Raw genomic sequence first — 50,910 nt, forward strand, 5'->3', positions numbered from 1 at the left:
GGGGCAGGGATTAACGGGGCCCTGGGGAAGGGGTGCGAGCAGAGTGGGGGTGCGTCTGGAAGGGTGGGGAGGAGCCCCTGGCCCCTCAGTGTCTCTGACTCAGCAACCCCGGGCCTTCACATCTCCCCAGGGCAAAGTGGGGAGGGGTGTGCACCCCAGGGCTGAAAGGAAACCCCCAGGCCATGCCCTCGCTCTCCTCATCCGCCCTCAGGCTGCAATGGGGCGAGTGGTAAGAAGGTGGGTGGGCAGCAGTTGGCACTGTCCCCAGGAGGGTCCAGGTGGGGTCAGCAGGAGTTCCCACGCGGCCCCCTCGCCCAATCTTCCCTCCGCTGTGGGTGAACCCCCTCCCAACCCCCCCACTGACACTTGGGCCTTAGGGTCCTTCTTAGGGACAGTCCCAGACAGTGAATGTGGCTGTGCTTGGGAAAGTGGGGTGGCTGGGGTGTCTGGAGCCTGTCTTGGGTTCACCCCAGGCCAAGGGTTTCTAGAAACCAGTCACAGGGAGGTAGCTGAGCCTGCTTGTCCCAGGGCAGGGGAGCACTTCTTGACCCCTGGGGTGTGCAGGGGGCCTGAGGGAACCTAGCTTCTGACTCTCTTAATTGGGAGGAGGCTTGCCAGAGCCCCAGGAATGTTCTGCATCTCCCACAGCTGGGAGGTGGCAGAGGGCGGGCCGCTCTGGAGCCAGACACAAATCGTTAGTGGGTGGATCTGGGCAGTCGGCCCTGGCGCCTGGGGACAGGAGGAGGCTGAGGAAACCGGAGAGGAAGAGTTTCCACCTGAGGGCAGGTGTGGCTGGCTGAGGGCCGTTTCTGGGGGATGCCTGGCCGTCAGAGTGAGGTCAGGGCTGGGGCGTGGCAGCCGAGGGGAGAGGCAGCCTCTGTGTCTGTGGAAAGGAGGAGTCCAGTGGCAGGGACCTGGGGTGAAGTGAGGTCTTTGGGACCCCTGAAAGACTTGGCGTCCTGTTTGCACCAACTAGCTAAGGTCCCAGCCAGGAGGCCACCCCGGACTCTGGGGCCTTCACTCAGCTGGCCTCACCCTGGTGGGTCCTGTCCAGAACGGCGGCCATGCGTTCCTTTCCTGGGTCCCTGTTCCCCCCAGACTCTGTCCAACAATCCAGCAGGCGCTTACAGAACACCTGCTGAATGCACCATGGCCCAGGTGGGGGTGGGCTCTGTCCTGGGGATGACAGTTCCTCGGGGGCCCGGGGGAGGCAAGGTCAGCTCGTGTGACATTCATCAGCATCAACAGCAGCTTTTGAAGGCCAGCTGTATGGGGGCCCCCAGGTCGGTGCCCTGCGCCTTGCACCAGCATCCTAGGGGACCCTGGTCACTTGCATCCAGGCCGGGACCTGCCCTACCCTCCTGCAAACATGCGGGCTTTGCAGCAGCCCCGCAGTAGACACCCAGGGCCTCTGGGTTAGCCAAGCCTGGGGCTGGCGTGCGCATGGGAGTGGCTCCTGGGCCCTCCTCCCGGACCCTCCCACTGAGCTGGGCTCCCAGCAGCCTCTGGGGCCGAATTTCTTGCTTCTTTCTCTCCCTCCACGTAGGCCAAGCTGCTGACAGCTGCTAGGGCCGTGGGCCTGGCACTGCCCCTCTGGCTGCCGGGGCCTCTCCCTGCGGGGGAGGAGGACAGGCCCAGGCAGGAGGAGCCCCGGTCAAGAGGACCTCTGTGCAGCCCTGGGGTGGGAGCCGTGGGGCCTGGCTGCGGGCCTGCAGTGCTAAGGAAGTGGGGTGCCCAGCCACACGTGCGCCTGTGCCCCCCTTTCTTCCAGCCCATGGGTAGGTCCTCGAGGCTGTCCCCGAGGTGGCGGGCACCGTCCCTGTCTTCTAGGCCTTCCCGGGTCTAGCACTGTCTCCCACCTGGGGGCTGCCCTTCGGCGAGGTGGCCTAGCTGGGCTGTGGCCCAGGCTACAGACGCATCGGAGAGCAGAGGCAAAGGGAGTCGCTGGTGCGGGGAAACTGAGGCCTGCCCGCAACACGCACCTGCTCGCTGAGGGCAGGGGCAAACAGCGTCAAAGGGGCGAGGCTGCCGTGATTTTGGAGGGAGGAAAGACGGTTAACAAACTTGCTGCCCCTTCGAACAGGCTTCCAGACAAAGCTCTGGGGGCTTTGGAGGTGGGCCCGGGAAGGATGGCTCGCCTGGCCCCTCCCCAGGTCCGCACAGACAGACCTTCTCGGACCTGAGTGAGGCCTGCCAGAGGGGTGGGGCGAGGGCAGAGGCAGTCAGCCCCTGGGGAGAGAGAGAGGCACACTCCTGGGAGTGTGGCTCCAGCAGGGGCGGGGAGGTCTTTACCACCTTCGTGTCTAAGGGGACCAAGTCTGGTGCAGGCCATGGCTCCCCACTCAGGGGAGCCCAGGCCCTGTCGGGTTCCTGCTTCCCCCAAGACCATCCGGAGTGACAGGACTACCCCGCCCCACCCCCCGCCCCTGATGTCTAAACTCCTGGAAGAGCCTGGTCTTGCTCTTTCTCTCTCTGTCTTCTTTTAAAAGATTTATTTTATTTATACATAAGAGCTGGGATGCAGGCAGAGGCGCAGGGTGGGGAGGGGTTCACCAGAGACAGTGGGGAGCATGGCAGATCCACTGAAATACACTGCTGAGGGGAGCAGCGGGGAGACAGGAGCGGTCTGCTGCGCCATGGGGGTCAGCTCCCTGGCTGGGATGGAACTCGTGCTGCAGTGGCTGTGGACAGCATGACAGTACTGGCACTCAACCCCTTGTGCCCTCAGGGAGGGCCTGGCCTTGCCTCCCCACACCCTGCAACCCCGAGAATTCCCAGACATCATCACAGGCAGGACGAATGCAGATCAGGCCTGGGTTCACCCCTTCTTGCCCAGATATCTCCCTCTGTCCCCACTCCCCAAGGAGAAGACAGCAGGAGGGGCCACCCACTTCCCGGCGGGGGTCCTCCCACTAGTCCTCCCACCACTGGATCTGGCTCCATGGAAAACCCGACTCCCTCCCTGTCCCACATGTGGGCCCAGCGGGCCGGGAGCCCAGGCCACCCGGGAGCCCAGGCCACCCCAGCAGCGGCTCGCCCTCCGCCTCCCTGCCCATCCCTCGGGCTGGCGGCCCCTGCGAGCTGCCTTTCAGACAGCCCGGCTGCAGATGCCAGGGCCTGGCAGCGCCTAAATCATTAGCGCCGCGTGGAGATTAGGCTGGTAATCTCATTGTTGGGCGGCAGACGGGTGTCAGCCGCCAGGATGTGGGGTGGCGTTCTCTTCCAGGGCGGGGGCCCTTCCCCAGGGCCGGAGCTCACACTGGCCTGTGGGAATGGGGCCCCTGCGACACAGAGCCTTCCCTGCTGCCCCCTCTGACTCCTGCGGGGACCCCCGCCAGAGGCTGGGCGCTGGGGGATGAGCCTGGGCTTCACCCTCCCCTGGCCCCACCTTGACTGATGTCACTGTCTCCAGATCCCTCTAAGCCTGCGAGGCAGGGATTACCAGCATTTGACAAACGAGGAAACTGATGCTTATGAACTGACTTCCTGAAAGACTTGAATCCAAAGCTCGCTCTGTGATGACGTCTGTCCCCTCAGCCACAGGGATCCCCCAGGCTGGGCTGGGTCTCCTTCCATAAGCTGGGGAGTGTTCCAAAAAGCTGGGGGCTCACCTGGGAGAGGAGGTCACCTTGAACCTCCCCGCCCTCTCCTGGAGCCCAGGAATGCTGGGTGGGGGGCCAGGCCCGCCTCCAGGCTGCAGGCCTGTAGAGCCTTGTTCTGGGCATTTCTGCCGCCCAGGGCTGGGTTCTGCGGACTCCCCCCAAGAGTGAGCTCAGCTACCTAATTGCATCTGAGGATGGAGGATCACCCTCCCCCGGGGCTGCAGTTCCAACCCCAGTTTTGATTTTGAGAAGACAATGGACTGCTCAGAGGCCACCATGCCCAGGCCAGGCTTGGGCAGGCAAGGGGCCCCGGGGGTGCACTGAGTGTCCAGCTGGGCCCCAGGCCCTGGGCGGCTGGTACGGAAGCAAATTACATGGCTGGGGTTTTTGGCTCTGACTTCAAGGGTCAGGGATCCAGCCCCCACTGAGCCCGGCTATAAAGGGCCCGCAGGGTGTCCGCCGGGACCAGACCCTGCTCCTGACTGTGGACGCCATGTCTGCCACCACCAGCAGCACCTACCAGTTCTCGACCTCCGGCTCCGTCAAGGGCCTGTGTGGGCCTGGCGGGGGTTTTTCTCGGGCCTCTTCCCTCCATGTCGGGGGCGCCTGTCGGGCCCCCAGCCTCCTGGGAGCCGGCAGCAGCTGTAGCAACATGTCGGTCACCTCGTCCCGCTTCTCGTCGGGCTTGGGAGGCGGCTACGGCGGGAGCTACACCTGCAGTCTGGGTGGGGGCTACGGCTCCAGCTTTGGCATGACCGATGCGCTGCTGGGGGGTGGCGAGAAGGCCACCATGCAGAACCTCAACGACCGCCTGGCCTCCTACCTGGACAAGGTGCACGCCCTGGAGGAGGCCAATGCCGACCTGGAGGTGAAGATCCACGACTGGTACAAGAAGCAGGCCCCAGGGCCGGCCCGCGACTACAGCCACTACTTCAGGACCATCGAGGACCTGCGGAGCAAGGTGGGCCTCCCCTCCCCTGTGCTAGTAACCAGCGCGGGACCTCTGTGGACATCTGTGTCCTCGGCCTCCACGACCCAGCCCCCTCTCTCCTTCTATCCTTCCACACACTCACTGGCTCTGGATCCCAGTCCCGTGTCCTCCCTGGTCCCAGGCCCCAGGGACATCCCTTGGGTGGGTGATGGAGAGAGCAGGAGGCCTTCAGAACCTCGAAGGCAGCAGAGAATCTGCGGGTGGGAAGGACACCACAGGCCAAGGCAGAGAGCAAGGAGCCTCCTTTGCCACCCGCTGTGGTCTGCACCCCGCGGGTCAGCCTCCTCCAGGCAGCCCTCCTTGGTGGGTTGCACTTGGCTGTCACTGTCACATCTCGGAATCCCTTCAACGTTTGCCTTTCAGCTTACACTCTGCTCAGTGCTGATTTCCTTGATTCTAGCATGTTCTGTGGCTGCTTTTGGGGGGTCCCTCTCTTCCCTCCATGGCGGTCATGGGGGGGGTCCTGTCTGTCCTTTCAGATTATGATGGTGGTGGGGGAGGGTGGTCCCTGAAGGAGGAGCTGTCTTCTCGCTCCTCCTGGAAACTCCCAAGGGAAGGAACTTCTTAGTCTGATGGAGGCAACACACAGACACACACGCATGGCCTGTGAGAACATGGCCTTTCTGTACATGTGGCTGGACCTTCTGCACCAGCCCTGCTCTTGAGTGTCCAGCAGCATTGCCCCCGCCCCCGCCCCCCATGTGGGTGGGAAGTTAAGGAGCCTTGAGACCCAGGTTTGGGGGAGATGAGGCTGGAGCCGGCTGGCCCTGGGAGGGCAGGTTGCTTCATTTCCTGGTGCAGAAGCAGGCTTGGTGCTGCCTGCTGGGCCGGCCACTGAGCAGGGGATTCCTGCACTTTCCCCCGGAGACAGCTGCTGGCAGCCCCAGATCAGATACTGGGCTTGGTCTGGGCAGCCGGGAGCCCAGGGGAGCCCTGTGAGTCAGCGTTCCCAGCTCTGGGGTCAGCCAGCTCCTCACTCCCACTCCCCCAGCACCCCAGGTCTTGCCCCTCTGAGTCACCCCAGGGAGCTGGCTGAGCCAAGCAGCTTCCTGAGCAGGGTGGGTGGGGGTGGGGCTGCGGCTCGGAAGGCCACTCAGGCCCACGGCGGCTTCGCGGGCCCCGGGCCTGTCCCAGGCTTGTTTCACAGAACTGAGGGCCTCCAGTGGGCTTTGCGGCGCAGGAGGAGACGCTCGGGGCTGCTTTTGCCTGCTGGGTCTCCCCACCATGCCCTAAACACGTCAGCCCTCAGTCTTCAGCAGCCCAAATGCCACTTCCACCAGGACTTCTTCCCTGCTCTGGGCCCCACCCTCACCCCACCCCCATACCTCTCCCCCCACGTCTCACAACAATAAAGACAGTCAGGAGTCAGAAATAATAACACTCCCTGACCTCCTCCTCCTCTGTTCTCTTGTGAACCCCCAGGGTGATCTGTGGCAAAGGACTTCTTCCTAGATCTCAAGTGGGACTCGTTCATTAGTCAATCAATCAATTACTTAATTACACAAATTTTAAATCCACAAATTAAAAAAAAGGTTTATTTATGTATGCATATAGAACTGGGGTACAGGCCAGAGGTGTGGGGGTGAGACAGTGGGGAGCAGAATAGGCAGATCTACTGAAACACACTGCTGAGGGAGCAGTGGGTGAGACCTTAGAGGTCTGCTGCGCCATGTGGACCACCTCCCTGGCCGGGGATCGAACTTGTGCTGAAGCAGCTGTAGGTAGCTTCATAGTGCTGCTGCATTTTAACCCGTTGCAACACCAGGGAGGGCTCAATTACACAAATGTTTTAGGGCTGACTCTGGGTCAGGCACTGTACCCAGGACTGGAGATTCCGAAGACAACAGGCAGACATGACTTTGCCCCTTGGAGCTCAGGCTTTAGCGGAGGAGGGAGTAAAAAAAGTCATAGAAAAATTGTATCTGGGAGAAGTGCTGTGGAGGAGCTATGGGGAGGAACTGACAGAAGGAGGGACCCACACCAGGAAATCATGGAGCACTTCCTGGAGGAGGTGGCAACCAAACCTAGAGGTGAATTTAGTCAGGGTAGAGGGAGTGAGGTCCAGGCAGCTTGGACTGTGATCCTATGGTGGGAGAGGTGTGCATGTGGGTCTCTCTTCTGGGATCCTGGCTACCTGTGTGGTGTCCTGTCCCCTCCCTGGTAACCCGTGTCTGGTATCCAATCCCTTCCCTGCATTCCCAGCAGGTGCTCCCATTCCAGCCAGAGCCCCTAGCTCCCTCACTCTGACCCCTCTCACATGGACTGCAAGAGGGGTTTGCTGGGACCTTCCTGGGCTGCCTAGTTCACCAAATCCTGGTGTCCCCCAGATCCTGGCGGCCACCATCGACAACGCCAACTTGGTGCTGCAGATTGACAATGCCCGCCTGGCCGCCGACGACTTCCGCACCAAGTGAGTCTGCTCCAGTGTGGGTGGGCTCTGGGCCTGTACCCCACAAACCCCCTACGGCACGAGGGGTGGCCACACACTCTGTGGCTCACGCCTGCATCCCTGCAGGTACGAGACGGAGCTGAACCTGCGCATGAGCGTGGAGGCCGACACCAATGGCCTGCGCCGGGTGCTGGACGAACTGACCCTGGCCAGGACTGACCTGGAGATGCAGATCGAGAGCCTGAAGGAGGAGCTGGCCTACATGAAGAAGAACCACGAGGAGGTGAGGAAGAAAGCTTAGCAACGAAGCAGGAAGTGGCCTGGGACGAGTGAGGCTGGGCCCTGCCTTCCTGGGCCAGAGCCTCTGGGGGGGTCCTGGCTCTGCCCCGGGCCCCCCGAGGGCCCTGGTATGGCCTCTCCCCAAGGACTGCTTCCTTTGTCCCTGCAGGCGCAGCCCACTGCGGTGACAGTTAACTAGCTAATGAGCGAGCCAGTCTAAGAGCAAGCGTGCTAATTATTATAATTAATTGTAATGGTGATAGTCATAACAACAAACATCTGCACATTACAAGTGATTCACAGCAATTATCTCAGCTGATATCCACGGCTGGGCGAAGGAGGCTCGGCTTCCGGCCAGTGAGACCGAGAACCGGAGGCCGCGGGGCTTCTCCAGGTGGCACAGGGCTTCCCTCCGGTCTGTCTGACCCGTATTTATTTATGTCAAGGTCTGCCACCACCCTGCCACCTCCCCCACCTTCCTTTTCCAAACAGTATTGGGCCCCAGGGACCTCAAGGCTTGGCCTAGGATGAGGACCAATGACTCTGAGGAGGACAAATGAGCCCGGTGGCCCCTTCTAGCTGACCACTGAGCTGCCTGGCTGGGGGTCTAAGCCCTGCGCAGTGGAGGATGGACCGCCTCTCCTCTTGGCTTTGAGGCTGGTTGTCTGCTGCATTTCCCACATCCTCGGAGGCCTGGCTTGGCCTCTCGGGCGCTGGCACTGCTGTGTGGTTGGCCATGGGGACATGGCAGGTGGTGGGGCAATGGGTGAGGTTGTCCCGGCTTGGCCCCCACCGCGACTAGGACTTGCCATCTCTGCTGCCCCAGCATACATGGGGGTGGACCCAAGTGTGTAGAGGAAGGCTGGACCTCACTGCCCTGCACGTTTGGGGCATGATCACAGCAGGCCTGTCTGTCACCTGCGCCCAGCTCCACGAGGTGCAGAGGGCAGGCCTCAGGTGGCTCTGCATGAGCTCCTGTTCTCCCTCTGTCCAGGAGATGAACTCCCTGCGAGGCCAGGTGGGCGGGGACGTCAGCGTGGAAATGGACGCCGCGCCCGGCGTGGACCTGAGCCGCGTCCTCAACGAGATGCGCGACCAGTACGAGAAGATGGCGGAGAAGAACCGCAAGGACGCGGAGGACTGGTTCTTCAGCAAGGTGGGTGGCCGCGCGTGCGCTGTGGCGGAGTACCGGCTGTGCAGCCGAAGGACATCTGGAAACCTCTGGCCCAAGCCCTGGAGTTAGATGCAAGCTGCGAGGCTCCGAGAGGCATCGGCACGCCCTCCGCTGTGTCCCCGGGAGAGATCCGGGTCTCGGCTCCCGGCGGGGCCGCACGCTGGCGCAGGTGTGTGTATTTGGCGCATAACGCGTGGCCTCCGTTGACACCCTGGGCGTCTGCAGGGCCCTGGACGGTCAAGGCACAAGAAGAGCAACGGGGGGCCAGTCTCCTGCTGTGCCAGTGGTTCAGGGGTGGAGCGGAAGCGGGTGGCCAGTGCAGGTGAATGTGCTCAGTTCCAGCGGGTCTCCCTGTGTTTGGGGCTCCCTGGAAGTCAGGGAGGGGCTTGGGGAGCAGGTCTGGGCCGCCCGGGCTCAGGGCCGCAGCTGTCCTGTGCGCCCCCTGCGCGGGCCTCCCTCAGCCCCGCCGCCCTGCCTTCCCCTGCAGACCGAGGAGCTGAACCGCGAGGTGGCCACCAACACGGAGGCCCTGCAGAGCAGCAGGACAGAGATCACGGAGCTCCGCCGCTCGGTGCAGAACCTGGAGATCGAGCTGCAGGCCCAGCTCAGCATGGTGGGCCCCCCCACCCCCGGCCTGGGCCCGCACCCGCCACCCCAGGGTGGGCCCCACCTCACCGACCCCTGGTCGCCGCCCCGCATACCAGCAGCGCCCCAGCCCCACGCGGGCGGGTCCCTTCCCTGTGTGCTGTGCTGTGGGGCAGGGGCCCCGCTCGGCCTCACCCGGCGTGTCCCGTCGGCCCATAGAAAGCGTCGCTGGAGGGCAGCGTGGCGGAGACCGAGGCGCGCTACGGGGCGCAGCTGGCCCAGCTGCAGGGGCTCATCGGCAACATCGAGCAGCAGCTGTGTGAGGTGCGCTGCGACATGGAGCGCCAGAACCACGAGTACCAGGTGCTGCTGGACGTGAAGTCCAGGCTGGAGCAGGAGATCGCCACGTACCGCCGCCTGCTGGAGGGCGAGGACACCCAGTGAGTGGGCCCAGGGCTGCTCCCCCCCGGGGGTGGCAGCTCCCTGCTAAGGGCTGGGGGGAGGAGCAGAGGGCCGACGGAGCTCCGAAGTCCGAGTTAAAGCTGCTAGACGCTGTAGGCGCTGTAGGCGCCGGGAGGCAGCGGAGCGGCTCGGGCGACAGGATCGCTCAGGACCTTCACTCCGGCTGCAGAGGGAGAAGCAGCTCACAGGGGTCTCGGTGGGGCCAGGGAGACCCGGGAGGAGGCTGGAGCAGGCAGCGGCAGGGAGCAGAGTCCTACCCTTGGTGGGCAGGGCAGGGTAGGGAGGGGTGAGCCCACGTGTCACAGCTGCCTCCGGCAGGGCTGGAGCGGGGACGGTGACTCTTCAGGGCGACTCTGAGGGCTGTGTGAGCGCTTGGGGTGTTATGCCTGGTTTCTGCCACCGTGGAGACGCGCGTACCCAGGGTGGGGGGGAGCTGGCAGGGTGGGTAAGGCCGGCGTAAAGGTGCTGAGAATGCCCTGCAGTCCCCTGTTACCAGAGTCCAGCATTTTCCTCTCTGCTGGTGGGGAAGTCCATCTGTAGTCTAGCCACAGTCTCTCCTGCTTTAACTGATTTGTCGGGCCCTTTAGGGCATGGAAAAACCGCTTGCTCAGCTTCTCCTTGTAAATCCTGGTGAGCCGCAGAACCTCGGGCCCAGGGCTGGGGTGTCCTCTGCCCTTGTTCCTTCTTCCTGCCTCATCTTTGATGCTGTGGTGGCCTGCTTTTCCCTGCACTGCTGCTGTCATTTCTCCCTGCTTTGGGAGGGGCTTCTCCCGCCGCCCCCCGTCTCCCCAGCCACGCTACTCCCCAGCAGCCAGCCCGGGGGGCTGGGTTCCACCGGCCCCCCTGGGCTGACCGGCCCCCTTTCCTTGCAGCCTGGCCGGTCAGTACTCCTCATCCTTGGCCTCGCAGCCCACCCGAGAAGGTAAGAGCCTGCCTGGTCCTGCCCGGCGGGCAGCGGGGAGAGGCCGAGGACCCTCAGCGGGAGACTGGGGAGGGCTGGGCCTGAGGTTGCCTATGTCTCCTCCGCTGCCCACAGCCTCGGTGACCAGCCGCCAGGTCCGCACCATCGTGGAGGAGATGCAGGATGGCAAGGTGGTCTCCTCCCGCGAGCAGGTCCACCGCTCGACCCACTGAGGCCCCTTTCTCCCTGCAGCTGCCCAGCCTCGAGGGCCAAGGGGCTGCCCTCGCTTCCAGCTCCCAGCATGCCACCACCATGCCCCAGTTGCCTGACTGCACCCCCAACGGGGAGCTGTGACCTTTTTGTATCTGCTCCCTGCAGCCCTCACCAGGGGCCTCCTGGCTCTGCCTCTGTGACTGCTATTAAAGCTTTGCCTGAAGTTCAATGCCTGGTGTCATCAGCTTGGTTGTTGACTTAGGGCAGGTGGATGGAGGGTGGGGGGAGGGGAGGGTTTGTGGAGTGGTTGGGGGAGGTGTTTGTTACCTGCCAACTTGCCTGGGCCTGGTGCCCTTGGGAGGACCCTGGAGGGAGCAGGATTGAGCGTGCAGAGTTGGGACATACATCTGGCTGGGAAAGCTTCTAAGAATCAGCTCCTGGGTCCCTGTTGCTGGGGCTGATCCCTGGGAGGGCCCCGCAGCTTTGCTGGGAACCACACCTGTGACAGACATTCCCTGCCTCATCCAGGGCGGGTCCAGGTTCCAGATCAGAGGGAGAAGTGCCCGGCAGGGGGCTTTCCAGGAGCTTTCCCCTCGCTGATGGGGAGGGGAGGTGGCAGCCACAGACACAGTCAGTCCAGGAAACCAGACCGGCTCTGGCTGGCTGGGGGTGTGTGCGGGGCGGGGTGGCTGCCGTGCCGGTGAGCGTGGGGGGGCGTCCTGTTTGCTTTGGTGGCTTGGCAGCCGCTGGGCTATTGGGGAATCTCTCTCAGCTGCTGGCCGGGGCTGTCTGGGCCTGTCTGGAGAGGGGAAGCCACCGGCAGCCTGAGACACAACTGCATCCGCCCAGCGGGCCTGCTGAGACCCTGGGAGCCTGGGCTGGGGGGAGGCTTGACCCACCCCGACCTTGCCCAGTGTCCTGTAGGGTTCCCAGCTGGTCAGGACCTGTGGTCTAGGTCTCTCACGTGGGACAGGATGTGCGGAAGGGGGACGTTGAATGAAGTGGGAGGGAGCGTGCGCACTCTCCTATCTTTCTCAGTTCCCCGTGGACTTCCCCACCCAGCCTGCCATTGCCCATCCTAAAGGGAAGCCCCTTTTCTGCCTGCCCTGGGGCTCAGGATTCGGAGGGAGGTGGGGAAGGTGCAAGAGGAGGCTCACCAGTGGGTCTCAGGGCAGGGTGGAGGTGGAGGAGTAGGGGGCTGGGGGGGATTGTGGGTGGTGGGGATGGTGGGGGGCCAGGGCAGCCAACTGACCAGAGGGAAGCAGCCTCTCGAGGGCCTCCTTGGTGATGGGGCTCTGCAGAAGGGGATCCCCCGAGGTCCACGGCTGCTGTGGCCCGGAGGGGTGAAGGAGGCCGCACTGCCAGCTCAGCCGTGAGTTAGGTGGGTCGGGACATACTCTGAGGCCCATCGGCTGAGACACAGCACTCCTGTGTGGCGCCGCGGGCCCAGTGGCCTCAGGTCCGGTTTCCGAAGGCAGGACAAGGTCTTGGTCCTGCTTGTCTCGGGGAGCAGCCTCAGGCTGGGCTGCCTGGCTCCCCAGCCCATTGCCCCACCAGAGCAGGGTCCAGGCGGGCACGTGGGGGTGGCAGCTGCCTGGGAGAGCCCAGGGCCGGTGACGTCCTGCTTTTCCTCTTCCCCTATTAGGTCATGGGAAAGCATAGCTTCAGGGCCCGCCTGAATCACAGGTGACAGCCCGAGACCAGCGATACACACTTGTTCACGCAGACGCCCAGCACGGGGGTTCGGAGCAATGAGCAAAGCCCCGCTGGTGGGAGGGGAGGGGGCCCGCAGCCACCTGGGAGCTGGCAGGCGGCCAGCGGTGATGAAAGCCCAGGGGAATGGAAACCCAGGAGCAAGCCTGTTGTAATCGCTACGCCCACTTGCCGGCCTATAAAGGAGGCACGCGGGTCCCGGCAGCGACATGCTCCTTGGGTTTCTCTCTCCTTGAACCCTCTTGCTTTGTGCCTGCCAGCGCCCGCCGCCATGACCACCACCATCCGCCAGTTCACCTCCTCCAGCTCCATCAAGGGCTCCTCCGGCCTGGGGGGCGGCTCGTCCCGCACCTCCTGCCGGCTGTCGGGCAGCCTGGGCACTGGCTCCTGCAGGCTGGGGTCAGGGGGAGGCCTGGGCAGTGCCCTCGGTGGGGGCAGCAGCTACTCCAGCTGCTATAGCTTCGGCTCTGGCGGCAGCTATGGCGGCAGCTTTGGGGGCAGCTTTGGGTCTGTGGATGGGCTGTTGGCTGGAGGCGAGAAGGCCACCATGCAGAACCTCAACGACCGCCTGGCCTCCTACCTGGACAAGGTGCGCGCCCTGGAGGAGGCCAACACCGACCTGGAGGTGAAGATCCGCGACTGGTACCAGAAGCAGGCCCCGGGGCCTGCCCGCGACTACAGCCACTACTACCACACCATCGAGGACCTGAAGAACAAGGTGGGGCCTGTAGGGGAGGGACCTGGGGGGGCGCAGCTTCTCCCCACCCTCATTCCATCCCCTGGGCTCCAGCCCTGGACGAGGCCTAGAATTAGCATGGGCTGCCCTAGCTAGTCCAGGACAGCTTGGCTCTGACGTGGCTTCTGGAGCCCGCCTGGGCCCCCCGTGCCTCCTCTCCCCAACTGGGGCAGCAGCCTGACCAGGCCCATCCTCGGTTCCATTCTCGTGGAGTTTCCTGGCAGCTTGTGTGAGCTCAGCCTGAGCGGGTGCCTGAGGAGGCTGGACCCATGAGGGGCTGGATGTGAGGCCACCCCCTCCCTCCTTGGAGCCAGAGGGGTTTGGGGAGATGGCGGGATGAGGCGTGTCAGTGAGCTCCCAATGGCACCTTCTGGGAGGAGGAGGCAGGAGGGCAGGGCGGGACCTTTGGAGGTGTCTTGCGAGCCTTATTTGGGCACTTTTCTGGCTTCCCTATCCCTCCTGCTGCCCTCTCAACAATGGGGCTCAGCGAACCTCAGGGAGCCAGGCTGCCTGCTGGAGCCCAGGCTCGGGGTCACCAGGGGTCCTGATTCACAACTTGGGGCTGCTCTTCAATGAGGGCTCCTTTAAGCTCCCTCTGGGGAGCCCCTCGGGGGCATGGTGTCCCCAGGTGTGAAGGAGGAGGTTTGTTTGCATCCACCCCGCTTCTGGGATTCCGGGAAGGCTCCTGCCAGGGACCATTGTCCTTCCGGTCTGGACGCTCCCCACCTGCCCTTGATGGAAGCAGGCCCTGGTGTGTGTAGGGAGCTGGGGGCAGGGGGAGAAGGTTCAGGACACCTGAGCCCTATGGGCTCCGCCTCTACCACCAATCACACTCAGCAAGAGGCAGGAGGGAGGGCTCCTGGGAAGCAGCCACATCCATCCTGGCTGCAGCAGGGAGACCCCCTGCAGGGCCCCGGGTGACTCCCCCACAGTGACGAGATGCCGCCCGTCCCCGCAGATCCTCACGGCCACCGTGGACAACGCCAGCATCCTGCTGCAGATCGACAACGCCCGCCTGGCTGCTGACGACTTCCGCACCAAGTGAGCCGCAGTCAGTGGGCGCAGGCAGCCAGAGCTGGGGCACCCCAGCGAGGGCAACTTGGTCTAGGACTGGGGGTGGGAAGCCCTAAGTGCGGCTGAGCGCCCACCTCTGAGTGCAGGATGCAGCCCCTGCTGGGGTCACTGGGCTCAGGCAGGTGATGAAGAGGAGGTGGCGGGGTGGGAGGCGGGAGGGCAGTTAGGGAGCTGGTGGGTGTGGGGCCTGGCCCTGCGTGGGCTCAGGGGCCCGGGCTGCAGTTTGCTTCGACTCTGCTCCCTCATCCTTCCTTACAAAGCCTCCGAGTCCTGGGGAAGGCAGTGCTGGGCCCGGCCTGGGCCTGCCAGGCTCAGCGTCTAGGCTTAAGTCCCTGCATTCCTTTGCAGGTTCGAGACGGAACAGGCCCTGCGCATGAGCGTGGAGGCCGACATCAACGGCCTGCGCCGGGTGCTGGACGAGCTGACCCTGGCCAGGGCCGACCTGGAGATGCAGATCGAGAACCTCAAGGAGGAGCTGGCCTACCTGCGGAAGAACCACGAGGAGGTGAGGGCCAGGATGTCAGGTCACAGAGGCTGTGCAAGGGTGGCGGGGCTCTGGGCTGTGCCAAGGCGGAGCCTGTGGGACGAGGGTGGGCAGGTGCACGAGGTCCCCCTGCTCCATTCCCTGGTTGGGGCCCTCCCAGGCTGCAGAGCCCGCAGGAGGCAGGGGTGAAGCCTCTTCCCTGCCCCAGTTCAAACCCTTAAATCTGGACCCCAAGTAGATGTTTGGAAACTAGAGGGGATGTTTTGGGGGAACACCCTAGGGATTAGATTTTGCTTCCTGGGGAGCCCAGAGTCCAGTGGCCCTCCCATCTGTGGAGGAGCCAGAGCCACACCAAGCAGGTGACAGAGTGACAGAGTGACAGAGTGGGAAGGACAGCAGGTGCAGGAGAGGCAGGCAGAGGGCTCCCGGTGGGGGGGCAAGGCAGGCAGTGAGTGATGGCGCGGCCTGGAGCCCCCCACAAGCCCCGTTCTCCACAGGAGATGAGTGTCCTGCGAGGCCAGGTGGGCGGTGAGATCAACGTGGAGATGGACGCCGCGCCCGGCGTGGACCTGAGCCGCGTCCTCAACGAGATGCGCGACCAGTACGAGAAGATGGCGGAGAAGAACCGCAAGGACGCGGAGGACTGGTTCTTCAGCAAGGTGGGGGCGGCTGTGGCCAGGGCCTCTCCTGGGGGTGTGTGCAAGGTTGACCCCTGGGAATGAGCTCAGTGCTGGGGGTCCCCGGGAACTCTAGTCTCAGCAAGCCTCATGGACCCCGAAGAAGGTCACACAGGCACAGCTGGGCTTGGCTCGCGCGGGGGCGGGGCGGGGGAACCCCACGGGGGGGGGAGGTAGAGGGCGCAGACGGGCACAGCCCTCTGTCCCCCAAGGGGTCAGACTGCCTGCTGGGCTGGGCTCAGGCTTGCCTCCCACTGTAGGGGATAAAGGCGAAACCTAGCATTCCGGGAGGTGCCTGGGCTTGGGCGTGGAATGTGGGTGAGGACGCAGGTTGGGGAGGGGGTCTGAGAGGCGGAGAGGTGAGCAGGGAGCTGTGTGAGGGTGTGATGGACAGTGGGAAGAGCCGCAGGTGCCTGGGAGGCCGAGGGGCCTCTGGCTCCAGACGCCAAGTTCATGTTGCCTCCTCGTGCATTGTGTCTGCAGACCGAGGAGCTGAACCGCGAGGTGGCCACCAACAGCGAGCTGGTGCAGAGCGGCAAGAGCGAGATCTCGGAGCTCCGGCGCTCCGTGCAGGCCCTGGAGATCGAGCTGCAGTCCCAGCTCAGCATGGTGGGCCCCGGCCGGCTGGCGGTAGGTGGGGCCCCGACGGACACACGCCAGCCTTGCTGACCCTGGCTCTCCTCCGCTCCTGCAGAAAGCGTCCCTGGAGGGCAGCCTGGCGGAGACGGAGAACCGCTACTGCATGCAGCTGTCCCAGATCCAGGGGCTGATCGGCAGCGTGGAGGAGCAGCTGGGCCAGCTGCGCTGCGAGATGGAGCAGCAGAGTCAGGAGTACAAGATCCTGCTGGACGTGAAGACCAGGCTGGAGCAGGAGATCGCCACCTACCGCCGCCTGCTGGAGGGCGAGGACGCCCAGTGAGTGGGGGGGCCCAGGGCAAGGTGGGGGCCCCAGGGCAAGGTGGGCTTCTGAACCCACATCTAATCTCCTCTCTGATTTTTTTTTTTTTTTGCAGCCTGACTCAGTACAAACCCAAAGAACGTAAGGATCTTGCTAGCTGAGGTTTGGGGCTGCTCTGGGCCAGAGGCCGCCTGCACAAGGCTGGGGAGGGTCCCCAGGGCCTCCTGGGAATGGTGGCTGAGCCTCGCAGGGATGCGGGAAGGGACCCACTTAGGGTTCAGGGTTTTTTCTCAGGGACTCGGGGGCGGGGGTGACACTTTCTGGTCAGGAGGTAGGTGAGCAGGGAAAGGACGCTTACCCTGGAGATGCTGGCCGGATGGGAGACCCGGCCTAGCTCTCGGGGAGTTAGGGCCGAGGCCTCGTGGTCCTGACCTGAGCCCCTACAGCTGAGCAGCAGCCATCCTGCCTCAGGTCTAGTCTGTGGGAGAAGGGGAAGTGGGCCTTGTCCTCCAGTCTGGTGGGCAGGTAAGGTAATGGGGGGATCTAGTTCTTGGCCAGGAGGTCCCAGTGTGATGGGGGAACAGAGCACGGTCCAGGTCCTGGAGGCTGCGGACAAGCGGAGGGAGATAGACCTGTTTCCCACCCGCCAGGCTCCTCTCTAGAGCAGGACCAGCATCAGAATGAAACCATCCTCGGGGACAGAGAGAAGGAAGGAAGGGCACGCACAGTGGCCAGGGCAGGAGGGATGCACGTGACATGATGTTGGGGGACCAGTCCAGACGTGACATCGGTGGCCACGGGGGAGACAGCGCTCAGCTCCGGGCCGGGGGACCGAGTGGGGGGCAGGCCTCTCAGCCCCCGCTCACCTGGGGGGTGTCTCCTGCAGCCGTGACCACCCGCCAGGTGCGCACCATCGTGGAAGAGGTGCAGGACGGCAAGGTCATCTCCTCCCGCGAGCAGGTCCACCAGACCACCCGCTGAGGACACCGCTTCCTGATCACCCGCCCCCGCAGGGCAGGGGGGCAGCCGCCCCCGATGACCCCACAGCCCCTGCAGCTGCCGGCCTCCCCAGCCCGGCCTCCGCCCTGCTCCTGCCCTGCCTGAATAAAGCTTGTGGACTCAGATGTGACGTGTGCTCTGGTTGTGGCCGCTGAAGTGGGCCTGGGGCGGAGAGGGGGTGGGGAGGGGTGTCCATGGACACAGCTTCATCCCTTGAGGTCAATTTGGTGTCAGGGGACATCTTAGAGGGGAGCAAATTGTAGAACTGGGAAGAACTTGGGGGGGGGGCTTTAAAACTCCCAAGAGCCTGAGAGCTGAGGGAGGGTGTCCAGGGATGCCAGGTCTGAGGTGTGGTCAGCATTTGGGGGCATCTCAGGTGGCCTCTTGCCCTTTCAGTAGGTCCGTGACCTTGGGCTGTTGCTGTGCCTCCTTTTCTCATCCATAAAAGGAGGCTGTGAGAGCCAGAGGGATGACACAGCCCAGCCAGTTGTCCCCAAGGTCCTGTGGGTAGTGTCCACCTCCGGGAGGGGTGGTGGTGGGCCAGGGCTGAGAGGAGTGTTGTGTGGTGCAGGGCAGAGGGAAGGTGGGGGCGGCTGGACGTTCGGGCTCAAGTTCCTGTGCTAGTGTGGGGGAACCCCCAAGGGACGGTGGGTCTCCCAGGAGACCCCCATCACTTCCACCTTAGGGGTGCAAACTGGAAACTTATGCTGCAGAATCTGTGGACCCCAGGGAAGAGTGGGAGAAAGGGGGGCCCTCTCATGAGGGTGTTTCCTCAAGCGCTCAGCCACTGCCTAGGAGGGGCGGGGGTGTTGGGGGGTTGTGCCACCTTCCCTGGCACCTGTCTCCCCTTGGGCCCCGTGGCCACAGCCGGGCAGCAAGGGCTGGCGGGAAACTGGCCCCGGGAAGGGGGAGCATGGCCCTGCCCTAGCCAGCCCAGGCCTGGAAGCCTCCCCTTGGGTAAACCAGCACTAGGTGGGGTGGGCCTTATTGTCTAGTTTTCTTGGAGAAGTGGGCGTGAGTGGAGGGGGTTAGTGAGGGGCAGAGCACCTCTACTCCGCTTCATTGGCCAGCCTGGTGCTGACTGCTACAGAATTGGTCAGAGGAGGGCTGTCCAGACACCCCGCACGAGCCAGAGCCGAGGGTGGGCCTGGGGCGGGCAGGGGGCAGGTGCAGCCGAGCCCCCACGCCCCACCTCCCCAAGCCCCGAGGCTGCAGGCTGAGCCCCGTCTATGAAGTGGGCAGCTGGATGAGGACTCTGGGCAGCTCACCAGTCCTTTCTGTGCCTTGGAAACCGCAGTAAACAAGGGGTGTGAGGAAACCCAGGTAACGGCCCTCTGCCTGACGCCCGCGGGCTCCCTGGTGCCAGGAGCTCGCAGTCCCCCCGCCCTCCCCGGCGCCGCAGGCACAACGCCACCCCACTCTCCTGGTGTCCGTGCCCAGTATCTGGGAGGCGAGTGTGGCTCTGCTCTCCGCTGGCTGCCAGGGCACGGCTGGGGCCGGAGGGCGGCGAGAGGAGGCACTGCTCCCTCCAGGCTTCCCGCCTTTCTCCCCTCTTTCCCCCACAGACCCCCCCACTCAGCCCCAAGTAGAAGAACCGGCCCTGGCCTGGGCTGGCGCATCCGAGGGTGATGTCATTTATCTGGAAGTGCAGGGAGCGGCACGGGCGCCCCATTGTGTGGAAGGGGACACTGAGGCTCCCAGGAGCGTGACTCAGGCCCTGTCTGGGTCCCACACGCCACGGGAGGGCCGGGCATCCTGGGAAGAGGAGCGGGGCAGCCCCACCCCAGCCCCGCCCCAGCGCTCGGGCAGGGGACTCAGGGGATCTCTCAGAGAAGTCCTCTGCTGCTAATGGGGTGACCGAGGCGGGTCCGCGCGTGAGGCTGTGTCGGGGGCCCCTCTGCTGGGGCCGAGGCCCCTCCACGCAGTGGTGCTCAGGAAGCCATGACGGGGGCAGCAGAGCCGAGCCAGTGAGGAAGCAGCCACCACGCTGGGGCCAGGCCCCCCGGATGGCCCTGAAGCCCCCCTTTTCCTGAGTCCCAGGCCTGGCCTGGGGGTCTGCTTGGGGCTGGAGTCTGAGGTCTCTTGTGGATGATGTGCAGAATTTTGGGGGATTTTCAGGAACCCCAAGCTGACCCAGGCTGCTGGGAAACTGCCGGGGGCTGGTGTGGGCGTCTAGCTTGGGAGTGCAGAGGGACTCACAATTCGTCTGCACCCCCTTATCGGCCAACAGGCCTGTGGTTGCCTCAGAGCTTCATCCCCTGTCACGTGGTGCTCACACCCCTGGTTCCAGCCCCTGGGGCTCCGCTTTGGGGCTCCGCTTTGTCTCCCACCCACTGGCGGCAGGTGAGCCGGCAGCACTTGCAGGCCCCATGCGGCAGGAAGGCTTCCCTGCGGCTGCGGCTGCGGCTGCGTGCTCTGCGCCTGGCCTGGCTGGGCTGGGGCGGGGCACGGCTCTGGTCTGGGCTGCCCTGGGGAGGGACAGGGCCTGGCCTAAAGGACCCCAGTCTCGGGGTGGTGAGGAGGGCAGAGTGGGGGGCCGACAATCTGTCCTTAGCCCTATGCAGGGTGTTTCTTGTGCCTCCCCACGCTGCGGGCGTGAAGACAACGTGGGCAGTGGGAAGGCCTTGCCCACCAGGCACGGAGCCAAGCGTGACCAGCTGAGGGTCCCCCCATGGAGGAGCAGCCCCTACTCTCAGAAGGTGGAGCCAGGCTGGAGGCAGGGGGACCACCTGTGGCGGCTGGTGCTCTCAGACTCGGGACCCTGTCCCCACCCGGGACTGTGCTCAGTCCCCAGGAGCCGGGATTCCCTGCAGCCCTGCGTGCAATAGGCGGCACATAGTGGGCACTTTATAAATACAGCGACCACCACGGGCCTGTGCCTGATTTTTTTTTTTAAGATTTTTTTATTTGTGTATACAGAACTGGGGTACAGGCCAGAGGTGCAGGGGCGGTGAGAGGATTCACCAGAGACAGAGTGGGGAGCAGAACAGGCCGACTGATGAAGTACACTGCTGAGGGGAGCAGCGGGCAGGTCAGGAGGGGTCTGCCATGCCATGTGGTCACCTCCAGGGCAGGCAGGGATCGAACTCATGCTGAAGTGGCTTTAGCTTCTTAGAGCTGCGCTTTAACCTGCTGCGCCACCAGGGAGGGCCTGTGCCTGATTTTAATGCCACTTCTAATCCTCTAAAGTCTCTGTCAACTTACAGTCCTATTCCCCAGAAGAGGAAATGGAAGCTCAGGGAGGTGGAAGGATTTCCCCACAGCCTGACCCTCCCTGACCACCCCTCCCCACCCCTGCCCTCTCCCAGCTCTCCTTCTCCTCCTCCCTCCAGTCCCCTCCCGCCCCCAGGCCCACTCCAGGCTGCCTGTCCTGACTCTGGGCAGGCTTCTCTTTCTTCATCCTGCCCTGAAGCCTGTGACTCCAGCTGCCACCAGGAGCGGGGGTCCCCTCTCCCCTCTGTCTCTTTGGGACGCCCTTTCCTTCCTCCTGCCCCTGCAGCCTCTTGGTCCCCACAAGCCCCTGGGAGCCCATAGCTCCCTGCACCAGGCTCTCTGGGGATGCCAGAGGGTCGAGCAGCTTCCCACGGGAGCCTGGTGCTCTCTGGGCTGGGGATCACACACAAGTCGGGGCGTGCATTGGCCAATCGTGGTTCCTGTCCAGCTCAGGTATGAGGTGACCTCATAGCCGAGATGGGGTGGGGTGGGGGAGGAACCCATCGCCTGTAGGCGCCAGGTGGGTGGGAACAGGACACTGGCGCTCTCAGCCGGGGTGGGCTGCCCTGAGGAAAAGCCCCTTTGGCCTTCCCTGTCCATTCAGCTCCTCCTGACCACTCCAGGCACCTTCTGGAGAGCATCTGGGGGCCAGGGCTGGGGGGCAGCCCCACCTCACTGCTGAGGCTTAGCGTGGGTTAAAGCCCACCCAGCTGTGTCCCTCCGGCCCTGCCCCCAGGCTTCCTGCCACCAGTCGTTAAGTTCCCAGCTGCAATATGGCCTCCTCGGTCTGATGACAGTTCCCAGGCCAGAGTCACGCCATCATCCCCCATCCCGGCCCAGTGCCGGCCGGTGGGGCTGGTCTGTGGTATGGCCTGAGCTGGCCGGCAGCTTCCTCAGCTTCTCAGCCCACGCGGGCGCCCACCTCTCAAGGCCGGGCCTGTGTCTCACCCACCCTGGCTCCTCCAGCCGCCGGAGGGTGTGCTGGGGCAGAGAGCAGAGCTGTGGGGGGCCCTGGGGGCAGCGGGAGAGCGGGGTGAAGCTCTGTTATGGGCTGGAGCCTCTGTTCTTCTGCTTCCTTCCATGCTTGTAACGTGGGCAGGGCTTTCACCGCCTCTGGCTGGGCTCGGCGTCCTTGCTCGTTTCTGGCTCTGAACCAGTGACCCTGAACCCCAGGCCCGACACCTGGACTGTGGGGTTTTTGTCCAAGATTCCAGGGGCTCCTCTGCACATTTTGGGTCGGGGAAGGGAGCCTCAGCTTCTCTCCTCTGGGCCTGGCCCTGGAGATGGGGTGTTCCCGCCCCGAGGTTCCAGCTGGTATCAGCCAGCAGTCCCAGGCTGAAGCGAGTCCTCTCTTGGCTCCTGTCACCTGCACGTCAGAGGGGGCTCTGTGGGCCCCCTCGAGGCGGCCTCAGTCTTTGGCCCCATCTACACCCCATCCTCTCTCCAGACCTCAGGGCCAAGGTCATATCACCATGTGGAGAGCTTGTCCCAGACCCCATGGGGAGGTGGATGGCGCATCTCTGCCCGCAAGGCCTCACGGGACAGCGGGTTGAGCTCTGGGCTCTAATCCTGATAACTCGGTTTAAAGCCCAGTGACAGGGCTGATTAGCTCCTTTTCTCTGGACTCCCCTCCGAATCCCCACTCCCCAGGGTTAGTTCAAGACCACAATGTGGGCCTCCCTGGTGGCGCAGAGGTTAAAGCACGGCACTATGAAGCTGTCCTCAGCCACTGCAGCACGGGTTCAATCCCCGGCCAGGGCCTGACCCACAGGGTGCAACAGACCGCTCCTGTCTCACGGGCTGCTCCCCTCAGCAGTATATTTCAGTAGCTCCGCCTGTTCTGCTCCCCACTGTTTCTGGTGAATCCTTTACCCACCCCGCATCTCTGGCCTACACCCCATTTCTTGTATGCATCAATAAATTAAAAAAAACAACAGACCACAATGTATGTTTGAGACACGTCAGGTTGGTGCAAAGGCCTTGGGCGGGGTCAGCTAATGGCCAGGTTCAACCTCAGCTCCCTGTTGACTGGGGTCCCGAGAAGCCCCCTTGGGCCTCTGGCCCCCTCGTCTGTGAGCGGCGGCAGGAACCACCCCACGCAGACCGCGCAGCGTGGGTAAGTGCTTCATACGACCCCGAGTGAGCAGGTGGCCCGAGAGTCACCCTCCCTCCTCTGGAGAGTGGATGGGGCTGGTGTGCCCAGCTACAATCTGGGCTCTCAAGGACACCGCTGGGAACTGAACCCCTTTAAGACTGTTTTCTTTGTGGGATCTCAAAAACCCTTGGGGGGGCCCCACAGGGGAATCCTGGCAGGAAGGGGGCTCCCTCGCACAGAGTTCACAGTGGGTGCTGAGGTTGGAGACGCGCACCTGGGCGTGGTCTGCTCCAGAGGTGGGTTGTAGGCAATGTAGGGTGGAGAGGAGAGGGCAGGGGTGTGGGGAGGAGGCGCAAAGCTCAGAGGTGGGTGCGTGGAGACGGGAAGGGGAGGCTGAGGGCAAGGCCGGCCCCCAGGGAGGGTCAGCATGCCCCTGTGGCTGGTGGTGTGCCCTCCCTGTGTACAGATGAGCAAACCGAGCCTGGGGGTCGGGGCAATGGGCGTTCAAGTCGTCACTTGCCTGACGCCACAGTGCTGGCTGGTTCATGTCCACACATGCCCCTCTCTAGGTCCCGGGGGCGTGAAGGCAGCCCCTAAAGCTGGCACTGGACCTGACAGGGGAAAGAGCCAGGGCTTTCTTTAACTAGAAGGGACTCTGGGACCGCCTGGTGAAGCCATGTCACTTCACTGGAGGGGAAACGGGGCCAGAGAGGGGCAGGGAGGGGTCTCCGGTCACACAGCCAGCCAAGCAGAGGGGGCCTGGAGCCAGCACTGGGCCCCCAGTCCCAGCAGCCCCCGCTGCCGTCACCAGGCTCTTTCCAGCAAGGCTCACCGGGGGGCAGGGAGTCCTTCCACTGCTGACTCACTGCCCGGGGACGCTGCCGCCACAAAGCCGCCTGTGTCAAGTCCCCGCTGGCCCCTGCGGCTCCAGGAACAGGGACAAACCTGCCGCCCATCCTGAGTCACGATCCACTCCGTTTGGGTTTTCTCTCGGCCCCACACCCCCAGAGCTGGGCGGAACTCCAAGCCAGCACACGACAAAGTGTGAGTGGACCCCAGCCTGAATAATCCGGAGCAGGGAGTTGGACGGGACCGGGTGACGAAACTGGGGGAACCCGAGTCAGCAGTTGGGAGCGCCCCGCCTTCCCCGGGTGAGTATAAATGTTCCTGCGTTTTGAGGCAGCACCAGCATCTTCCCAGCCTCGCAGAGCACCTGTCCTCTCTCTGCCAACTCGCTCGCTCGCTCGCCCACAGCCTCCCGGCACCATGACCTCCTGCAGCCGCCAGTTCACCTCCTCCAGCTCCATGAAGGGCTCCTGCGGCCTGGGCGGCGGCTCCAGCCGCATGTCCTCCGTGCTGGCCGGAGGGGCCTGCCGGGCGCCCAGCGCCTACGGAGGCCTGTCTGTCTCCTCCTCCCGCTACTCCTCCGGGGGAGCCTGCGGCATGGGGGGCGGCTATGGCGGAGGCTTCAGCAGCAGCAGCAGCTTCGGTGGGGCCCTGGGTAGTGGCTTCGGCGGTGGCTTCGGCGGTGGCTTCGGCGGTGGCTTCGGCGGTGGCTTCGGCGGTGGCTTCGGCGGTGGCTTCGGCGGTGGCTTCGGCGGTGGCTTCGGTGGTGGCTTCGGTGGTGGCGAGGGGGTCCTCTCCGGCAACGAGAAGGTGACCATGCAGAACCTCAACGACCGCCTGGCCTCCTACCTGGACAAGGTGCGCGCCCTCGAGGAGGCCAACACCGACCTGGAGGTGAAGATCCGCGACTGGTACCAGAGGCAGCGGCCCAGCGAGACCAAGGACTACAGTCCCTACTTCAGGACCATCGAGGACCTGAGGAGCAAGGTGAGTGCTGGCGGGCAGCTCTGGTGGGCAGAGCGGAGAAAGGCCGTGGCGTGTGGTCCTTAAGCAGGGAGACTGAGGCCTACCTTGTGGAAGTGGCCAAGGGCACCCAGAGAATTGAGGACAAAGGTCCCTTTTACCATGTAGGCATCTGAGCTGGACAGAAAGCCTGAATCTCTCATTTCCTGCAAGCAGGCCTTAAACAACTCCCCTAACTTCTCTCAGTCTTGGACCCAGGCTGGGGAGGTGGGAGACAGGCAGGGTGAATCCCCTGTGTATTCTCAGCTGGGGGACTCCATACCAGCCGGGGAGTAGAGCCTGCCCTGCCAGCCAGCTGGTCCCCAAGTTTGGAGAGCCTGTTTTCTCCCCTCTCTGCTCTTTGCCCTCGAGCAAGGGCGGCTTGGCTCACCGGGCCTCCTGGCTTTCCACCCCTGCAGATCATTGCAGCCACCATTGAAAATGCTCAGCCCATTCTGCAGATCGACAACGCCAGGCTGGCGGCCGATGACTTCAGGACCAAGTGGGTAGCCATGTGGTGGGCAGAGGGCAGGGGGACGGGGAGTTTGTCGCACAGAGAACCAGTGGTCTTCAGCCATGGAAGCCTCATGGGTGAGCCTGATGTCCTGACCTCTCCCCTCCAGGTATGAACACGAGCTGAACCTGCGCCAGAGCGTGGAGGCCGACATCAACGGCCTGCGCCGGGTGCTGGACGAGCTGACCCTGGCCAGGACCGACCTGGAGATGCAGATCGAGAGCCTGAAGGAGGAGCTGGCCTACATGAAGAAGAACCACGAGGAGGTGAGGTGGCCCTTGGTGCTGCTGGGGAGACTGGCCCAGAGGGGCTGCAGAGACACCCGGGGAGGGGGGGCAGGAGAGAGGTGAGCTGAGCTGACCATCTCTGACCCTCCTTTCCCAGGAGATGTTTGCCCTGCGGGGTCAGACTGGCGGGGACGTCAGCGTGGAGATGGACGCCGCGCCCGGCGTGGACCTGAGCCGCATCCTCAACGAGATGCGCGACCAGTACGAGCAGATGGCGGAGAAGAACCGCAGGGACGCCGAGGCCTGGTTCCTGAGCAAGGTGGGCTCGGGCCTCTGGCCTCCTGCACGCTTCCCAGCCGGGAAGCCCAGGAGTGGAGCCTCACTTTCCGCTCTCCTTCCCCATATCAGACAGAGGAGCTGAACAAAGAGGTGGCCTCCAACAGCCAGCTGGTGCAGAGCAGCCGCAGCGAGGTGACGGAGCTCCGGAGGGTGCTCCAGGGCCTGGAGATCGAGCTGCAGTCCCAGATCAGCATGGTAAGCGGGACCGGCCCAGCCCTGCCCCGAGTCACCAGCACTGGCCACACCTCTTCAGCACAGCCGCCAAGCAGCTGCACCAGCAGCCCAGCAGGGGCCTGACCCTGGGCCTCTCCCAGGCAACATGTGCAGACCCCAGGAGGCAGGAGTGAGCTCCCCTTACCCTTTCGTTGACTCTGTCTTTCTTCCCTCGCAGAAAGCGTCCCTGGAGGGCAGCCTGGAGGAGACCAAAGGCCGCTACTGCATGCAGCTGTCCCAGATCCAGGGGCTGATCGGCAGCGTGGAGGAGCAGCTGGGCCAGCTGCGCTGCGAGATGGAGCAGCAGAGTCAGGAGTACCAGATCCTGCTGGACGTGAAGACCAGGCTGGAGCAGGAGATCGCCACCTACCGCCGCCTGCTGGAGGGCGAGGACGCCCAGTGAGTGCTGTCCGCCGCCTGCCCCAGTCCCTTCAGTGCCGGCCCCTCGAGCACACCTAACGCTCTGTCTGTCTCCCTGCAGCCTCTCCTCCTCCCAGCACATGTCTGGCCAGTCCTACTCTTCCCGGGAAGGTAAGGCTCCGAGGGCCTCGCTTGTCTCCGTGAGGGGCAGGGTTGGGCCCCTGCGCAGAGCCCTCGGCCGCTCCTGGTGTGGGGGCCCGCAGCCTTCTCACTCCCTCTCCCATTGCCCACAGGCTTCTCATCTTCCTCCTCCTCCACCACTGGCCGCCAGACCAGGCCCATCCTCAAGGAGCAGGGCTCGTCCAGCTTCAGCCAGAGCCAGAACTCCAGGCACTGAGCGGCCCTCCACCCCGGAGCCTGCTGTCCACCTGCCGGCCTCACCTCCTGAAGGCCGGGCCAGGCCTCTGCTCCCCCGGCGCAGTTCCCAGCTGTCTCCCTGCCCCTCTGCTGGTGGTGGGCTAATAAAGCTGACTTTCTGGTTGATGCAAACCTCTGTGGTCTCCATTCTTGAATCTGACTGGGGGAGGGGAGGAGTTGAAGGTGTCTCCTGGGCACCCTCTGGGGCCCACAGCTGGAGGGAGCAGAGAGCACGCTGTAGGCTCTTCTGGGAGCAGGTGTGCACGGGAGGAGGGGGGGGAGGGGGCCGATGTGAAGCGTTTTGTGAGGGTTCTTTCCTTAGACCCTCCTGTCACCTCTGTGAGGCCCGGTGGCAGGGTCCTTTCAGATAGGAGGCCACCGGCTCTCATAAAGCTGTTACGGGGAAGGATGTCCTAGAGGAACTCTGCAGAGTTTAGTGGACTCCACCTCCTACACCATTATGGGAAACTACAACTCCCAGCAGTTCCAGGGAGAGAACTGCGGGGACCCAAGGGTGGAGCTAAGCAGGCCTTCTGGGACTTTGGGGGATAAATAGGGAACCAGTTGTGGCGGTTGGGGTCACCAGGCTGCCTGGCTACCACATCTGTGTCTTTCTCTTATGCTGCACTACCTTTCTGGGTATTCTAACCCAAAGACACCGAAGCTTGAGGTCTTCACTCTCTTCCCTGACACCTGATACCGTCCACAGGATTTTTGTGTTAGTGGACGGTAGGAAGAGGTTGGTGTCCATGGTTAGAACTGGACTCTTCTTCCAACCTGGCCCTTCTTACCAGCCCTCTCAATGCCTGCCTCTTCCTCCTTCCCCTCATGCAGGGCATGGAGTGCTGAGAGACCCAGGACATCTGTCACCATGCCCTTCTCTTCAGCCCGCTGCGCCCCAGCGGGTCTGCTTTCTCTCTCCCTAGAACTGTGTCCTCGTCGTCCATCTCACCCACTCCATTTCTGTCTACTGACCTTTCTAACAAGAATTCAGTCAAGATCAAGGGCAAGGGTGCGGCTGTCCTGTTAACCCCTGAATGCTCCCTTTTCCCTCCAGTGCTCAGCCCTCGGCTTCACTCTATGTGGGGCCTTCCCATCATTCCCTGCCCTGCACCCCAAAAGCAACCATACTAGACAAGCTGCAGTGTCACCCACCTCTCATTTTTGTGCTATTCTGTTCTCACCTCTTTCCCCGGAGCTTTTAGTTTTTGTCTTTCTCTCTGGTAGAGATGCCAGTGTCTGGAACATTTTCCCTTGGGTAATTGATTTCCCAGGAAGGATGCAGCTGACGTCCAATCTGGCATGTAAAAGCCTACTAGCTTTCAGGAAAGCATGTGAAAGAAAGAGGTTGGGGGGTGTCATGTTAGTTAATCTGACCTGTTTCAGTTTATTCCTCCACACTTTGCTGTGCTTGGTGTCTCTGGGTTTAAACCCCTTCTGGGTAAATTCTCCAGAGTAAACTTCAGTTTCTCCCAAGATAAAGGAGGAATGACCGACATTTGGTTCAGTGGGGGAGAGAGGAGTTTAGGGACGTACTTTTAATTTAATTTAATTTAATTTAATTATTATTATTTTTAATAAATATATGTTTCTTAAGATCTCGAAGTTCTCCACTTTCCCTACAACAGAATTGGTTTTTCCCTTTTAATATCCACTTATTTATGCAAACAGAGCTGGGGTACAGGCCAGAGGTGCAGGTGTGGTGAGAGGCTTCACCAGAGACAGAGTGGGGAGCAGAATAGGCAGATAGATGAAGCACACTGCTGAGGGGAGCAGCGGGCGGGTCAGGAGAGGTCTGCCACACCATGTGGTCACCTCCGGGGCAGGCGGGATTGAACTCATGCAGAAGCGGCTTTAGCCTCCCAGTGCTGCGCTTTAACCCGCTGCGCCACCAGGGAGGGCCCTTTATTTTATTTTTAATTAAAAAAAAAAAGATTAGTTTATTTTCCACACAGGGACTGGGGTGTAGGCCAGAGGTTCGGGTATGAGAAGATTCACCAGAGACAGAGTGGGGAGCAGAACAGGTGGATATATTGAAGTACACTGCTGAGGGGAGCAGCGGGCGGGTCAGGAGAGGTCTGCTGCACCATGTGGGTCAGCTCCAGGGTGGGGGTTCAAACTAAAGCGGCTGCAGCGAGCTTACAGTGCTGCGTCCTAACCCATTGCGTCACCAGGGAGGGCCCTGGACCTGCTTTTTAGACAGAATTTTGACCCATCTCTCTTTAGATGGCACCCACTTTCAGAGGCACCTGGTCTCCCATTCCAGAGACTTCCTGGCATTCTGATATATGAATCTTCTTACTTCTTGGCTTCTCCCCAGGAAAGCACTGAGATTTCTTTTCTTGCCTTTTTTTTTCTTTTGTTTTTCAGAATCCCAGGTTTGGTTACAATAATTTCCTCTCATGTTTTCTTTGTCTAATATGGATTTTTTCTATTTATAGTAAGTCTTGGGGTGTTTAGAAGTGAAGACAAACCACAGGTTTAACACAAAGTGCTGCTCTACATGGCAAAATATTTTCCACCTTTCAAGCCTGCTGAGTCTGAGTCACCACCTTAATGCATAAGCATCCCTGGTTGTTCAGCAAACACGTCTCCCTGCTTTTGGTCAACAATCCTGCCACTGGGGTCATAGGGTGAGCTTATGATTCAGACGGGGCCCCAAATTCCACTACCAAAAGGTAATCACTAATAACATTTTGATGAGATCTTTCATATAGATATGAAACACATACTACAAGTTTTAGGTATACATATGTATATCTTATATACTAAGCGCAACTATACTCACCCAAAATATCTCTACTGTCTCACCTAATTAGTTTTTGGTAACATAAGGCAAATACTTCTGTTAAGGGGAAGGATGTCCTAGAGGAACTCTGCAGAGTCTTGTGGACTGCACCCCCTACTTCAGCTTTCTGCACTCTGCCCCCTACTCCAGTGACTGGAAACTACAACTCCCAGCAGTACCAGGGAGAGAACTGCGAGGACCCAAGGGCGGAGCTAAGCAGGCATTCTGGGACACTGGGGGATAAATAGGCGCCATTTTCTACGGCGCTCTCTCGCTGGGGCAAGGGCTCTCGGACTGTGTGTCGGGGGTTTTCAGTTAGTTTGTGGCTAGAGCTCCAAGTCAGCCAACCGGTAAGATATTCCAGTTACCTTGTATCCCTCTCTCTTTCCCTGGGCTGTTTCCTTTTCTTTTCACCCTTTGTAAATAAACCCATGATCCCATGATTAACCCTTTTGCATGTGTCTGCAGAACAACTGAATTTTAAGCGCTCCCGGTGAGGCCCCCCAGACATGAGGCCCAGTTCACACTGGGGTGCCCTGTAACACTTCCTTGTGTTATTAAAAATGCTACACATTTTCAACGCTGTTTCTGCTGTCTTGTTCTTTCTTTTCTGGTTGCCATTTAAAGCAAACACTGAAAAGGCTTTCTGCAGAAAGCCTTATATATATATATATTATATATATTTTACCTATTTCCTCAGGCTAGACTCCCAGATGTATAATTACTAGATAATGAAATAATAGTTTAAGGCTCTTGATTTGTATTGTCAAATTGCTTTAAAAAGAAGATGTACCAGTTACGGTTTTCGCCACCAGGGAGTGGGAGAATCTATTTCAAAACGTGCTCACTAATTTTGAGTATTATTTTAAAAAACCTCTTGTACATTGATTGAACCGCTATTGTTAAAACTGATGTTTCACAGAAACAGAGCAGCCTGGGCCTGGGCTTTTAAACTGTCCCATGCTGGATGGGGTGTGTATCCCTGAGTTTCTCTGGAAGCTGTCAGAGGCAGCTGGAGAACGCCCTCTACCTGGGCATGGGACGTGATGGAACAGAGCTGCCCTGGGGTGTCTCCAGGGAGCTGGCCACTCAGGAGTGGACCCTTGGGAAACCCTGTGAGAGGCATCCCTTTGAATGATGGGAAAATGGAGCTCCCAACTAATTAAGAAAAAAATAACCCAATTCCTTGGTCTCCCAGCCAGTTTGTAAAATTCCCTGAAGGTGGGAGCCGCATTCCTGTTCCTCGCCGGGTTCTGTGAAAACAAGACCTGGGCCCTCCCTGGTGTCACAAGGGGTTAAAGTGCAGCACTCGGGAGCTGTCTGCAGCCTCTGCAGCTCGAGTTCAATCCCCAGCCAGGGAGCCGACCCACATGGCGCAGCAGACCTCTCCTGTCTCCCTGCTGCTCCCCTCAGTGTGTTTCAGTGGATTCATCTGTTCTGCTCCCCACTATCTCTTTGGTGAATCCTCTCACCCCCACACCTCTGGCCTGTACCCCAGTTCTTGTGTGCAGAAATAAATCGGTCTTAAAAAGAAAACAAAGCCCTTCCCGAATGAACACTTATCAAAGCAGAAACGTGCTGGCCTTCAGTAAGGGCCCTGGCTTCTCCATCTGGACATGCCCTGCCCCCGGGGTGGCTCAAGCTAAGACCAAGCCCCAGGTCTGACCGCACCTGCTCTCCTGTGGCCTTTCCCTCTCCCCAAGATCCTGGCAGTTGGGATGAGAAGGTTGGAGTTCTCCGGTGTTTCTGTGATGTGTCTATTTTGAACACACCCTTAGATTCCTTATGCTTGAGTTAGTGTCAAAGTTTGTGAAAGACTGTTTTAGATAATTGCCTAAGTGCTGAAACAATGGCCAGAGTGAGAATTAATGATAGCTTATAAAGTGCACCTGCTGATGTAAAGGAATTAGTGGTAAGCTTGTAAGTTTTCACTGTCTTTGGGCCCATTGTTCCTGAGAGCTATAAAAAGCAGTCTCCCTCTTGGAGTCTGAGATAAGTGAGTTCTGTTTGCCTTCCCATTGCTGAGGGCTGTTGTTTATGCTCTAACAGGAATAAAACCTTTTGTTTTGCTTGTCCCCAACACAAATAGACGGGGTATGGAAGGGACACAACTACAATCTGTGGAGTTGGGAGAAGCCTTTGCTCTTTCTGGTCTCCATGGAACCTCCTCAGAGGGTTCCTTGAGGACAGGTTTCCCTGGATCAAACGAGCCTTTTGTTGCTTTGCATGGGTACCTGGGCCCCGGCAGCCCCTCAGGCAGGCATTACTGACCTGCCCTGGAGAGAAAGCCAGCATCTTCCTGAGCTGTGGAGGCGAGAGTGCGGGGTGCAGGCGACCTTCCTCTGCTGAGCTGTGCCATGTCTCCACATGCACCCCGCCCCTGCCCCCAACAGTCCAGGGGCCTGGGAGGGCTTCCAGCAGGTGAAGGGGCGTTCCAACAAGGATGGTAGCGAATTGGGGGGGTTCGGGGTGTTCATTTGGCTGGTTTTCCTGTGGACACCTGGCTGGAGTCCAAGGGTCTCTTTCTTTTCTACAGTTATAGGATCCGTATACATCAAACAGTTCCATTTGGTGCATAAAAAATCTGATTTTCCCCATTGGTCAGTATGTTTTCGGATTGCCTTTCTCTGCAGCCTCCATAAGAGACCACGCTGGGTTTGGGCGCTCTTGGCAGGCGCAGGGAGCTCAGGAAACTCAGCTCCTCTTATAGCTGCTGCCTTTGACTTCTTAGAGCTGGACTCTGGCGCAGCAGGACTGCTCGGTCTCTCTTCTGTCCCGTCTGGACTTTCCTGCTGTGTGTGTGCAGAGGAGCCTGAGGGAACTCCGGCCTCAGCTCCTGGCAGGCGGGGACGCCAGCTGTACCCTGCCTCGAGGCCACCCTGCCAGCCCCTCCTCCCCACGTTGGCTTCCTGCCAAAGCCCCGCCAGCTCTGAGCCAGCTGTCCCACTTCACAAGTGAGCAGACTGACGCTCAGGGGGCCGAAGGCTTTGCCCAAGGGTGCATGGCTGCAAGGTGGGGTGTCAAGTGGGCCCCCAACCACCTCCAGGTAGCTTTTCCAGATGATCAGAACCCTGGCCTTGCTGGGCTTGACCAGGTTCCCAGAGAAACACAGTTTCAGCCTGCATCCGTGTCACGACTATACCTGCTTGCCCGTCATATCCACAGATTGTAAGAATTTGGCAAGAGACTAGACCCAAGAGCTTGGCGAGAATCAGTGAAAACATCTTATGAGAATCAATTGATGATATGATGATATGAATGCAAAATGAAGAGTATTTCTTACCATTTATAAGTCTGTGCTTCTATAATCCTTTATATGAATAAACTTGCATGTATAGTAGAGAGCATCTTGCTTAGCTCATCAAGGTTGGGGCCAAATCTGTGTCCCCCTTCCTCCTGATACCAGACCCTTTGTTTTTGACCTTGGGAGGTGCGTCTGCCTGCTGGCAGCTCCCGCAGGACGCTGGTCACCCAGGCCACACAGAAGCTTCCGGGGCTTTTCACTGTACAGCTCACCTTCCCTTCAAGTTAGAGCAGAGGCTGAGGGTGAGCCCAGGGCTGCCTCAGCTGTGGCTCTACTGTGTGTAGCTGAGCACATGGAGCCGGGTGAGAGCCAGACGGAGGCCCACAGTGTGTGTGTGTGTGTGTGTGTGTGTGTGCTGATTTGCAGTCACACTGTGCTTGTCTGTGTACCTGTTACCTAATTTTTTTTTTAATTTTCAGAGTTTTGTTTTTTTACATCATTCTTCATTTCGTGCATTTTCTCATTTGTAATCCCCATGGGCTTCCCACCAATTCATCTGTGTGCCATCACCACAGTCCAGTGCACTCCTCCCACCCCAGTTATGCCCCATTCCCCCTCCCACCCCCACAAAATGTCTCTGGTTTATAGTTCTTCATTGTTTTCATTTTTACTCTACTACATTTGTTTCTCTCTTTCTCTTTTTCTCCTGATCCTTTACGCTCCTGTTATGAGTGAAACCATCCAGTATTGTTCTTTTTCTTTCTGGCTTATTTCACTATGCATGGTCCTTTTCGGCTCCATCCATGTTGCTACAAAAGGCCTGAGTTTATCTCTTTGATCGCTGAGTAATATTCCACTGGTTATATGTACCACATCTTTTTTTTTTTTTTTTTAAGATTTATTTATTTATTCATACAGAACTGGGGTACAGGCCAGAGGCTCAGGGGCGGTGAGAGGCTTCACCAGAGACAGAGTGGGGAGCAGAACAGGCAGATCTACGAAGTACACTGCTGAGGGGAGCAGCGGGCGGGCCAGGAGAGGTCTGGCACGCCATGTGGATCTCTTCCGGGGCAGGCAGCAGGCGGGAATCGAACTCATACGGAAGTGGCTTCAGATTCTCAGTGCTGCGCTTTAACCCGCTGCGCCACCAGGGAGGGCCTGTACCACATCTTTTTAATGTTACCTAATTTCTTTGTTTCTCTTCCCCCTTTGCTGGGTATTGGACTTTGATTATACATGTGCCTTTTTAGAAAGAATTTTATAATAGTTTATTTTTTCATATTTTTGTGCATTTTCCCATCTCAGTTGCAGTCCCCCTGGGTTACATGTGCCTTTTGTCATTAGCTGTCCAAGTCCCCTCTTGGAGGTGAGTGACATAGAATTGGGGGGTGAACATGCAGACATGGTCCCCACTCCCTGTGACTGGGCTGGGCTGAGAGGCACAGGCCCTGGTGACGCTGAGTGACTGGGAGGTCACTTCCTCCCCTGGGCCTCAAGACTCCATTGGGGCATGTGGCTCTCTTTTCCGCTGCCCACCCCCAGGCCAGGGGAGCTCAGCTGCCTTCTCCCCTCACCCCAAGCCGTCCTGCTGCCTCCTCCTTGTCAGGGCTCCTGTCCTGACTCTGTCCTGGCCACTCACACCTCCAGCCCACCACTGCGGCCTCCGTGGCTGTCCCCGGTTGCTGCTTTCTGCTGTCCAGGGCCCAGCTCGGTCCTGCACCCCTCTTTGTTCTTCTGTTTCTGAGTTTTGTTGCCTGCTCTCCCCAGGAACTCACCCTGCCCTTGCTCCAACTCTGGGGCTCATTGCAGGGCACTTCCAAACCACACGTGTATGCTGTGCCCAGCGCCAGACTGGCCACTTGCCACGGATCGTTTGTTCCTCTCAGTGATGCTGCCAGGCGGGAACCCACATTTTGTCACTGATCGATCAGAAAGAGATTGGAGGGCTGCAGTGACTGTCCAAGGTCTCACGGCTGCCAGTGGGGGTCCCAGACTGGAACCTGCATCAGCTGCACTTGGGGGACCTGTGCTTCCCTTGTCCCACGTGGTGGCTCAGCCGGGGCTGCGGAGGAGGATGGGCTGTGTGACCTGAACCTGCCCCCTCACCAGGGAAACCCCCCAGGGACCCTCTCCTGCCTTGCCTTTCCCTCTGTCCAGCCGGCGGGACTCCTGACACAGCCACCCCGCCTCCCACCGCCGCCTCTCCTCACAGGTGCAGCTGGAGTTCCCACAGCCACACCCCTGCTGGGAATGCCCTGACCTGGTCCACCCAGCCGGTGCTCTTCCTCAAAGCTGAGTCAAGCACACCCTTTCCCAGAAGCCTTCTGTGTGTCACCCACCCCACCTGGGGCTCCTCTGCGCCAGCCTCCCCTCAGCCCAGGGAGCAACTGAGCTCTATGCCCACTGGACCCCTCCCCCATCAGGCTGGGCATCCTCCAGGCAAGGCTGTGCCTCCCTCAGCAGACCAGAGGGGCTTCAGCAGGTCAGCAGGCCGAGGGTCTGCTGTGGGAGAGCAGTGTGTACCCCCGAGGCACGGTGGTCATCGAGAATGGGGGCACAGATCATAGAGCCAGGGGGAGGGTGGAGAAGGGGAAAGGCAGGTGAGCCCAGGTGATGGGTGGGACTTCCTGGAGGGCTGGGCCAATGCCGTGGTTTACCTGGAAATGGCAGGGCACCTGCCCGACACGCGCCCTCTCCTGCCCCACTCCCAAAGTGTGTTCCACATACTCACGGGCCGGCCCTTGTAAAATACACCTGGCAGTGTCCCTCCCTCCTCAGCGCCCTTCAGTAGCTCCAGGATAAAGTCTGAGCTCCTCAGCGTGGCTTTTATCACCCGGCTGCTGCTCTCGCTGTCGCCAGCGGGCCCAGCCTCGGGCCCTGGGCTCCAGCCCGCTTTACTGCTGGCTGCTTCCGCTGACTGGAGTCCGATACCTGCTCAGGTGCTATCCTGGGCCCCGGATCCTTCCTCTGCTGACCCACGTCCTCCGCCCCTGCTCCCCTTGCAGTTCAGCAAGGGGATGGGGCGGGTGGGTGTCTGCCCTTCCTCTGGCTTCACCCACTCTTCACCCGTGTGTCCACCCACCTTCCATTGGTCCCCATCGCCCATTCAGTCCTCCCGTCCATCTGTCCGCTCACCGCCTACCCGCCCACCCATCCGCTCCCCCTATTCCAAGGGCAGCTTCTCTTTCTCCTCTTGGCTCTCCTTAGTCTTCCCTTCATGGAGTATCCACTTCACGCTGCCGTCTACAGAAACAAGTTCTTGTATCTGTGTGTTGAAAGGAGGCTTAGCCATAACCAATGTGAGGAATTTGGGTAGGAAGAGAGCACAAAGTGGAATTCCTGGGCCCTCCCTGGTGGCGCAACAGGTTAAAGCACAGCACTACGAAGCTAGCCAAAGCCACTTCAGCATGAGTTCTACCCCTGGCCAGGGAGCTGACCCACCTGGCGTGGCAGACCTCTCCTGTTTCACCTACACTGCTCCCCTCAGCAGTGTATTCCAGTTGATCTGCCTGTTCTGCTCCCCACTCTGTCTTTGGTGAATCCTCTAACCCCCCACACCTCTGGCCTGTACCCCAGTTCTTGTATGCAGAAATAAATAATATAATATATATATAATATATGCAGAATAAATAATAAATAAATGTTAAAAAAAAATAAGGTGGAATTCCTAGCAGAGGCTGGGAGATGGGTGGTGGTCCCTGCTGCTGAGCTGAGCTCAGTTTCAGTGACATTATGGGTAATCGGGGGACTCACTTTCTCTGAGCTGGTAGATGGGTGTGAGCCATCGGTTGCTGGCCCCTGGCCACCTAGCCATTCATGTTTTTTTTTTTCTAAAGATTTATTTATTTCTGCATACAGAACTGGGGTACAGGGGCACAGGGGTGGTGAGAGGATTCACCAGAGACAGAGTGGGGAGCAGAATAGACTGACTGATGAAGCACACACCTGAGGGGAGCAGTGGGCAGGTCAGGAGAGGTCTGCCGCGCCATGTGGGTCAGCTCTGGGGCGGGGATCGAACTCGTGCTGAAGCGGCTTCAGCTTCTCAGTGCTGCACTGTAACCCGCTGCGCCATCGGGAGGGCCTACCATTCATGTTTTTAACAACTCGAAGGTGATGCTGGGGTGCAGACTCAGCTCTTCCCACCCCACATCTCACCCTCTTAGCTCAGATTCCTGGGGCATGTTTGTTGATAGACAAAGTAGGCTCTGCTGTGGCACTGTGGACAGGGCCCTCTCTTCTCTGGGCTCAGCGTCTCTACCTGTGCCGTCAAGAGGCCGGTCAAGGTGACCACCCATTCCCCTCTGACTCTGGGGTGCCGTCTAACACGGGGACACCTGCTACTCAGGAGCAGGGCTGGCGGCTGGCAGAGCTGGCTTGGGTCTGGCCGAGCAGCTCCCTTGCTGTGGGATCTGCAACCTCTGAGCCCGCGTCCATGGTGTGGGCTGGTCAATCTCTGCTCTGCCGGCTTCAGCGCTGGCCGGCCCCCACAGGCCATGGACACTGCAACGCTTGGCTTAGCCCCTGTTGCCAAAGCCCAAGACTCTTGGCCCAGACAGGCAGGCTGACCTGAGAAACTGGAGGGTGGCAACATTTTCTGGGGGAAAGGGGACCCAGGGCCTGAGGTCATGCTGCAGGCTCCTGCTGTCTTTTGTGTTTGCTCCTGCCAGGCTGGTTCTGGCCCCATCATTTCAAGGGAGTATCTTAGAGCACAGAGAGGGTTTGAGGAAGCCCCCGCCCCGGCTTCAGGGCTGGACAAGAGAGGAAGAAGGAATTCTTTCATGGGCCTCACCTGCCTCTCCCGCCAGCCTCTCTCAAAGGTCCTGAGCCCTGGAGGAGTCTAGATTGACCCAGCAGGGTCACTGAGAGCCCTTCCCCTCCTCTGATGGATGCAAAAATTAGTGGGTAAGAGCTTAAGGAAACACACTATAATTGCCTCGTCTGGAAGTACCTTCCTCAAGGTATTTATTAATCTCAACAGAAAAGGCAGTAACACAACAGTGGAGGAACCCAGCAAACACCGCCTTGGCCGTGGACAAGGCCACCATCAGCCACCACACAGTGACACGGGTCCGCGTGCCTGAGACAGGAGAAACGACCCAGAGTCGCTTTGTGGCTTCTTGCCAAAGGTAGAACTCCCTGTGATGATGAGACAATGTCAGAAAACCCAGACTGAGGGATCCTCTATAAAAAAACTGACCGGTACTGGTCAAAAGGTCACATCATGAAAGGTGAAGAAAGAGAGACTGTCAGATCACATGGGAGACACAGGTGATGTGGCAGCGGGTGGCACATGGGGTCCCAGATGGCACATTCGTGGAGAAACTGGTTGAGTGTCTTTTTTTATATAAAAAGTTTTACAGTATTTTTTTAAAAAGATTTTTTTATTTGTGCATACAAGAACTGGGGTACAGGCCAGAGGTGAGGCTGTGAAAGGGCTCACCAAAGTGTGAAACTTCAATAAAGTTCTAGTTAATCAATCGTATCGGATCAGTGTTAGTTGAAGGGCTTTGATCAGAGCATGATGTTTATCGAACAGGCTCATCTTGGGGAAACGGGTTCGGGGAGCACATGAACGCGGTGCCATTTTGAAACTTTCGCTGAAAATCTAAAATTATCTCAAAGTAAAATGTGCAAAAAAAAATTTTCCCTCGCCACCCCCAGCCGTTGTCTTCTTGTGAAGGAGCCAGAGAAATCAGAGCGTGGAAGTGCGGACCGGAGCCGGAGATTCCGCGTCTCCCGAACGTGTGTGCCGAGCTAACATCTGCTCCAGAGCCTCCACGCTGGCCCTGCCCACTCCTTATCGTAACCATCTCTCCAAGTCTTCACCGCCGCCTCTGCAGTGCGGACCGTTCCCGGCCTCTTACACAGCCTGGCGGGTTGCGCAGCGCCCGCCTGCCCCCAGTTCACGTCCACCTGGCATTTGAGAAAGTGCCCTTATTTGGAAACAGGGTCTTGGCAGATCTAACAGTCGAGGTGAGAATTGACTGGATTAGGGTGTGTGCAAAGGGCATGCGTGTCCCTATGAGAGAAAGGGACACAGACACCAGAGCTGAGGCCACGTGAGGACCCAGGCAGAGGTCCCAGAGACGTGACCACAGCCCCTGGGGAGGAGCCGGCTGAGGCTGGAAGAGGAGGCGGGGCGCAGGTACCCAGGCCGGGAGGGGCGCGTCTCCCCTAGCCCTTCAGAGGGAGCGTGGCCCTGCTGGCTTCCCCATTTCAGGCTTCTGGCCTCAGACAGCGACTCTGTTGCTCCAAACCAAGTTTGTGGCCACCGTTACCGGGGCCACAGAGGCGGACCCACGGACCGCGCTCGTCTGCCGTCTGCTTGTATCCCCAGGGAATTTGTGGTGCCCCCTCTCTCCCCTCCCCTCTGGGGGTCTCCTTGGGACTGGGCAGCCTCTTCCATTGGAGGGAGCCATGCCGCCCTCGCCAGGGGGGCAGCCCCCGGTCCCTCCTCAGCATCTCCGTCTCTGGCCTCCGCCCAGGTCCTCAGCACACAAAGCAGGCTCTGTGGGGGTGGGGGTGGCACTGTTTGGGTTGGCACTGGTCCCCCGCTGAGGGCTGGCAGGGAGACTTGCTAACCACAGAGAGGCACCACCCCGCTCCTCCTTTATGCTCCTTCCTGGGGCAGCGGGAGCAAGGGTCAGGCAGTGGTGTCCACAGGAGCCCTGCCCGGGACTCCGGCAGGCAGCCCCTCCCATTCACCCCTGCTACCCCAGAGGGCTGCCTCTCCTGGGGACGGCATGGGCCCAGGGGCCCTTGGCTTTCAGCTCCGGTCTGCAGAGGCAGGGGACTGGCCCTGGGGTCTAATGCCGGTACCAGCCCCGGAGGTCGGACTGGGCTCAGGGCTGTGGGCGGGACTGGCGGAGGGCACTTCCCAGACTGTGTGTAGGTTTCTCGGCCATCAGTTCCCACCGCCTGTATCTTTTGGGTTTCCTCTGCAGCAGGTGAGGAGGGGTCTCTTTTCCTTCCCCCTGAGTCAGCTGACGGAGAAGGAGCGCTTTTCCTGTGTCCCAAGCTCCAGGATTCTGTCTGTGGAGGGAGACAGGATGGTGGGGGGCAGAGGAAGCCAGTGTTGGGCTCCTGCTCTCCAGATCCCTCTGGACGCTGCATTTTTCTTGGGTGAGCACACCCTCCCCCCAACCATAGCCGACAGCAACATGCCTTCAAAAAAAACATCTGTTCTGCAGCCAAAATCCCTCCAGCCGCTGCAGGGAAATTGTAGGGCTGGGCAGGGGTGGGGGGGACGGCCCCTGGAAGGAGATTAGGAGCGTCTGTCAGGGGTGGGTGCGGCGGGGCGGGCCCTGCTTACTCACATCCTTGCCAGTCCTGGAGGGCGGCGCGTGGGGCCGACAACCTCAAGCGCCTGCCTCAGCACTGTCTCTGGGCTCCCGAGCCCCTGTGTGCTGCGTGTGTGTACACGCGCGCGTGTGTGTGTGGAGCAGCTTCCTGATTTCTGCTGTGGTGGCAGCTGGGAGGAGGCGGTGGGGGGGCAGGGGAGGCTCTGCTTCCTTTCTGGGAGCAGATCATTCTAGGAAGAGCAGGCCTCCAGCAGGGGCTGTCGGGGCCTGTCCGGGGAGATGGGACGTGTCAGGCAGCCCCAGACACGACCACATTCCTCTCAACATGCCTGCAGGGGTCCATGGAGTTGAGGGGCTGGTGGGAGGGTGCGGTGGTGACGAAGGGGGTGCTGCTGGCGAGACAGGGGTAGCTGAGGTCCTGAGTGTCAACCTGGAAGGCAGAACCAACGGACACCTGGGAGGGCCCCCGGCCCCAGGGACCTCAGGGGTCAGCCCACTCCCAGGTGCCTGAACCCCTCCACCAAGAAAGCCAGCAAGAACCCCCAACACTCCTTGAGCCAGCTTTATGGTGGCTCAGAGAAGAGGGTCTTCCCTGGGCTGCTCCAGGGCCTGGAAGCAGAGGCCCTGCCAGGCGGCCTCGTCCAGGAGCCAGCCCCGCCCATGCCGGACCCAGGCTGGGTGGTGGCCGGGCCCCCAGGCCTCCCTCCACACCCGCCTCACGGCCCCCCTCCACACGCACAGTCACGCTGCGTCCCCAGAGCTGAGGCTACAGCAAGCGGGGTGGTGGCATCATCCCCACTTCACAGATGAGCACACTGAGGCTGGGCCTGGGTCTCACGGGAGAAAGGTGGCGCGGGGACTCGTCTGACCTCACACTCAGGGGCGCCTGGTGCTTCCTGCCCTGGCCAGACTGAGCAGCCCAGGCCAGGCCCACCCCAGGTGGTGGAGACTCCCAGATCCATGCTCAGGTTGAGAAAGTCACCTGGATTGTCCTTCAGTGGGGTTTTCAGAGTGTAGCGCAACCACCTGGCTGGCTGGCATCTTTCACGGACGTGCCAGGTTGCCTGGCCCGGCAGGGAGACCTGGGAGGGGCGTGAGTCCCTCTTGTCTCCCTGAGCGGACGGCGATGCTGTGGGTGCATCCTGTGCTGCTCGTCCAGCCGCCACCTGAGCGGTGGGTTCCTCAGTCGACGTCGGAGACCCCTTCCCCGTTAGCGGGGAGCTAAAGGGTCACCAGGTTGGTGGTTCAGAGCCGCCCCTGCCACCTGGCTGCGCCCGGACACGGTACCCGGGCTGAGGGGAAAGCGTAGCCTGCAGGCCCACTCCTCTCAAATGAATCACGCCTGGCGGGACAAGAAACCAAAAACACCCCAAACAATGAGTTTCCAGTAAAATATGACAGACGTGATGAGGCGGAGAGGAGGGATCACTGGGAGTTGGCGCTGGCCCTGGTGATGAAAGCCAAGGGGGTGGAAAATGCCAGGCCCGCCCCCTACTCAGGCGTATAAAGCACCTGCATCCTTTTCCAACTTACCTGAGCACTTTCTCCTCTCTGCCAACTCGCTCGCTCGCTCGCCCACAGCCTCCCGGCACCATGACCTCCTGCAGTCGCCAGTTCACCTCCTCCAGCTCCATGAAGGGCTCCTGCGGCCTGGGCGGCGGCTCCAGCCGCATGTCCTCCGTGCTGGCCGGAGGGGCCTGCCGGGCGCCCAGCGCCTACGGAGGCCTGTCTGTCTCCTCCTCCCGCTACTCCTCTGGGGGAGCCTGCGGCATGGGGGGCGGCTATGGCGGAGGCTTCAGCAGCAGCAGCAGCTTCGGTGGGGCCCTGGGTAGTGGCTTCGGCGGTGGCTTCGGCGGTGGCTTCGGCGGTGGCTTCGGCGGTGGCTTCGGCGGTGGCTTAGGCGGTGGCCTCGGTGGTGGCGAGGGGCTCCTGGTGGGCAGTGAGAAGGTGACCATGCAGAACCTCAACGACCGCCTGGCCTCCTACCTGGACAAGGTGCGCGCCCTGGAGGAGGCCAACACCGACCTGGAGGTGAAGATCCGCGACTGGTACCAGAAGCAGCGGCCCACTGAGACCAAGGACTACAGTCCCTACTTTAAGACCATCGAGGACCTGAGGAACAAGGTGAGTGACCGGGCAGTAGGAGGTGCCACTCCAGCCTCCCCGTTCTGGGAGCAGGAGGTACTTTGGGCTACTTTAGAGCCCTAGACAGTAACGGCCCCCAGCCCAGATCCTTCGAAGCCCCTAACCCTCCACTAGTTAGGGAGAAGGAAGTGGCCTCCCGTCCCTACCTCGCTCATAGCCTTCTGGGCTCCAGACCGTCGGAACAGGGGAGACCAAGGATTCCTGCTCTCCCACTTTACAGAGACAGAAGTAGGTCTGAGAGGTTCAGGGGCCTGCCCAGGGTTACACAGCAAATTAGCAGCAGAGCAGGGAGCCCTGTGCCCAGCTGCGCCCCTGCCATCCAGGAGCCAGCTACCTGTCCTCCAGCACCGGGGAGGAGGGAGGCCGTAACGGGACCGGGCCAGACACCCAAACCGCTCATTAGCTCATTAGTCTGGGCTGTGGCCGCTGCCGCCTCTGAGCACTGGCACCGCTGGTTCCCTCCCTGCAGACAGGCAGGCATGGAAAACCCCTAGGGGCCCTCAGTCGGGCCCACCTGAGGTCCCCAGCAGGGAAAGGAGCCTGGTGACTGTGTCACCTGAGTCCAGCTCCCCCAGTCCTTGGCTTCCACACCCCCAGGGACACTTCCTGCTTCCCTGGTGTCAGGCTCTGAAGTCTGGTGTGGATTAGGGAAATTAGATGCTGAGGGCGGGACTCCAGCCAATTCAGGGTTTAACTGATCTTTTTATTCTGCATCCTCTTTTCTAATCCCCTATGCCAGCTGGGACTCATCTTCTAGGAAAGCCCTGCCTGAGGTCCCCTGCCCAGTCAAGCGAAGGAGTACCCTCAGAGCACTGGCCTGCCCCGCTTATGCCAGAGGGAATTCAGGCAGGGAGGGGATCAGAGAGCCTCAGGCTGCCTCCTTCATCTGTGGGCAGAGAACTAGGGGCCCTGAGATGTGTCTCAGGTTTTGCAGAACCAGGGCCAGAAAGAAAAGGTTTTATATCCCCTCTGCTGTTCGGAGGGCAGCAAAGTGGTGGGTCAAAACCTGACCCACAGTTGTGGGTCAAACCCCAAAGCCTGGGGTTTAGCTCTTAGGTTTTTGGTGGAGGCTGAAGGGGAGGGTGGGGACAGGCAAGGCCATGAAAGCCAAGGCCTAGTGCAGGCTGGGGTGGGTTCTGGTTGGTTGTGCCACTTGACAAACGGCCTGTGTCCTCTCCCGCAGATCCTCACGGCCACCGTGGACAACGCTAACGTCCTCCTGCAGATCGACAACGCCCGCCTGGCCGCTGATGACTTCCGCACCAAGTGAGTTTGCAAGATGTCCCATCTCCCCAGGGTGGGGCACTTTTGGAACAGTGCTCCCTAAGCAGAGCTGAGCTGGCGAGTGGCAGGATGGCTGTGTGAAAAGCCCTTAGGGCGCTTGTAAAAAGGCAAGTCTTGGGACCCACCCTTGCAGTTTGGATTCAACTATTTTTAACAAGCTGCCTGGGTGATTCTGACCCACAGCCAGGTTTGGGAAGCACTGCTTCGGGGAGAGGCGCTCCCCACTTCCCAGCCTGCCCAGAAGGCAGGAGGTCGTCCTACTGGTCTTCCTTGTAGTTGGCTGAAGCTAAAACCTCTCCCGTCCCCACATCCTCAGTATGAATAAGACGGACTAACTGCCACACTCCCTGACCGCCTCCTCCCCTCCCAGGACTGCTCAGACCTGAGCAATCAATGGGCAATGTGTCCACCTGTGTCCTTTTCAAGACTGGCTCCCCAGCTACTCACAGGATGCCAGCTCTGGGAAGAAGCTTCAGGGGGAAGAGAACAAAGCTTTCAGTGTGGCAGGGATGGGTGTCTCATTCCTTTTCTCTTGGGTCATTTTAGGTACGAGACGGAGCTGAACCTGCGCATGAGCGTGGAGGCTGACACCAATGGCCTGCGCCGGGTGCTGGACGAGCTGACCCTGGCCAGGGCTGACCTGGAGATGCAGATCGAGAGCCTGAAGGAGGAGCTGGCCTACCTGCGGAAGAACCACGAGGAGGTGAGGGCTCATGAGAAAGCTACCTGGACGTGAAGTGGGAGGCGGAGATGGAGTGGAGATGGTGGAGGGCGAGGGAGCCCAGTTAGGTGCCAGAATGAGGCTCCTGACTGTGGATTGTTCTTTGGTTGTGCAGGAGATGAACTCCCTGAGAGGCCAGGTGGGCGGGGACGTCAACGTGGAGATGGACGCCGCGCCCGGCGTGGACCTGAGCCGCGTCCTCAACGAGATGCGCGACCAGTACGAGAAGATGGCGGAGAAGAACCGCAAGGACGCGGAGGACTGGTTCTTCAGCAAGGTGGGCGTCGCGGGGGTGGAAGGGACCCTGGAGATCTGCCTCGCAGAAGGCTTCAGTGTGAACAACGTCTTGTCTTCTGCAGACCGAGGAGCTGAACCGCGAGGTGGCCACCAACAGCGAGCTGGTGCAGAGCGGCAAGAGCGAGATCTCCGAGCTCCGGCGCTCCGTGCAGAACCTGGAGATCGAGCTGCAGTCCCAGCTCAGCATGGTGGGCCCCGGCCCCGCCTGGGGTGGGGGGGGCAGGGCTAGGAGGGAGGGAAGGACCGACCGCCTTACTGATGCCTTATCCTCTCTCCTTCCCTCGCAGAAAGCGTCCCTGGAGAACAGCCTGGAGGAGACCAAAGGCCGCTACTGCATGCAGCTGTCCCAGATCCAGGACATGATCGGCAGCGTGGAGGAGCAGCTGGGCCAGCTGCGCTGCGAGATGGAGCAGCAGAACCAGGAGTACCAGATCCTGCTGGACGTGAAGACCAGGCTGGAGCAGGAGATCGCCACCTACCGCCGCCTGCTGGAGGGCGAGGACGCCCAGTGAGTGCCCTGCTCTCCCTCCCGACCCCTCCCCCATCCTCGATCATGATTCCCCTAATGATCTTTCTCTTTCTTCTTTACAGCCTCTCCTCGGCCCAGTTCTCCTCTGGTTCTCAGTCTTCCAGAGATGGTAAGACTTTCTTCCTCAGTCTGGCTTCAGGACTCTCCATCTTTCAGCAAACCTAGGGTTGGGGAGGGGTTTCTTGAGGGATTGAGCTAAGGTCTTTTCAACCATGTCCTTTATAAACCACCTTGGGTAGAAGGAACTCCTCCCTAAACCCTCCTTGAGTCTAAGAGCTAGTAGCCTGTACCTTAAATTTCTATGTCCAGTGTCTGTAGCAGACTCTATGGTTCTGGTGGTCAGCACCATGGACAGGGCCCCACATGGCTCTTCCCTCCAAGGCCAGTCCATTTGGGGCGATATGAACTGAACCCATTGAGTCTGAGTTCTCAGGAGATTCCCGTCTGAGACTATCACCTCTGCCTCTGACCTCAGGGCACCCTATCCTGACAAGCGTTGATGTTATCAATAATGGGGCAAGAGCCATAAGTGAAGTGGTCAATAGGGCAACAGGAGACATTTCATACAAACCCCCTCGAGTCCTTGGTCTCCCCACCCCTGGTTTCTCCACCCACTGTCCACTGCTGGTAACATCCTCTGCCTCTCTTTCCTAGTGACCTCTTCCAGTCGCCAGATCCGCACCAAGGTCGTGGACGTGCACGACGGCAAGGTGGTTTCCAGCCACGAGCAAGTCCTCCGCACCAAGAACTAAGGCTGCCCAGGACTGCTCAGGCCAGGAGACCCCTGTATGTGCACAGGTCTCTGTGGGGATCCCCGCTCCTGCCCCCAAGCACTTCATACTTGAGCCCTGCCTCACCCTTGCCCCTTATTGGCAATCAATAAAGCTCATTATCTGAATTGCACAATTTCTGCCTCTGCCCGGTCATTGTCAGGATGGCAGTGGGAGGAAGCGGGGGAAGCTGCTCTTGAGCTCATCGTGGCACCTGGTTTGGCCTCTGGGATTGGGAGAAAGGGCCTGGGGGAGGGTTGGGCTCTGGTCCCGGGGTGACTTTCACCACTTTGAAGGTACAGATGGATGTGTGTGCTGACACAAGCTATGCAATCTCTATTGACTGACATATTCCAGATAGAGATGGAAGTGCTCTGAAAAAATCAGAATTTCCTTGCTAACTTATGTTGTGACCTCCCTTTTTTGTAATATTAAAATATTCTAAGCAACCATCAGCTTACAGCCAGATTGACTTAGCCTCATAAGGTGCTGCCTGGCTCAGATGAGCAAGCACTGCCCAAGACAGGAAATTCCTCTAGAAAGCAAAAAATAATATTACAACTGGCTGATTAATAAAAACAATTATTACACAATCAATATTGTAAGACAAAGCAGTACTAGAAAGTTCTTTTACTGCCCGGACCAGAACCCAAATCTTATCACTTTACTCTCTTACTTAAGCTTTTATTGCTCAGTCTTTAAGAGGAATCTTACTATCTTCCTTAGTGATTTATCTACCAGAAAACTCCTCCAACCTAGTCTTCGACCTTACTTTACCCTCTTTCACAACTTCTCCTTGGCCGTGACCTCACCTTATCCCCCTTCACATCTCCAGCCCAGCCTCCACCCTAGTCCTCAACTTCACTTTACCCTCTAAGATGTCTCAATGAGAATGAAGATCATTAAGTAGCATTTAAGGTTTAAAGGGACTTTATTTTAGCCAATCAACACTGTAGTAAATATAACAATGTTAGCCTTAAATTTTATGAATTTATGTACCTATCTTAACTTTAATAGATTGATTTTAAGAATAATGAATATCTCAGCTAAAGGACAATACGACCCTAAACTGTTCTTAGAAAAAAAAAAGATGATTGTAATCTCTCAGCCCAGTTCATGTGCTGATGTCATCCCACTGCTTGCTCTTAATGTATAAAATAAACTTCTGCTAAAGGCAGAACAGGAAGACTTGCACCCAATTCTGATTCCCGTGTCTTCCTCGCACCCCTTTTCCCTTTTTCTCCTTTCCCCCCTTTTTTAGGAACCTCTGCTCGCTGACACCGCTCCCACCTTGAGACCCTGCCCGTTCTGCCCCCACCCCCATAATCTGTGATGGGGGAACAAAGGGTCTCAGACAGTGTGCTAGGTCATTTATTGTGTCCTCAGGCATGGAGGTGCATTCATGCCTCTACTTACTCATTTGTTTGCTCATTCATTTATCAGGCAGAGTGCTTTTTGTGTGCTAGACATTGTAGTAGATTAGAGATAATCTTAACATTTTTGTCACCCAGGGATTCCTTTCAGAACATATTGAAAGCTATAGATCTTCTTTCTTCAAGTTCCACAAACACACACACACACACACACACACACACACACACACACACACACACACTGTATACAATTCATGAGGTTCATGGGTGTCCTAAATCTCTCCAGTGGAACTCTATGAACTCAATAAGAACTCATGCTTTACCAAGATCTGTCTCCCAGACCTCCCTGGTGGCCTAGAGGTTAAGTTTCAGTGCTATCACTGCCTTGGCCTGAGTTCGATCCCCGGCCAGGGAGCTGACCCACGTGGTGCAGCAGACCTCTCCTGTCCTGCCCACTGCTCCTCCCAGCAGTGTATTTCATTAAACCCACCTGTTCTCCTCCCCACTCTGCCTCACCTCTGGCCTATACCCCAGCTCATCTATGCATAAGTAAATAAATCTTAAAAAAAAATAAAAAGAGGGTCCTCCCTGGTGGCACAGCGGGTTAAAGCACTGCACTAAGAAGCTTAAGCCACTTCTGCATGAGTTCAATTCCCGCCTGCCCCGGAGGAGATCCACATGTCGTGGCAGACCTCTCCTGACCCGCCTGCTGCTCCCCTCAGCAGTGTACTTCATTGATCTGTCTGTTCTGCTCCCCACTCTGTCCCTGGTGAATCCTTTCACCCTCCGCATCTCTGGCCTGTACCTCAGTTCTGTATGAATAAATAAATCTTAAAAATAAATAAATAAATAAAGAGAACTGTCTCCCCCCATCCTTTCTGCTTGCCTACAGAATTGAGTCTGAAACTGTCTGATCTTGGTGGTGTAAGGCAATCGATGATCATGGTCAAGCCTCAGTTTCTACATCTGTAGAGTGGACACGATGGCAGTACCCACCCTGCTTTGAGAATTCCCTAGGAGAATGGAAGCAGAGTCCCTGCATGGTTCCTGGCTAGGCGCCAGCTCAGAGCACTGAATGAGGGAGACTGGGTGGGCTAGCATGGTGGCTCTTTGCCCATGACAAGGGCACTTTTAGAGGCTTTAGGAACAGTCTGAGAGCTTACAGCCGGCTCTGCTCTGTGCAATTCTGCAGCCTTGGAGAGTGAGTTGCCTGCACATACAGTAAGCATGGTGTTCAGGGGGCCCCGATGAATGAGTGCATACTCAGTCAGGCTGTAGGAGCCTCCCTCGGTGGGGAGTGTCTTTTTCTCTCTTTTGGGGACTGGAAAGGTGGATGAGTAGAAGGACCTCATCTGAATGAGGAGTGAAGATTCCAGAGATGGGCAGGGCTCACTGCCGCGAGCGAGGAAAGAGTTGACTAGTAACTGTGTCAGTCTAAACAGCTCATTCATTCGGTTGAATGAGCAAAGCTTCCAGGGGGCGTCAAGGGTGGGATGGGGGTGAAAGAAAGACTCAGCCTCTGAGGGAGGGGGGGTGAAAGCCCGGGCTGTGGGATCAGACCCCCGTGGCTGGAGTCCTGGCTTCCACACCGACTAGCCTCATGAGTTTGGAAAGATCCTCTTACAAAACGGGGAGTAGGGGCCTGATGACAGGAGGCCGACGGAGGATTAGATGATCTCACGAAGGCAATGAGGCTGCGGCGTGGTTGGCACCATCACTGCTCTGGAAACGGCGCTGTGAGAGGATGAGCTATGAGGAATAGGAATGGAGTGATGTTGGTGTTCTCGGGCTTGTCTTCACGCCAGGAAAGGGAGGTCTGCTTGTGTTCCTGAAAACACGGGGTGGCTTTCTAGATGAGTTTTGGCGCTAAGAATATTTGATATGGGCAATCTCTGGGTGAGGGGGGACAGAATGGAGATGACAGTCTACAGTTTTAGAGGTGTAAGAGGACAACTCAGGCAGGAGAGAGGTTTGAAGGCGCTTCTTGGGGTCCGGGGAAAGAGAGGTTGTGACCCTCGAAGGCACTTCCTTGGGGTCCAGGAAAAGAGGGGTTGTGACCCTCGAAGGGACAGGACCTGGTGGGGAGGGGACGCAAGACACTTCTAGAGTACCAGTGTTCCTAGCTGGGCAACAAGCTCATGTGTGGCATGATGTGGGGGCGTGGAGGGCCAGGTGGAGCTCGGACGGGGGGCAGAACATGTCAGCAGCCCAGTGAGGGCTGAGCCGCACCAGTGCTATAGCTATGCTACTCGACCGTGCAGGAGCCCCAGACACCACTCCATCTTGCAGCTGGTGCTGGGTTAAAAGCTCCCTCTCCCCAGGCCCTCCCTGGTGGCGCAGCGGGTTAAGTGCAGCACTGCAAGCGAGCCGCAGCTGCTTCAGTGTGAGTTCGATCCCCGCCCCAGAGGTGATCCACACCGCAGCAGACCTCACCTGTCTCCCCGCTGCTCCCCTCAGCAGTGTACTTCCTCATCTGCCTGTTCTGCTCCCCACTCTGTCTCCGGTGAGTTCTCTCACCACCCCTGCACCTCTGGCCAGTACCCCAGTTCTGTATTCATAAATAAATAAATCTTAAAAAAAAAAAAAGGTTCCTCTCCCCAGTGAACTTTGCTTTAGAGGATAATAGGAATGTGAAATTCTTAGACTTGGGTGCGGTGGGGCCAGGGTCCCTTCTGCTCCAGCGACTGCCATTACTGTTCTGAAGGAATACGGGGATAAAGATGGCGGCTGGTGGACACCCAGCTGAGAGCAGTCAGAAGTAGGAGCCGAGGAAGTCAAGCTTGGGTTTTGAGGTCCCCTCCCCATTGCGGTGTGCCTGGGCCCCAGAGGAAGAGAGCCAACAACGGACAGACGCCGGAGTCTCCCATAGGGCACTCTCCCCCTCCTCACTGGAGAGAGTAGTGCCAGCACTTTGGGTCCTGCTGCTGACCAGGGCCAGCTCCTCCGACGCTGGCAAGGCTGCCGCCCCATTCCCGCCCGAAACTAACCAGCAGGGACCGAGAAAGTGACTCACAGCGCAGTCTAGTGGAGGCGGCAGGAACTGCTTCCTGAGGCCGGGGGAAAGTCACGTGGTGACTCCAAACTCCTAAGCCGCCTGGGAGGAGCCGGCCCCCACCCACCCTCTCAGAGGGCAGAAGGGGTGGGGGCGGCCAGAGACCCGCCCTCTGACCGCCTCCACCTCGGGAGGTCCAGGTCACTTGGACCACAGTGGGGGTGTATAGGCAAGAAGCAGGGTTCCGTGGCCCGAGGAAGGCTCGTCCTTGCCCTTTTCCCCCCAAGTCCTCATACATCTGCCCTTTGGGGTACATCCCAGGTGGAACTTGTTGCCTCTCTGTTGCCCTGTCTGAGGCTCACAGCCCCTGGCCTCCCCTGGTCTCCCCCACGCTGGGAGAAGCAGCACGGTTCTCCTGGGGCCGGTGCTGGTCCCCGGTTGCACTCGCTCTGACCTTGTTCACTCTTTGCAAGTTTCCTGCGGAAGGTGCTGGAAGTGGGCCAGTGGGCAGCTTCTGGATAAAGATTTATGTATGAAGGAAATTTTGTATTGCTCTGTTACCAACAAATGAAAATCAGAATCGCTTGCGGAGGGGTGGGGAAGACACGAGGGCCCTTCCTGGTGGCACAACGGGTTATGACACAGCACTGCAAGCTCGCGGCAGCCGCTTCAGGGCGAGTTCGATCCCCCGCGCGGAGGTGACCACGTGGCCGCAGACCTCTCCTGACCAGCCCGCGGCTCCCCTCAGCAGTGTACTTCGTCAGTCTGCCTCTGCTCCCGGCTCTGTCTCTGGTGAATCCTCTCACTGCCCCTGCACCTCTGGCCTGCGCCCCAGTTCTGTTTGCATAAATAAATCTTAAAAAAAAAAAAGACAGGATATAAATAAATATGTAACTCCTTGCTAGATGCTGTTGTTCCTACAGGTTCTGAGTCCAAGGCCACCTGTGATTTAAACAGGGTGGTTGACATGGGTGGACGCGTGGAAGAAGACATGGTGTCCAACCCACCCTTCTCCTTGAATAATAAAAAGATCAAGACATTGAGAAAGAACACACTTAAAAAA

At 59.5% G+C, this 50,910-nt stretch overlaps 4 protein-coding genes across 6 annotated transcripts; all 4 read left to right on the top strand.

Annotated features, from left to right (window-relative positions):
- Positions 1-4,037: 4,037 nt before the first annotated feature.
- On the top strand, positions 4,038-10,811 carry LOC101637151 (keratin, type I cytoskeletal 42). Its single transcript, XM_004684191.2, has 8 exons — positions 4,038-4,563; positions 6,921-7,003; positions 7,109-7,265; positions 8,256-8,417; positions 8,923-9,048; positions 9,240-9,460; positions 10,355-10,404; positions 10,519-10,811. Exons 1-8 carry the CDS (start codon positions 4,096-4,098, stop codon positions 10,614-10,616), a joined length of 1,365 nt encoding a protein of 454 aa, XP_004684248.1. The 5' UTR covers positions 4,038-4,095; the 3' UTR covers positions 10,617-10,811.
- Positions 10,812-12,469: 1,658 nt separating this feature from the next.
- LOC101636913 (keratin, type I cytoskeletal 17) lies at positions 12,470-17,291 on the top strand. The gene is made up of 8 exons (XM_004684190.2): positions 12,470-13,027; positions 14,004-14,086; positions 14,468-14,624; positions 15,101-15,262; positions 15,764-15,889; positions 15,975-16,195; positions 16,294-16,319; positions 17,065-17,291. The coding sequence occupies exons 1-8, from the start codon at positions 12,581-12,583 to the stop codon at positions 17,157-17,159; spliced, it is 1,317 nt and encodes a 438-aa protein (XP_004684247.1). The 5' UTR covers positions 12,470-12,580; the 3' UTR covers positions 17,160-17,291.
- A 6,070-nt stretch (positions 17,292-23,361) lies between these two features.
- Positions 23,362-26,535, top strand: KRT16 (keratin 16, type I). 2 transcript variants are annotated; one of them, XM_012726282.1, is made up of 9 exons: positions 23,362-23,636; positions 24,142-24,318; positions 24,753-24,835; positions 24,957-25,113; positions 25,232-25,393; positions 25,483-25,608; positions 25,805-26,025; positions 26,108-26,157; positions 26,280-26,535. In XM_012726282.1, the coding sequence occupies exons 2-9, from the start codon at positions 24,148-24,150 to the stop codon at positions 26,381-26,383; spliced, it is 1,074 nt and encodes a 357-aa protein (XP_012581736.1). In that variant the 5' UTR covers positions 23,362-23,636; positions 24,142-24,147; the 3' UTR covers positions 26,384-26,535. The 2 variants fall into 2 exon arrangements, with proteins under 2 accessions (XP_012581736.1, XP_004684246.2); XM_004684189.2 differs by lacking the exon at positions 23,362-23,636 and having other exon boundaries at positions 23,670-24,318.
- Positions 24,122-45,615, top strand: LOC101637387 (keratin, type I cytoskeletal 14). 2 transcript variants are annotated; one of them, XM_012726283.1, is made up of 9 exons: positions 24,122-24,141; positions 41,684-41,860; positions 43,065-43,147; positions 43,712-43,868; positions 44,002-44,163; positions 44,246-44,371; positions 44,471-44,691; positions 44,775-44,821; positions 45,367-45,615. In XM_012726283.1, exons 2-9 carry the CDS (start codon positions 41,690-41,692, stop codon positions 45,462-45,464), a joined length of 1,065 nt encoding a protein of 354 aa, XP_012581737.1. In that variant the 5' UTR covers positions 24,122-24,141; positions 41,684-41,689; the 3' UTR covers positions 45,465-45,615. The 2 variants fall into 2 exon arrangements, with proteins under 2 accessions (XP_012581737.1, XP_004684249.1); XM_004684192.2 differs by lacking the exon at positions 24,122-24,141 and having other exon boundaries at positions 41,330-41,860.
- The last annotated feature ends 5,295 nt before the right edge of the window (positions 45,616-50,910 follow it).

This window comes from Condylura cristata, unplaced genomic scaffold (genome assembly GCF_000260355.1).
Source record: "Condylura cristata isolate star-nosed mole 26May11 unplaced genomic scaffold, ConCri1.0 scaffold00017, whole genome shotgun sequence".
Classification (NCBI taxonomy): Eukaryota; Metazoa; Chordata; class Mammalia; order Eulipotyphla; family Talpidae; genus Condylura; species Condylura cristata.

Excerpts from the sequence above, each read along its gene's own strand:
- LOC101637387 (XM_004684192.2), top strand. The coding sequence starts at position 41,330 with ATGACCTCCTGCAGTCGCCAGTTCACCTCCTCCAGCTCCATGAAGGGC. Across the intron at positions 43,869-44,001 it reads TGCGGAAGAACCACGAGGAG|GAGATGAACTCCCTGAGAGG; the intron begins GTGAGGGCTCAT and ends TTGGTTGTGCAG. Across the intron at positions 44,692-44,774 it reads CTGGAGGGCGAGGACGCCCA|CCTCTCCTCGGCCCAGTTCT; the intron begins GTGAGTGCCCTG and ends TCTTCTTTACAG.
- LOC101637151 (XM_004684191.2), top strand. The coding sequence starts at position 4,096 with ATGTCTGCCACCACCAGCAGCACCTACCAGTTCTCGACCTCCGGCTCC. Across the intron at positions 8,418-8,922 it reads AGGACTGGTTCTTCAGCAAG|ACCGAGGAGCTGAACCGCGA; the intron begins GTGGGTGGCCGC and ends CTTCCCCTGCAG. Across the intron at positions 10,405-10,518 it reads CTCGCAGCCCACCCGAGAAG|CCTCGGTGACCAGCCGCCAG; the intron begins GTAAGAGCCTGC and ends CGCTGCCCACAG.
- LOC101636913 (XM_004684190.2), top strand. The coding sequence starts at position 12,581 with ATGACCACCACCATCCGCCAGTTCACCTCCTCCAGCTCCATCAAGGGC. Across the intron at positions 15,263-15,763 it reads AGGACTGGTTCTTCAGCAAG|ACCGAGGAGCTGAACCGCGA; the intron begins GTGGGGGCGGCT and ends TTGTGTCTGCAG. Across the intron at positions 16,196-16,293 it reads CTGGAGGGCGAGGACGCCCA|CCTGACTCAGTACAAACCCA; the intron begins GTGAGTGGGGGG and ends TTTTTTTTGCAG.
- KRT16 (XM_004684189.2), top strand. The coding sequence starts at position 23,752 with ATGACCTCCTGCAGCCGCCAGTTCACCTCCTCCAGCTCCATGAAGGGC. Across the intron at positions 25,609-25,804 it reads TGCAGTCCCAGATCAGCATG|AAAGCGTCCCTGGAGGGCAG; the intron begins GTAAGCGGGACC and ends CTTCCCTCGCAG. Across the intron at positions 26,158-26,279 it reads GTCCTACTCTTCCCGGGAAG|GCTTCTCATCTTCCTCCTCC; the intron begins GTAAGGCTCCGA and ends CATTGCCCACAG.